The following is a 60,948-nucleotide window of genomic DNA, read 5'->3' as shown; positions in this document are numbered from 1 at the left end:
TCCCTGTGGCAGCGTACCAATAACGCTGGAAGCATTTCCTCACTGTATTGAGATATTTATCTTTGAAGGAGGAAAGCACCAGCTCTGGCGCTAACCTTAATCTTTAATTAGCGCCAGTGCGCTTGAACCCCACGGCCCAAAAGTCTCCACTCCAAAGGGAACAGAATCGAAAATTTAGAAACGCTAAATTCTAGTTACGGCATAGGACAGTTAAACGAGTCTCCTCTGAGCAAGTAACATATAAACAAAGAACTGTTTGAAACAAATACTCACACAAAGCAACACGTTTAGTAATCAGTTTCAGTTTGGTTCTGACCGCGCATGTACGACATTCAATTGCGTAAATCACAGTAAATTTTAATATAGTTTAAATATAGCAGCATGAGTCAGTGATATTGTGAATGTTTTATCTACAACGATTAAGCAATAACAAACTTAAATATCGTAAGTATTTAGTACGAGTTTTAGTATGTAGCAAGTTTTAAAACTGCCATTGTCTTTTTATATACATATATATTTAATCTAGTGTTAAAAATATGATAGTAATCATTTATAACGTTCGGATATTGTCTACAAACCGGCTATTAATAAGTATCAAAACTCATGTCTACAATACTTGAATAACAACGATCACTGGCATAATATTTATAGTCAGGCGATGCATGAGATAGCAATACGTTATTTAGGTATTTTTCGTATTTTTAAATAGATAATTCTGGTAGATTTATAAATATATTTTTTTAAGAACAGTAATATTTGATTCATTCTCTCACTACCTACTACTCTTATACTAGTACTAACTTGGTAAGTATTTTTTTTGGTTGTTGATTGTCAAGTCATCATTATCAAATTATTAAAAGTATTTAGAGTTATTAGAATCAAAGTTTCTTGAGATATGGTCTGCCACCAAGCAATAACAAAATGCAAATTATATGTACGTCGTCCCATTAATGTATTGAACAACTTTACCTTTTGTTATCTGTCTACACGTTCATTATCATCTGTAACAAGTAGAATAATGCAATATCTGCAAATGAATATATCTATGAATCCCCTATGAGCCATCAAGCAGATTCCTGCCACAGTTTTGCTTATAATTTTAATAAGTAAAGCAAACTTCAGTACGGTCCAATTTATTATTATTATAATTGGGCATCCAAACAAAGATTTAGTATTTTTCAAATGTAAGTATTAAATTCTAAGAAATATATATCTATTGTTATGTTATTAAAATTATATGACAAGGGTCTAAGATTAGCACGAATTAAATTGTTTTTTACACACAACAATTTCAACAAGTACAAGCCTTGTATCAGTCAAATGTGCGTCCAACATAGTCTGGGCAGTCTTACGATATGGATTTTGATCAACGCTTGGAGGACTTTAAATTAATTTAAATTTTAAAATATTTAAATTGCCATACAAATGTATGTAGAATTTAATTTATATAAGTAATTCTTCTACTAGCAAATATTAAAGCGATAGGTTTTTTATATATAACTCTAATAAACGTATGAATACGTTTAAGAATAAAGTTTCATACCAGATAAGTAATGTGCTTCTAAGGCACAATGTCTCTCTTATCTCCGAACGCAAATAAGTATATGAAAGGTTATAGGTATTAAATAAATAATAATAATATACTATTGTAGTCATAAAACTACCAAAAAAAAACAACACACGAACACATTTTTTATGATATCTTTAGATGGCGTGTTAAACAAATAGATTTGCGTTTTCTTACAGATAATTAGCCGTTGCCAGTTAGCACGAGCTTCAGTTATTGAAACATCAGCAAGGCGTACAGTCGTATCAAAATGGCGAGGAGTTTGCGTCTACTCAAACGGACATTTAATAAGTTTAATGAACCTTGTGTTAGATATAATAGTGTGTGGACTAGTGATGGAATAATGAATTCGCCATATGAAAAGATAAAGGACATACCAAATATTACAGTTTACGAATATATATGGCAAAATTTGGATAAATGGCCCGAAAGGACAGCTTCGGTAAGTTAATTATAAATAATATAATACTGTGTAACGAATGTATACAAACGTGGTAGAAGCCAAATAACAATTTTCAATCTGTAATCTGTATGTCAACAATAAACCAGTTTCTTATAAACGCTACAACATATTTTGTTATGTTTATAATCAAAACGTATTTTATTTTGTTGGTTACTGATACATTGAATTTCATCAATATTAAAGCAAATGCGATAAAAAATAAATAGAAATGTACTATGGATTTATATATACAGTTTATTGTCGAAGAAATAAATATATTTCTTTACTTGATTTTGCATTTTTAAATAGATATTTAATGTTAAATATGGAAGTAGATACCTGTAAGCTGTGTATAGTAAGCAGGTTAATTAAGAAATCGTTTATAGATTCGTGTTAATGTATTCTGTGAACCCAAAACATGGTTGTACAAAGGTCGGACATCGTCGAAGATTGGATAAACCTTGAACATTGAAGTTAACAATTTCGCTATTAAGATCTTAAAAAACTAACTTGTCCGACTGACTGAATTAACTTGTCTCAACAGAATTAACATTTTTATTTAATTAATTAAATAACCTTCAAAGTGCATTTAAAAGTTACAATGAAGAAGCACGATGGAGTTTTTAAAAGACCTTTCAATTGATGAAAACCATGCAACTGAGTCATTTATATGGGATTTCGGACAGACTCGTGAAGTAAGCAAATCATAAGGTCTCGTGACTCACAACCGAAAATTCAGTGAGTGAATTCAGAGTGTTTAAAAACAAGACTGGGCATGAATTTAAGTGTTCAGCCCTACTCTCGTTCTACTCCGATCGTACGTCCCATTCATAGATAATGCACTTGTTTGTGTGTGTGAATACACACTTGTCCATTAAAATATGTTGTGTCTACACTATATAGCCAAGATATTTTTTTCAGACAAAACAGACAGACAGCAATATCCATTAACGAAGATGATATGACATAATAAGAATGGAATTGGTAATGGATGGCTTCCGCGAGCACATTTCCACGGCGTCTTTCTAGCGATATCTGGGCCGGCTGACAGACCGATGGCCCATTGTTATACCCAGATATGCTTTCTTGATATCTTTCCCTGATTCTCTTTAGGTGACGAGTCCAAGACAAGTTCCTATGACGTTGGGTGGCGATACTATCTCCTCATTTCTCCTTCTCCAACTCCATTTTCCTTTTTGGACCAAGAGTTTTCCTTCCAGCTACAGTTAGTAGGGTAGCGCCACATGGTTCTTATTATTTATTCCGTGTACGTGACGGTGGAATCAAATTAGATTATTTGGAAAGTAATTTTAATAAGGATGGCGATAATGCAAAATATTCCTGCATATAATTTATATGAACAACCGATTCAAATTTTGTATATGCTCAATATTGGAATCCTATGACGTCATGTGTGTTACTCGAAAATAATTTTGATCCATAATAAAAATAATCGTAGTTATTTAGGTGTTGCCATGATAACAATGCTCGTTTATCTAGGTAAATTGGACGATAAATTTTACAATTATTATTATGTTGATAAAAATATTATATTTATTATTTGTTTAATTAAATATATAAATGTAGAGGCCTAAACCATTTAAAATGGATAGACAATAAGTAATTTAAAATTTATCATACAAAATTGATGTGTTTATTGTCTTACCGAATTTTTAATCACTCTAATATGTTTACTAAATACCTACTGTACCGTTAAAACTTTACCTAAATTATTTTGTCAACAACAAGTATTTTGACTAATTTCCGTTATCCGTCTTTATATCATTAAAGACCATAGAATTATACCACTGTATTAGATTAACATTGTACTAATTAAGCTAGTTAGCACCGACATATACAGCTGAGATCAAGGCGGGAATAATACTCAAAATCGAAAAGCTATAGTTATAGAAAAGTCATAGTACGAAACCCTCCGTGGGCATGTTTTGAACTAAAGTGCCAACTTGTGGGCTTTCCCCTTATGTTTTGGGGAAAACAAGATGTCCAGGAGGTTATTTTGGGGGACTTTTTTTAATATCGTTCGTATGTATTTAATTTATATTAATCCTCGAACCCAACCAACAAACTTAAATAAATATAAACTCCAATCTAGAAATAGCTCAACGTTTAGAAAGTCACAAAAAACTCTAAAAATAATATATAAAAAGAATCCCAGAAAAAACATAAGAAAAACTAAATGTCAAGAAAAAGGTTGAGAAATATAATCATCAATACTTAATACATATTAGCTTTTGAAATTCTATGTGTAAATTGCAGCCGCATAACAACAACAGCTATTTTATGTAAATGTATTTTCAATTCATATTAGAAATTACCTGAGAGCAGTGTTGGTCTAGTGGCTTCAGCGTGCGACGCTAATCCCCGAGGTCGTAGGTTCGATCCCCGGCTGTGCACCAATGGATTTTCTTTCTATGTGCGCATTTAATTAGCTCGAACGGTGAAGGAAAACATCGTGAGGAAACCGACCTGCTTAGACCCAAAAAGTCGACGGCGTGCGTCAGGCACAGAAGGCTGATGACCTACTTGCCTATTCGATTAACAAATGATCATGAAACAGATACAGAATCTGAGGCCCAGACCTAAAAAGGTTGTAGCGCCATTGATTTTTTATTTTTATTTGATATTATTATCAAACCGGTACAATAAAACATTTGGGGGTTTTTAATTTATATTTAGGGGTATTTGAAGGTGGTCGTAGGACAACATTCCGTAGAAGTTGGCATCACTGCAGGGAAGTTTGAAGTTTGAATATGTGTCGTGTCTAAATAGAGTTAGTGCAGTAGTAAACTATAAAAGAAATTTGGAATGTCAAAGCTTTTCCAAAGTCCAAACTATCGTTAATGTGCGATAGAGCTTACGAATAACATTTAAAGTTTCAACTCACGACTACCGTACGCATATTGGTACGTTGTATAGTTATATAAAAACACAAAACCCTTTACTGTTTTTTACTGTAAGATTTGTACAAAACGTAAGTGTTGTTTTTGATACGTTTGTTATGATTTTACTTAAAATAAAACAAAGTGGTATGAAATAAAAAAATAATGCTTAGCGCCTTTGCTTAATTTTTTTTAAATTTAGTGTTTTTTTTTGGTAAATAGTCATAGATTAAGGGTTTCGTTTATGTATTCATTGATATAGCATCTAATTCAAACGGACAGATAAAGTCACATGTAGCAGTCGAGCTGTTTTTAGGATTAGGCTAGAATAAAACAACTTAACCGTATCATTGAGTATTAAATTTTTTTTTTAAATATATCTCTTCTATCTAAAATCATGATCATTGAAGGGTTATTATATTTTCTGGAACAATACTGCTGCTGTTATTGTGAAGCCAACATGTCTTGCTGAGGAAAGACACAATATTGTTCATAGTCGTACAAGAGTTATAACTTACATTTCCATTTGGCATATGGAGAAGATTTCATTGTTTCAAAGTACAACAAAGCTTTTTATTACAGAGATTCTTCCTTTCCCTAAAGATATTTAATATAAAAATAGATCATGATAGAAAAAGCATCCCATCATCGAGGTCAATTGATTCTCAAGCTTATATAATAGGGTATATTATTATAAAACAATTATTTTCAATAATGTGTATTATGAATACACAGCAAAACACAATAAAGATTAATGTAATGGAACATTCTCACATAATTTTATGATTAAAAATTTTAATCATGTTATCGGACAGGATAACCAAAGCCTAACAAGAATACCAACTAATACTAGGTTAATGAAAGTTTTTACTATAAACATACATTTTCATGAATTCTTGGAACAATGTAGTTCACACTCAAGTCTTGCTCTAGGAACGAAATGGTTTTGGCCTATTAGTATTGTAATGTTTCATGAAGACACATGTAAAAAAAACTGAATATAACATATTATATCTAAAACAGTATTTACTTATGTAATTAGTAAATAGAACTGTAACAATGTACACAAATTACTTTATGGTACATTACAAACAACTGCTACTTTTAAAACAAAATAGAAAAAATCAACTTTAAGTCAACTTTAACAGACTGTAGTATTAATATGATTTATAAAACACCAGCATCCAAATTACTTTGACCTTTATCGGCCAGTGCTTTTGTTTACGTAAGATTTTCCTGTAAAATTGCAACTTCCAATTCACATATTTTATTCTTTTTAAGACTGGCTCTGCAGAAACAGTCTGCAGTTGATATTGATCTATTTGGTAAGGCCCAATTTGTTCAGTTAGAGTAGTTGGTGCTTGAGACTTAAATTTAAAATTCCGTTATCAAATCACTCCCCTGAAGCTTTAGCTAATGCTTCTATTATTATTTCTTCATAGATAACGATGTGTGTCCTTAGTTCGTGGGCACTTGAACCCTTCTATAAATAATCTAGTTCTTTTCAAGAATTCTATACTAGGTACTTACTCAAAGGAAGCATAATTTCTTTGTTAGTTTACTACTACATACCATCTGAACGATTTGCGTTTGTTTCCATTAACAATGCTGGTGTTATTTCTGCGTTTTGTTGATTGTCACCACCACCTGTTGCCATGTAACTGACGCTCACGCCCAACAATTCGCTTCAGTCAAAATATTGACTCAAAAATCAAAATTACGCTTGAAATCCTCGATCATGATTGCTATTTGAAGAAATAATTATCCACTTTAACAGATGAATAAATAAATGATCAAATCATAATTTTCCTGAATATTTGAGTAGGTGAAGTTTGATAAAAAGAGAAATCAGCCCTACTGAAAGCTTATTTTCGATCTAAATAATTTTCTTGAATACATGTATAATTGCAGATATGTTCAGCCACTGGACGTGGATACACCTATGAACAAGCATTCAAATTATCAAATACGTTCGCTGCTAATCTCAGGAGAAAATTAAATATTCATGATGGCGACACAGTTGCGGTTATCCTTCCTAATATCCCCGATTTTCCACTGGTTGCTTTGGGTATTTTGGCAGCTGGCGGAGTTATTACAACTGTCAATCCTATTTACACTGCACGTACGTTGTTATTTAACTATTAAACGTAATTGGAATCTTGAACTAAACGTTTTAATTTTTTGGGAATCGAATTCAGATTTCAGATGTATCATAATTTTTTATGAGTTACGTTTTTGTTATAAAAACAAGGCTATACAAAGTTTAAATTTCAGATGAAATCCAACGTCAACTTCTGATGTCCGATGCGAAAGTTGTTGTGACACTTCCAGAGAGAGTTCGTGTGGTTAGAGATGCTTTAAAAATGGCCAAACTTAATTTACCAATAATAGTTGTAAAAACAAACGGAGAATCTATAACTGATGGAACAATAGCATTTAATGAACTAAGCGAAGATGTTCACGTTGACAAATCGTGTCTTAAAGAAGTGAAAAGAAATATAAATGACATTTGCTTTCTCCCTTATTCAAGTGGAACAACTGGGCTACCGAAAGGCGTTGAACTGACGCATAAAAACATTATTTCTAATTGTGAACAAATTAATGAGCCGCAGATAATGTGTCACAATGAAACTACAGGTAATCTTTTAATTTTTTTTAATCGAACTCATTAATCATATTGTTTTTATATAACTGGAGACAAGAGCAGGATGCTCATCTGATGTTAAGTGATATTGCCGTCCATGGACACTAACATTGAAGGCAAATGCGTTGTCGGTCTTTGAAAAATTGGTACGCTCTTGAAGGACCGTATGAAATTGTGTTGGATATTTCCTGGTTTATGGAAACGATAACTTAATCTCATATATATTGGTATTCTAGCATGCACCAGAATTATATTAACACATATCAAAATTATTATTAGAAATTTAAACCAATTGGAGATGGTTGTGGTCTCTTGATTTAATAATAATTAGGAATGTCAGTCATAAATTAAATTTTGAATATTAGTCTCTAAAGCGTGTCTAAAACAAAATATTTTGTTAATTGTAAAGTCTTCCGTGAAATTCTTATATGTATTTATACACAAAATATTGTTTATAAACAAAAGAATAAAAATAAGTGTTATTTATTTTTTCCTTTATCTTTAATAATTACATAATAAAGTATTTACAATATTCATAACGCATATAATAATAATAAATAAAAATCGAAAAACATTAAACAAAAAAAAAATGAAAAATTTTGGTCACTTGAGAGAATCAAAGCTCCTAAATGTATTACTATATATTTAATTCATATTAACTGACACGGGAAATCTCCATCGCCAAAATAAATATGGCTTTCTTTTGTAGAGACATTACACATATTATCTATTTATTGGATATTACGGTTTATTTTAACCATCTACGATATTGGACATGACCTTGGCCTGTCCCATAAAATACTTCGACTTAAAGTGCTTCAAGAAAAGAGTTTACCTTTCAGGAGGTTGGCAAAGCAATTCTACCCTTGGCGGTTGAGCCTCCGGCCAGTTTGCTACCTGTTGTGTTAAAAAAAATGGTTTATAACAAGTCGTATATCCCAGGTTCAGTTTTGCTGAGTTTCTTGCGAACGGATACCGTAGTCTTTCTCGTTCACAAATTTTGTAAACGTTTTTGACATTCATAAGCATGCGCTAAGACGCATCTAAACTGATAAAACATATTTTGATTGATTGATTGATTTGAGTTCACTTACAAGGGCACAGAATAGCATAATTACGTTATTCGTTATTTACGTAAATTTTTCAATTCGAGTACAGTGCTCTCGTAGTTGTAATGTAGTACCTTTGGTTTATTTTAACAATAAAAAACACAGCCTTTAAACTAAAGTGCTCTTTTGTCTCTTTCCAGCACAGCGTAATCACAATTTGTTAGAAAGACACGAAGGTTTTGTTAAAAGAACGCATTTGCACTGATTCTGCTTTATGGATAAGTAAATAATTAAAATTAAAATTACAGCAAAACACCAAGATTCGGTTATAGCGGTTCTGCCATACTTCCATATTTATTCAGCATCCGTGCTGATGTTCCACAAGATGTCGCAGGGAATCAAGTTGGTTGCGGTTCCGAAATTCCAGCCAGAGGAATTTCTACACGCTCTTGAAAAGTTCAAAGTTAATGTTCTGTTCTGTGCTCCTCCAATAGGTAAGTTAGAATAAAATCCGACCAAAATATTTAACAACGTCTTTTGGGAGACGCGTCTTCGAAAGCCTCGATACGCCATCACCAATTAGCAGGCAGGTCAACAAAATTATTATCAACAAACCAATCCAAATAGAATAATGAAGGATTTTTTATTTCTTTATTTTACAAAATAATATAATATAGTCGCAATATGTAACATTACTATACCGCTGTGGTTTGTAACTTACAAGTGTTACTCATAATAATATTATAAATAAAAAGAACAACGACAATTATTTATTTTTCCGATCATTGAATTTATATATTATTTCCGTCAACCTTACATAATCAAATATAAAAACAATAATCCTTAAAGGTTTTAAGTACGAGTTAAACAACAATTTTTATTTTTAATACGTGTTTCATTCTCATAATTTCGACGTTTCTCTACCCACTAGTTGACTCTAAGTTAAAAAAAATCTTGAGATTACAGTCTAACTGCTTATTACACGACGCGTTTTGTCACGCGTTTGGATAAATAAAATAAAATCAGTGGCGCTACAACCTTTTTACGTCTGGGCCGACTTCTGTATCTGTTTCATGATCACAATCTTATAGTCAAGCACAATTTTTGTACAATAATAATATTTTCTGTATCAGTATTGGTTGACAAGATATATTTTGAGATTTTTAGTAACTTTATGTAATGTGAGTTTTGAAATGTTACTAATAATTTTGTTTTTAAGAAAGTGGTTATACATGTACATGGTATAAGGATTGAGAAGCCTCTCAACTTTTTTAAAATTTAAATATATATATTTTTTTTATGTCCTGATGTGAAGCGATACCGCTGCCCATGGACACTCACATTGCCAGAAGGCTCGCAAGTGCGTTGCCGGGCTTTCAAGAATTGGTACGCTCTTTTCTTGAAGGACCCTAAGTCGAATTGGTTCGGAAATACTTCAGTGGGCAGCTGGTTCCACATAGTGGTGGTGCGCGGCAAAAACTGCCTTATAAAACGCTCAGTTGTGGAACGACGGACGTCGAGGTGATACGGATGGTATTTTGTATTTTGCCTTGACGTCCGATAATGAAACTCAGCTGCGGGTATTAGACCGAACAACTCTTCTGAACACTCCCCATGGTAAATGCGGTAGAAGATGCAGAGGGACCCAACATCTCTACGCAACGCCAAGGGATCAAGCCGCACGGAAAGTGATTGGTCGTCGACGATTCGAACCGCTCTTCGTTGAATACGGTCTAGTGGAAGGAGCTGGTACTGGGGAGCTCCCGCCCAAAGGTGAGAACAGTATTCCATGTGGGGCCGAATTTGCGCTTTATAGAGTTGCAAGCGGTGGCCCGGAGTGAAGTACCGTCTCGCCTTGCTGAGCACACCAAGCTTTTTGGAGGCTAATTTAGCCTTCCCTTCCAAATGACCGCGAAACTGGACGTTATTCGATATGTCAACGCCCAATATTCCGATGTTAGCTGAGGCTTTAAGGAGAGTGCCTTCAAAGAGGGGAGTAGCGACATGGGAGTTTTTTTAGCGGAAAACGCGCATACTTGTGTCTTCTTGGGGTTAAATTGGACTAGATTTAGTCTACCCCAGTCCGAGACTCCACGTAAAAGAGTTTCAACTTCAGACACAAGTTTGTTCCGGCACTCATCAACAACAGCCCGAGAAATACCTGCCCGGCCCATGTAAAAAGTATCCCCAGTGCTGTCGTCCGCATAGCAATGAAGGTTGCTAAGTTGCAACATATCATTAATATGCAGAATAAACAGGGTCGGGGATAGGACACAGCCTTGTGGGACACCAGCATTGACGGGTTTAAGGTCGGAGCATGCTCCGTCGATGACGACCTTAATGCTCCGATCAGCGAGAAAGCTGGAAATCCAGTTGCATAATTTCTCGGGGAGCCCATAGGCTGGAAGCTTCGAGAGCAGTGCTCTATGCCACACCCGATCGAAGGCTTTCGCTATGTCCAAACTTACCGTCAGCGCCTCCCCCTTGGACTCAATTGCCTCTGCCCACCTATGTGTAAGGTATACAAGGAGGTCACCAGCTGAGCGACCACGACGAAAGCCGTACTGAGAATCGCTAATCAGCTGGCTGCCCTCTAGATACCTCAAGAGCTGGCCGTTAATAATGGTTTCCATTATTTTGGAGAACAAGGAGGTTATTGCGATTGGGCGATAGTTGGACGGATCAGAGCGATCGCCTTTTTTAGGGATCGGATGTATCAAAGCTGTCTTCCGCCGATAAACCGACTTCATGAGTCAAACCAAATCACATAATTTAAACAAGGGAATTTATAGATGGCGGCTGTTTATAGCAGTGATGTTAAAATTTGATTATTTTTTATATATCTTAATTATTAATTTAAAATATTATATATAAAATGTATGATATCTGGCCTGTTTTATATTTATGTTGGATAAATAGATAATTTGAATATTTGAACACTACGTGTCCACGATATGATGATACTATTTCAATGCTATATTTTTTAATATTATTATTTGTTAATAGGGAAATTAAGTTATTTAAGATAATTTTTCGAATATTTCAGTGTTTCTGCTGGCATCACACCCGGCGGCGAATTCAAAGACCTACCAATATTTAGATATCGTAGTAAATGGTGCAGCTCCCTTGGCAGCGACTGATGCTGATCGGTTTCTTGCGAAAGTAGAGGTAAAAATATTATCTTTAGCAATTTTTCCTCAGTTTAAGTCAAGTATATGTTGATATAAAATTTTGTAATCTAATTGCTCACGAAACACTTTTTCCACGGATGAATGTCTTTTGTTAAAATAGCTTTTACACATTAAGAAAAACACTTTGAAAAAGTATTTCATTTTACATACTAGAGGGTAGAACTTAGTAACATGTATTCAATGTCCACCAATCACAGTTATAATGAAGCACATAACAACATATACATACCCTCTAGATACCTAAGGCATCGTTTCTCAAGCTGGAGATTGTTTTAAAAGGGGGTCGCAGTCTATAGGGTACAGTATGTACATATATTTATTTATTTACACTTCGTTACACTACAATATAAAAAAAATTAACATAAATAAATCAAAAGGAGGGCAACTGGCGGCCTTATCGCTTTCGAGCGATCTCTTCCAGGCAACCACTGTGACTAAAGAAAAAATAAAAATGTATTAAATTACATAAGATAGGCAAGTAGTGCAAAAATACATGTTATACACATTTATTGAAACAAAACTAAACAGGAACAAAAAAAAAACAAACTCAACTAAAAAGGTACATTAAAAAAAGAAAGTAAAAAGACACATAAATCACAATAATTTAAGATAAATCTCACGTCACTTAGTATGAAAGTTAGAGATACGATGTGGACAGGTAATGTTTGTACAGAAGAAATTTAAAGGAAGATAGAGAAGGAGCTGAGCGAATAGGAACGGGAAGTGAATTCCATAGCCTAGCTGCAGAGACCTTAAAGGAATCGCCAAGAAATGAGGAGTTAGGTACAAAAGATTTTACAGTACGGAGTCGTTACATTTTTCTTTGGTCAGAGGAACGCGTTTTGGCCAAAACTCACTGATATCCCGATTGTGCATTTTTATGACCGAGCTGTGTCTGGATATCCACAGTTGAAAGAAAACAAATTTTTAACCGGATTAAAGCTATTTGTGTTATTATAAACTTATAATTTTAATAAAAATTTGTTTTCTTTCAATGTGCAAAAGCTATGTTAACCAAAGACAAAACTATATCCACAGTTGATCCCCTGACACTTTGAAATGAACTTTGCTTTAGTTTTATAATTATTATTTTTGTTTTTCCCTCTTCATGTTTGTTGTGTGCTTGTATCATTAAATCTTGGATTTTATTTTTACCTGTAACTTTTATAAATGAATAAATATATTATACTTCCTTGAGTTATTTCTATAATATTAATTCAAAGAAGATACTTATAGCTAAACTTTATGTTCTTATTATAAGACACTGCATCTTCTACCGCATTTACCATGTGTAGAGTGTTCATAGGAGTTGTTCGGATTAATACCTGCAGCTGAGTTTCCTCCGGACGTCGAGGCAGAATATAAAATTCCACCCGTATCACCTCGACGTCCGTCGTTCCACGACTGAGCGTTTTCAAGGCAATTTCTGCCGCGCCGCCCACTGAAGTATTTCCGAACCAATTCGACTTAGGGTCCTTCAAGAAAAGAGCGTACCAATTCTTAAAAGGCCGGCAACGCACTCGCGAGCCCTCAGGCATTGAGTGTGTCCATGGCCTCTGACTTAACATCAGATGAGCCTCCTGTTTTATAAAAAAAAAGAAGCTTTTTTGTATAGAAGATAGATAAAATAAATGTTTGGCGATACAACCTTTTTAGGTCTGGGCCTCAAATTTCTGTATCTCTTTCATTATTTGTCAGTCTAAGTAGGTGGTTATCCTCCTGTGCCTGACACACGCCGTCGACTTCTTGTGTCTAAGACAAGCCGGTTTCCTCACGATGTTTTCTTTCACCGTTCGAGCCAATGTTAAATGCGCATATAGAAAAAAAAGTTCATTGGTTCACAGCCTGATGCCACTAGATCAACACTACTGATGTAGCATATAGAAGATAGATAATACAACATTTTAACGCATCTTTTTTCAGCGGAACATCCGTTTTGGACAAGGATACGGCCTTACGGAGACTTCACCGGTTGTGTGTATAGGAGCAAAGGATTGTACAGACTATAGCGTTGTTGGCAACGCTGTACCTAGTACGGAGCTTAAAATTGTCGACCAAGACTTGAAGGCTTTGGGACCTAATCAGGTAAATCTTAAATATTATGTAATACAAAAGACTATGTATATATATAAGAATGAATCCCTTTTTCCCTTGGTCACGGCATCACGCGTGAACGGCTGGACCGATTTCGCTAATTCTTTTTTGTTGTGTTTGTTATTGTCAGGTGAAGGTTCTTATGAAAGAAAAAAGTAAGAAAATTGCGCGGAAAATCAGAAAAATTAAGAATACTTTTGTGACTATAACAATTTTTTTTCATTTCATTCAAACTTTATTTAATGTAACCTTGTGGTGTTTGACATAACATTGACAGAATGCGTGCTGCAAATGACGTCAAAGAGGATGTAGGAAAACTGAATATCGTTTAAAACAAATGCTTCGATCGCAGTTATTATATTTATAAAATACATGTAAAATAATTACAGTCGCTAATTGTTTGTGGCAATAATCTTGGAAATCCATGTTTTTTCACATGGCCAGTTATAATTATATATGCGGCCAGAAAAAAACAAACAAAGAATGTTGCATATCATAAAGCATTTTTAGTTAATTATACCAATTCGAAATCACTATTCATAGTTAATACAGGACAACGTCTGTCGGAATAATAATAATAATTATGTTAATTATATATAATTATAAATAAACCCGTTGTACATTTGGATCCTAGTGCTAGTGGGTCTTTCTTTCAATTATTATTTAAACAACTGGTGTGTAAGACCCAGAATTCGAGCGTATTTCACTTTAGGAAACATGATGTAGCGATACGGAAATTTTAGTAGAATAGTTGTAAAGCATTTCTATTATTCCAAAGAGAAGACACTATTTTGCTTAGAATTTTTTTATAGAATAAAGAGTGTAAATTTGGGCAAATTGAGTTTTAGGAAAAGACTTAACACGAAGTTACGTAATTCAGTTGTTCGGACTAATAGCCGCAGTTAAGTTTCATTATGGGACGTCAAGGCAGAATACAAAATACCATCCGTATCACCTCGACGTCCGTCGTTCCACGATTGAACGCTCAGTGTAGAGTGTTTAACACAGCGTTTTTCGCACACCACAACTATGTGGAACCAGCTGCCCACTGAAGTATTCCCGAACCAATTCGACTTGGGGATTTCAAGAAAAGAGCGTACCAATTCTTAAAATCCAGGCTACGTACTTGCGAACCTTCTGGTAATGTGAGTGTCCATGGGCGGCGGTATCACTTAACATCAGGTGTGCTTCCTGCCCGTTTGCCTTACAAAAATGTATTTAGACATTTTTTAATGACATCCAAGAGTAGTTGTTACATTTAAAACAGTCGTGATTATGAAAATAAAAGCTCTTGTGCTGTCTTATAATACATTTGAACCGCAATTTTAAAGTAATCACAAACAAAAAAGAAATAATTGTCATAATTACAATATGACTCCGGAGGCTCCCTACACCCTCTGTCTTCTTTGCCGATGAGTAGGAATGTCAAGCGATTCAAATTTAATGACGTGGAATAAGTGATACCTGTATATTATATTGCATAATAAACATATATTTTATGGCAGAAGCCAAGACCAGTCTAATCAGTGTTGAGATATTTTGACTTCACTCTAGGTAATTCCAGCTTCTTTCTCTTCACATGCTTCGCCAGTTCTATTCCATGGTTCAATCTAATTCCCGTTTTTAATAAATTTTCGCAGCTCGGTGAACTATTGATACGAGGTCCTCAAGTCATGAGAGGATACAGAAATAATCCTGAAGCGAATGCTGCAACATTCAGCGGTGACTGGTTTAGAAGTGGTGACGTCGCCGTCGCTGATGAGAATGGAGTCATCAAAATTGTTGATAGATTTAAGGAGCTTATTAAGGTAACAATCTGATTGACTTACTAATATCAATGGCGCTACAGCCTTTTTTTTTGGGTCTGGGCCTCAGATTTCTGTATCTGTTATATGATTGGTTAGTCTAATAGGCAAGTAGGTGATCAGCCTTCTGTACCTGACAAACACCGTCGACTTCTACAGCCGTTAGAGCTGATGTTAAATGTGAACATAGGAAGAAAGTCCTTTGGTGCTCAGCCGGGGATCGAATCTACGACTTTAGGGATGAGAGTCGCAAGCTGAAGACATTAGGCCAATTAACATTCGCTCGAACGGTGAAGGAAAACATCGTCAGGAAACTCTCTTGACTTGGACCGAAAAAACAAAACACACAGTACAGAATTTAATTTAGATTGATTCCTTTTAACATCACAAATAACACTTTTAGTTAAAATTGTACGAGCAGCGGGTTCAAGGCACCGATCTCACATTTAATCACAATCTACTCAACCACAAATCATAGACATAAAATTTATTACTTACAAAACACACATAGAAACACATAAAATTACAATAAAAATAATTAAATTAAGAATAATAATAGAGAGATAACAATTTTTTTAAAGAAAAAGGTTTAATTGTGTAATGCGTGTGTGCTGTGGTCGTAATTGGTCCAGCATTATGCTGAGGAGCAGAATTCCACAGCGCTGGTCATTCTGCCAGAGACCACAGCAGCTAGTTTATATAGGTAAATCACATAGACCCAACTTGATCCAACGTCTCATCACCACAATATTCCTCTGAATACACAATCAGAACCCCCTACGTTCCCTGGACGCGCTGTTCAAAGTGAAGATCGCCTCGACTCCACTCGAGGCATTGCTCAGCTCTGATTGGTCGAAACAATATTCGTATTTTTATTCGTTGAGTAATGAATCTAAATTATGAAAAAATTTAATAATAAAAAATTTAAAAAAATCAAAATAAATTATGATTCTTAGAAAGAAAGAAAAAAACTTTCTTAAAAGTAATAGAAGTTGTCAATAGAAGATATCAATTATTAACCAACGCAACAATAGAAATCAAATTTTGGTTTGGTCCAGTCTGAATTTATTTGGTCTATTGACGAGATCAGAACATTTCCAGATAATTGGAGCATTTCCAACAGAATCGAGCTATCTAATTTCTAACCTCAAAATCCTCATTTCAGGTGAAAGGGTTCCAAGTACCTCCAGCTGAGCTAGAGGCAGTTCTTCGCGACCATCCTTCAGTGAAAGACGCGGCTGTCATTGGAGTTCCACATTCCAGCAAAGGGGAGGCACCGAAGGCCTTCATAGTCCTTAAAAATGACGCCAAAGCTAATGTTGAAGACATCACCAGCTTTGTCAACGAGAGAGTAGCCTCGTATAAACATGTGAATGATGTCGTGTTTATAGATTCTATACCGAAAACAGCATCAGGAAAGATCCTCAGAAAGGAATTGAAGCAGTTGAATTGATTTTACTTCTTTGAAAATTGTATAGGCATTTTCTTAGACGTCTTGAAATGATTACAGGTGTTGGCGAAGTCTTTAATTTAGGTTTAATTTAATTCAGACAAGAAAGATAAACATATATTTATTTAAAGGGTAAAAAAATTATAGAAACTGATAATAGTGTTGGTGCCATTTTGGATTTATTTTGCCTAACACAACTTTTAATTGCTGACAACACTGATTTTCAATTGTTCAAAGAATCTTGCAGTGACAGTTGTACTAAAGAAAACAGAAAATTTACAATTAAAATCGATGACCAATCCCTCTCTGAGCGGCTTGATCCTTTGGCGATGCGTAGAGATGTGGGTTCACTCTGCATCTTTTACCATTTACCTGCAGCTGAGTTTCATCATCACGACGTCGAGGCAGTCGAATTATTATTATTAGAAAAATTCCACCTGTATCACCTCGACGTCCGCCGTTCCACGACTGAGCGTTTTTCAAGGCAATATTTGCCGCGCACCACCGCTATGTGGCACCAGCTGCCCACAGAAGTATTTCCGAACCAATTCGACTTAGGGTTCTTTAAGAAAAGAGCGTACCAATTCTTAAAAGGCCGGGAACGCACTCGCGAGTCCCCTGGCATTGAGAGTGTCCATGGGCGGCGGTATCACTTAACATCAGTTGAGCCTCAAACACCATCAAATTACACAAATATATGTTGCTGAAATATGTCTTTTAAGAAACAACATTTGGAGCTTGTTATTTTATTTATGACAAAAAAATCTTCGATTTGAAATTTTAATTACAGCCCAAAACTAGCGTCTTTTTCAGACTAACAAACAAATCTAATAAAAAGTTATCACATTATAGATAATTAATAATCTATAGAATCTAATCTAAGAAATATAATTTCTAAACATATAACACAAGACCAGTAATTTCCCAACCCAACTAAGGTACCAAAAGAACTATACCTTGAATGCCTTGAAGATTTCGGATGGGAGGTGATTGGTTGCTTCAGCATTTGTTTGTATTGAACTCTACATATTATAAAAATTATCATAATTCCAATAACAAAGTCAAAGTCAAAAATCATTTATTCATATAGGAACACAATGTACACTTATGAACAAAAAAAAAGAATATACATTAAATGCTTCTAATTTTACATTTACTGCCAGTTCTCAAATGAAGGCCGTAGAACGGAAGAGAAGAACTGGCAATAAACTCTCCGTCACTTTTTTTAATCGCCAATTCTTTCGTTTTACATATGTTTGTATTAACGAATTCTTTTCACTAGGAAAGAAACCAATTTCGTTCACCAGCCAAATTGGTAGACGGTTCTCTAAATTAAGCTTCTAATAAAGGGATATTTTTTTATTATTCAATCAAAACTTTAAAAAAGTATTATATCAAATAGTTATAATTTTTATATGGGTAATATTATATTACACTGTTGTGGTATAAATATGTTTATTTTGTTTATTAAAAAATTATATACAAATTAGGTATTAACCATTTTATATATTTCAAATTATGACGAATATTTTTATTTTTCTTATATATAATTTGAATACTCAAAATATTAGAATTATTTATTTGTTAAATGATATGTTCTTTGGTATATAATTTGAATGGGGGATTTACTACAACGTGCGCCAAATTACAGAATGACATCGAAGAATTGTCATATATTATGAGGTATAGCGCTGTACAGATACCGGTAAACATCTTGAACTAATGTCCTTGAGGTTGCGGACCGCGTGATTGGTAAATCAGTTGACGTTTGTGTCCCGCGCTGTGTACGCATGCGCAAACATTCCCCCGCTCCCATGTGTAATGCTAAAGAAGTTTGCCGGTATCTGTATAATAACTTACACTGTTTTACAGCGGTACAAGGGTAACACAAAAACAAATAAGAGGTAAAGATTGCCACTAAGAAGTGATCTGTTTTTGTTAAGATATATTATTATTTGAACACGGTTCAAATTTGTACATTTATATGTGAACATAATATTTTTTTAAAAAAATTGTTATACAACGTTGTAATTAGGGCACAAATTTTGGACTGTTATCTTTAAGAATTTACAGATTTTTAATAAATTATTTTAATTGCAATTTTATTTTATTTTACACATGAGCCTTATCCTTACCTTACCTATTTTCGTTCCACAACTGAGCGTTGTCTGAGGCAGCAGTTCGTTGAGGCAGTTTTTGCCTCGCACCACCACTATGTGGTATACCGATTCGACTTAGGGTCCTTCAAGAAAAGAGTTTAACGATTCTTAAAAGGCCGGCAACGTTCTCGCGCCCTCTGGCATTGAGTTTCCATGGGCGGCGGTATCACTTAAAATCAGGTGATTCTCCTGCAAGTTTGGCGCCCTCTATAAAAAAAACTGATTTGGATCTATAAGAGGCATATTCGAAAATAATGTCTTAGATTAAAATGCTGCCAGCGTAAAAGGTACACTGCCACAGAGATCAAACTTTTTAAATTTGATTTAATTTTCTTTTGATTAATTTTTAATTGAGCAGTGTTGGCACTAGGCCAAGCTGGCTTCAGCGTGAGGTTCTCATCGTAGGATCGATTTCCAGCTGTGCACCAATAGACTTTCTTTCTATGTGCGCAACCGACATTCGCTCGAACGGTGAAGGAAAACATCGTGAGGAAACCGGCTTGCCTTAGACCCAAAAAGTCGACAGCATGTGTCCGGCGAAGGAGGCCTACTTGTCTGTTAGATTGGTGAATGATCATGTCAGCTCATAGAAATCTGGGACCCAGACCTAAAAAAAGGTAGCTCCACTGATTTATTTTATTTAAAATTATTTGTATTATTACTATGTAGGTTGAGGAAATTGTCAATACTGTATATTTAATTGTTATGTTTCGGTTTTAATAAACAATATTAATGCAACTTATATGCTATATGATCAAAAATTAGCCTAAACATATATTCGTCCATCTTAAAATGCTTAATAATGTACGTCTTAGTCAAATCATCGAGCATAAACACGTTTCAAATCTATGTTGTGCAACATTGATAGTAGAATAAAAATAATGCAGAGGTCAAAAGAATTGTGACAAGGCCGCACGATACTACGAGTCCCATGCGAGTCTAAATTTATGTTGAAAAGGCCTTGAATTAAAAAGTTGATACGCAATATAGACTATATTACTAGTAAGCTGTTACTTCTGCGTTTGATGTCACTGTCTTCTAAAGCGTTAAGCAAAGCTTAATAAGAAAGCGCAGCGTTGGATTGCGATTGCGAGCGATGGAAATAGAAGATAAATAATACATAATTAAAAATAATGACTAAGGTAGCAGAGGTCATAATAAAAATGAAAGAAATAAATAAATCTTTACTAAAGACGATATACAGGATTAGATAAAGTAAAGTGTACTAGCCCCCACACTAGGATTCCCTGTGTTGTGGGCAGCCAGTCTCTTCCCTTTGACATGTAAACAGTATTTCACTTTGTCTTCTACATGACACATTTATATTAAAACTATTTTTGCACAATAAGAATATTTTTGGTGTCAGCATAGGACAGGTTAATAAGATATTGTTTGAGATGTTTAGTAAATGTATGTTATGTGATTTTTGAAATGTTAGGGATAATTTTGTTTTTAAGGAAGTGGTTAAAGATGAAAGGGCCTCGAAAAGAGAAATAATAAATAAACTTGGTGGTGGGTGGCGCACGTGGCAAGAGGATCAAGAAAGTATAAAACTGGTGCCCAAGGTACAATAAGCAATAAATTTAGTAGGTAGATGGACCAGATTAAGGAAACAGCAGCTGGTATGTACCAGAGAATGGCATAGCGCCGATAGAAATAGGATTTAAAGGAGACTTTTGCCAAAAAAGGGACAGGGAAACCTAAAAAGATTAAGGTGATAGAAATATAAATATATTTAAATATACAGTATGCGAAATAAAAGGCTTTTGTTACTATTATTTTAGTATTTCAATCAGTAACTCTAACTCTTAATAACCGGCTTGAACTTTAAGTATTGTACCGCACAATCTCAAACTTGCGACAGCCCTGTGTATAAAGACCTATACAAACAAAAACATTGCGTCGGCACAACAGTAACAGTTTACCGGCTCTCTTTAGATGTTCTAACGCATTTTCTGACCAAAATCATTAAGATTTATAGTTAGCAAAATGGTTAAAAAATACGACCCAAGCTTTTACAATTGGTAATCAGTGTTAATAAATAAATCGTTTTTCGAATCGAAAGTGGTTTAATCTCTCGGTTCAACTTGAACCGTTAGGTTTAACAAATTGAACAAATCAAACCACACATATCCTGTAAGGGAAATCTAAATATAGAACATACAATTCATTCGCTTCTTTGCAATTGTAATATTGGAATTATTATATAGTTCACGACATCATGATCAGTACAAAGAATTTAATGTTTAAAATACGTATGGAACCTTTTTATTTTTATGTGCTAATAACTAGGTAACACTGAAAATATTTAGAAAATGAAGAACGGCTTAATGTAGGAAGCATTGGGCCCATTCTTCCTTAGGGGTCTCTTTAATGGCATTTTCGTACGCTTTCACCGCATCTTCAGGGCTCGTAAAGCGAATACCTCGAATTTAAACTTTAGATCTTAGGAAGAGGAAAGAAAGCCGCAGGGCGGCAGGTCAGGACTGTATGGCGGATGACTCATTATCTCGACACCTGCCGTCGGAAAAAAACGTGATGAACACTTAATTCCTGATGAGTAGAGTTGCTAGATATAAGAAAAGCCTATCGCCTTACCTATTGCAAATTAGGAGATCTATTGCTTATACCGTGGGATACCATACTAAAGCCCAATAAGTTACTTATATAATAAAAGTTAATGATACTTATTATAAACCTAGCAAATTAACGAAAGATTAACACATAAAAAATTCCTATTCATACTAATAGTGGAACTTTTTAAACTAATTCGTTGAATATTGTATTATTATAATACCATTTAATTGTCGATTAGTAAATACGATAAAACGACTAACGCTTGACACCGGTCTTTTTCATTCGAGAACTATATCTTATATACGTAACACATATAACATGTTTATGTTGCGGTTCGAAAAAATCGTGGAATGTCGACTAGTGAGTTTTCTAAGAAGAAATCATGTGTGGACAAAGAATAGAGTTGTGAAATCGCCTTACTGTGATATTGAAATACCAAATATTACGGTGTCCGAATATATTTTAAGTAATGTACACAAGTGGGAGAACAAAACTGCCGTGGTATGTATTTGTAACGAAGAGATTTATTACTTTAATCTTATAATATATAATACTAATAATTTGCGTATATATTATAAAATTGCTACAGTATAGTCGAAAATATTCATTTATTCTCTGTAAACAATTGTATCGTTTTAATACACTAAAACCAGATTAAATATTTTAACGAGTATTCCTATAGGTAATATAAATGCAAACATAAGAATGTGTCTCCTAGATGTTCCGAAGTATGTTTTGTTGCTGAGTTATTTTAAAACTATAAGATTGTCTATTATGATATTCATTGAAATCAAACGATTTCAGCAATTTGTTCAAGAAATTCCTCCCGCTACTAATAGCATGTATACTTGTTCGGTAAATGGAATATCCCAAAAAAAAATTTGTTTCATATGCATCAGTACCTAAGATATATTTAACTAATCAAACCAACTTTTAGGCTCTATATTATTAAAATAAAGGTTTCAATTAATTATAGAGATAAATACATTATTTAGTGGGTTATTATTCTTATACGAAATCTACTTTCTGGTGCCCTGGTACTTGTCAATCCTTAAACTGAGGAGGTCTTAACCATTTTCACAGAACTTACAAACGGTCATAACATAATAATAATAATGAATGCCTATAAATTATTGGTAAAAATAAAACTAATTTAAATTGTATATACGATACACGTAGTTGACTATAAGTAGTATATTTATAAATTCGTTAACCTTGGTTTTTATGTGCTGTTGTTTCAAGGTTGTTGAGGTTGTTTGTTAATACGATACTTTAGAGCAGTGTTGTCCTAGTGACTTCAGTGTGCGACTGTCATCCCTCAGGTTGTTGGTTCGATCCCCTACTGTCCACCAATGGACTTTCGAATGGCGTAGGAAAACATCGTGAGGAAACCGGCTTGCCTTAGATCCAAAAAGTCGATGGCGTGCGTCAGACACAGAAGGCTCACCTACTTGCCTATTAGATTAACAAATGATCATGAAACAGATACAGAATTACGATATTGCGATTGTTACGATATTATAGGATATTAATACGATTTTTTTAAATACGATACACGGTCATACCACGAAGTTGTGATAACGATAACACAATGTGCATAGTCAACTTAGCTCATCAATTAATTTAAAAAAACAAAACAAGTTCTAGGGTCAGATTCAAAGAAGAGACTTAGCGAGAACGTTTGATATACAAATTAAGCTCAAAGGCTTCACTCTGTATCTAGTACGCTACATGTGGCAATTTTAAACTTTGCCAGCTTATAATTGTCGCCTCTCTATATAATTTGGACAACAACAATCTTAACTAATAATTTATATTTTTTTTATATCTTTGTTCGTAATAAATTATACGGTAAATTTGTCGAATAACGGCTCCACAATTTTTTTATATGTTATACGTTATTGTACGCGGTAAAAGATATTGAATGGTGGCACACCACAATCATCCGATATCGTTTACCGCTTTAACCCCATAGAAATGAATTAAAATATCATGATTCTTGAAATGAATGAATGAAGGTTCAAATATTTGGTACTAAACTAACCTAACCAAACCTTTTTCTATCGTTATTTAAGACTTGTAATATTAAGCAGGCGCATGGCTTTGTACACCTTTAAAAAATAAATTTTAAAAACTGATAATATTACTGGCATGATATAAATGATGTTGTCTAAGTTCCCTATTTTATTTGGGGTTCAGCTGTTTTAAGGTGAAACGTGATTCGACAAATTTAACAAAAATGTTATACATTTTTCTTTCTTATCATTTTGATTGTAGTATATTAATTTTAGCCAATTCGTCCATGACAAGACATTCGTATTCAAAGTTATAGAAGATCGTTAATCTAATAATAGATTTATTCTAGATTTTCTATTATTATTGACTCGACACACCGTCACGTTTAAGTTTATTGTTTTCATTGTAATTGTTGTTTCCACTTTTTATGTTATCATTACTGTTCGAAATACATAATTTCAATTTAATAATTTGTGATGAGGGTGATCCCAAATATTTTTTCTCAGCCGATCGTCACATTTATTACTTGAGTCATTGTTGAGATTTACTCGGCTTACGTTAGACACATTTTTAGTTTGATATAAACTTTGTTAATTATAATTGATAATAGTTACGTCCACTATTTAGAATTTTATAGCGAGTGTTTAGTACGTTTTTGACAACTATCGTGAGGCAAGGTATTAGCATCAGTCTAATCTCTCTTTGTTCTCAAACTGATAGAATTTCTCCAAATCCTAACGGCTGCTAATATTGTGTGCCTTTCTTTCTGGTAAGAAGATATTGTAACGTGATATGTACTCAGGACTTATTATTCTAGTATAAGATTGTGTATCGAAGGCCACCTAACCGTTCTTTGTGGTACAATAAATATATAATATACCAAATTTTTCTTAAGTTTTTTAAGCTGAAGTTTTTGAACTGTTTGGAAACATTGTTCCTTTGTGTCATGTGCCTTTTTTCATCGATTGAGATGAATCAAATAACATTTACTGTATGATAAACAGAAACATTAACAGAAGTAGATTTTTAAACCTTAATCTAGTACAGTACTGGGCTGCAAAAATTTAAACGGTCAAAAAGATCATTTTCTAATGAAGGAACTATTCCCTCTAATTAGAAAATTAACTTACTAATAGGATCCTGCACTTGTACTAAATTTGATTTGAGTACTAAATTTACATTGCATCTGCACGTAGGTATCTGCTCCGCTATTGAAAGTTACAGAGTACCAGCGAAATAACTCAAAAGTTACTAAATCTGAAAACCTTTTTTTCAGTTTAGTAAGTTGTATATGTTTATGTATTATTATTAAGTGTTTGCGTGTTGTTCCCACGAGAATGTAAGTGCGTGCTCCTATTTCACCATGCCTCCTGCTGATACAGGACAAATCTTTGTTTTGAATTTGTGTTATTATTAATTACTTAAAATGTCATGTGGATCATGGTGTTATGGTTGCAGCTCCTTATAAAGGATTATAAAAAACAAAAACTTGAGAGATTAAAAAGAATGGCGGAAAGTTTATTGCCAGTTCTTCTCTTCCGTTTTACGCCCTTGATTTGAGAACTGGCAGATAATGTAAAATTAGAAGCATTTTATATGCATTTCTGATTTTGATGTTCATAAGTGTAAATTGTGTACCTATATGAATATATGAATAAATAAATAGAAAATTAACTATATCGGTACTTAATATAATTTTGATAACTATTTTATATAAAATCATCTTAAATAATTGAACACGATGGTCTTACATGTTTAATATCTAACTGATGGGTTACATATACAATAATGTCAAGATAACGATGACTAAATTGTATTCAAGGTTACAAGTGTCATTCACCTATCAGATTTACGTAAATTATGCATTAGATTTGACCAGTTATCAAAGACAGGTTAGTTGTTTAGTTTACTACAACGCTTACACTCAGTACTTTCTATTGACCCTGCTGTTGCTGGAATTATTGCCCTAAACACTTCTTGCTGGACTAGTGATCACACTCAGCTCAGTAGCAGGCAGCGCGAGTAACAGTTGTTTGAAACTAGTGTACTACATTTTTTCCGTTATTATTGACTATGCATCCCTTTAGTGACAAGTCTAGGTTAGATTGTGGAAAAAGTTGTTGCTATTTGCCAAAATTGATTAATTTAAGCGGTGGTTCAATAAGTATTTCCTGGACAGACGTGCCCTCCAATAGGCCACATCCAGGTCCAGTTCTGTTTAAAAAAAATACTCTCTGGCTTTTAGGTGTGCGGAGTTACCGACAGGCACTACACATATGGCCAGCTGTACAAACATTCACGGACATTAGGTGCTCACTTGAGACGAAATTTCAAATTACAAAATGGCGACGCTGTTGCAGTAATGATGCCGAATTTGCCGGAGTACCCTATCACGATCCTCGGCATTTTATCAGCTGGGGGTGTAGTTACAACTCTGAACCCAGTATATACATCGTGTAAGTATACTCGTATGGGCAATAGTTAGTTATTTAAGAAAAATCGGAACAAATTTGCTAGAAAGATAAAAAATCTTTAGCGGACTATATACTTTAACAAAGGCTGTGTTAACATAAAAAAGTTGTAGTTTAAGTTTATTATTAAAGACACGCTTTTAAAACACACTGTATATTGAATAAAAATTTTCATGAGCCTTCCAAAGAAGATAGAAAAAGTTTGCGAAACAGTATTTTTACTGTATCCATTATTCGACTTCATTGTCCTACCTACTCGTAATTATGTCAGTCATTTGTAAAATATTTTCTCTCTCTCTGTCTTTCAATAGTAGTAAGTTTAAGTTTAAAGGTATGTTTATTGCATAATATGTGTCGGAGCTGTTGTAGGGCTGTATCCTCAAGGATAAGCTTTAGTAGGATAAGCTAACAGTCAACTGTTAGCTGTCATTGTATGTAAATTTATAGATATTATTATATTTGAAAATCGTATAAATGCGTCCATGCGTCAGGTTATCTCTCTCCCTAAAATATGGCCAGGGGGCCGATGGCTGGCCATGCGTGATACTCGTGAACGGGTGCTACTTGTGGTAACTGTTCGTACTTGAATTTATGTATGCGGTGATGTTAGTTATTTCGACTATGTATTTTCGTGTTGTTTCCACGAGAATGTAAGTGCGTACTCCTATTTCATCATGCCTCCTGCTGATGTCATGTGGAACATAGTGTAATGGTTGCAGCTTCTTACAAACGTTGTGTAATACATAAAAAAACTTGGCGATTAAAAAGAGTGGCGGAGAGTTTATTGCCAGTTCTTCTCTTCCGCTCTAGCCCTTGATTTAAGTACTGGCAGTACATGTAAAATTAGAAGCATTTAATGTACTACCTATATAAATGATTTTTGACCTTGACTTTAACTTAAATAACAAGAATTAACGGGTATAAACTGATTCGACCTTGTTAGATTTTAAGGTTTGTATTCATAACTCTAAAATCTCTGAACAAAACGAATGAGTTAATATGTTCGCTAATTAACATCTTATCAATTTTTTATACAATTCGTGTAAGAAATTCACGCGTTTAGTTCCAAAAACGTCCACTGAGCGCTTCTTAAGATTTCTGTTCTTTTTATATTACAATAGCAGCTTGTTTCTTTTAAGAACATTACACAGGAACCTTGCTGTACGTTTACAAATATTATTTCTTTTACAATTTGTATACATTATATAGCATTAAACAGTTTTGTTTGTGTCATGTTTTAATTTAACACAAAGCATTAATTAATTTCATGCAAGGTTTATATTAATGGAAACTGGAGCTAAAATTCAATCGAATTTGATTAAAATTGATAAAACCGATAAAGAGCTTAATTTAAAACGACCACTATTCAAATGAAGAGTTGTAGCATCTGTTTTAGTAATTAATATGCTTCATTTTAAAGTTAAAATTTAATATGAAATAATATTAATGAACTTTTAATATTATAAAATATGTTTATTTGAAATTTCAATCATAATAAGAAAATGGTTCATAACAGTTTTTTTTAATAAATCATAGAAATTAAAAAAAAGTGTTGTAAGTGTGAAAAAACCCTCATCGTTACATATCGTACTTGGATCAAAAATGAAACACGAAACCAGTCATTTAAAGGAAATTCGCGTATTAGGCGTTTGATATCGTCGAACAACTATAGTAATTAATTAATATTTGCTTACAGATGAAATACAAAGACAAATAGTTATGTCAGATAATAAACTTATATTCACAATCCCAGAAGCAGTTCCCGTTATTCAAGAGGCTTTGTGTCTGGCAAAGAAAAACATTCCTATTATTGTCATAGATGTGGAAAACAACCGGCAAGACGGCACAATTTCGTATAAAGAAATAATTAATAATACAAACGTAGATTTAAGCATTCTTAAAGAGGTTAAAAGGGACACAGATGATGTCTCTTTTCTGCTATACTCCAGCGGAACTACGGGGTTGCCTAAAGGCGTGGAATTAACCAATAGGAATATCGTTGCGAATTGTAAGCAGCAGGATACAGAATTTAGAATGTATGACTTTACTACTGGTGAGTTGTGATTGAATTTACGCTTAGTGATTGCTGGATGATTTGTTTTACTTTTATTACTAAAATGTTATTTAAAATATGGGACAGTTTTTTTCCTAATTTAATAGAATGCAAACGAGAAGTAGGCTCACTTGAAACATCAAGTGAGCCTACTTCCCGTTCTCTCTTAACAAAGAGAGACGCTGTGAATGGACACTCACATTGACAGAAGGCTCGTTAGTTCGTTGCGGGCCTTTTATGAGTTAGTACGCTCTTTTCTTGAAGGGCCGAAGGGTCGAATAGGTTCGAAAACACTTGGGCAGCTGGTTCCACTAACTGGTGGTGCGTGGCAAAAACTGCCTCAAGAAACGCTCAGCTGTGGAACGACGGATGTCGAGGTGATACGGATGGTATTTTGTATTCTGCCTTGTCGTCCGATGAGGAAACTCAGCTGCAACTCCTCTGAATCTTCTCCATGGTAAATGCGGTAGAAGATAACCCCTGATGACATCTCTACGCAACACCATGGGATCAAGCCGCACGGCCAAATTTATTACAAAACAATTACTAACATTTAAAAATAAAAAAACGGGTTTTGTGGCAAATGCTGTGACATTAAGGATGTTCTTTAAATGCTAAATTGTAAAGAAAGAATTCCAGAAGACCAAATATCAATTCACGCTTGTGTGTTTAGTTCTGTTCCTAGGCTTGCCGAATACACAAAAATCAATTCCAGCCGGTTTGGGGGATATCGATGCCTAAGATTTTGGTCCTGTTTGGCCGAAGAATGGCCGTACAATATAAATTTTAAAATCTAACCGTGTTTAATTAAGACATTATAGTATGGTTCAATGAATTGTTGCATGCAAAGCATGTTCATATACGTATGATTCAAGCGAGCATAACCTTTGTCATTTCACCCTTTTTGATATTTCGGTCTGAAGACGCAAATAACAATAGGAGGTAGTTTTTAATCTCGCATTCACACAGACTAATCACTCTTACACTTCCAGAAACACGTTTCTTGGTTTGTCGATCAAAGATAGTAGAGACAAGGTTGTTAATCAAATAGAAGAGCACGTTTCTCGGCATGTTTAATTCGTAATTGTTATTGGAGACTCTATGTCATGAAAATAAGTTTTTTATATATGAGTCAGCGTATCTTATTCTAGATAATACGCCATTTTAAACTAACGCAATAAAAGTGCAGGATTGAAGAATTATTGAAGTGAAACTTCTTTATCGGCGTTGGAAAAAAAATTACCGTCATATTTTTCGATTACGCGTCACATTGTTTAATTTTATTTAACCAATTTCTGTAAAGTTGCATATAGTAGATAATTTTGCGAAAAATAAGGTCATAAAGAAGATTCACATCTTACGTGTGTACACGCGCACATTTTTTTGTGTTAGTCAATTTCTTCAGGCACTCAATTAGTTTTTAGTAAATGTGAAAAATGTAAAGGTGATTTTTTTTTAGAAACAAATCAAGACACTGTACTGGCAATCCTACCAATGTACCATTCATATGGTTTGAGTGTGGTCACCCTTCACAAGTTGGCAGTTGGGTTGAAATTGGTGACAATACCAAAATTCAAACCTGAAACTTTCGTCAAGGCACTGGAAAAACATAGCATTGCTTCGTTTTATTTGGCTCCACCACTGAGTAAGTATTCACACATTTGACAGCATATTGAGGTTATTGATATTTTCCATCTGTGCCTGTCTAGCATGTTTTTCTAATGGCTTATTCAATGTCGGGATAAGAAAAGAGATTTGTACCACATTTTTTTAAATACTGCTAGCCGCTTACACCGGCAACGCATTAGCGAACCTTGATGATGAGGGTTTTATGGCCGGATAGGCTAACATTCTAAAAGACGGCCTGCTCATTTCCCCATAAAAATCCATTTGGACTACGATAGAGAATTTCGTAAATATTTAAATGTAATATAAATATTATTGTGTAAACAAATCAAAAATTTCGTAAATATTATCTATATTTGTTTATCATGAAGATATAATTGTGCAATTTGATTGTAAAACTGAATTCAAATCTAGGTAAGGTATATATGCATCTTGTTCGATTAATAAGCAAACGAAAGAGACAGGGCTTAGATAGTGAATAATTATCGATGAAGACGTATAGAAAATACTGATAAAGTTGAAACACGATCCGTAACTAGCTCATGCCTTTGTGATAAAATTCGTATCAGCCACGGTATTGTTACTTGCAATAGCAACAGATATTGAAATCGTATGAAATTTTTATGTAGTTTTCTCAAGATCCGTAACGATTAATTATTAATTAGATTATCAATAAGCGACAAACATAAACCTAAAATGACATAGGGATATTTTGCATGATATTTTAAAAGATACGTTAAAATGAAATAAATGTTATTTGTTATTAATAGGCAATTTTTGAAGATTCTTGACCCCCATGAAACGTGCCGTAACGTTTTCTGTATCCAATAGTAAAACGTTACGTGACCACCCCCAGTGACTCTTTATACCTAACACTTACCATTATGTGGTGTAAGGTCCTGGAAAGTGCAAAATAATATTAACAATAACGCGTAATTCAATTCCCGCCCCGCATCGTAACATTTTACAAAAAGACCCGACTCAAATTCGTTAATACTTGAACGCTCCTTTCATGCCTCACATGAGTCTTTTCCCGCGTTCATAAAAATAAAAGTCTATTGGAGCACAGCCGCTCATGCAACTAAGATACAACCTTCTTACATTTCGCACTTTGGGAACAAAAATACTGTGATTTTCTTATTCCGTGATTACGTCAACAGTAATTATTTACTTTATTTACACATAGTAACCACACATTGTCTATGCTTGAAGACTAAATGCATTTGAGGATAAATTGCATAAATCTGCTTACGTAACACTTGAACGGCTTCATACATTTAAAACAGCAACGCGAATACTCGTAGTAGCTAATAGTATTACTAAATACATTCAACAATTAAATGCCTGTACCATTCTCCAAAAACAGCCAGCCATTGACACCACCCATAACCAATAAAGTGCTTGGACATACAGTATTCCTTCATCGAACCACAACACAACACGACTAATATATAGACTACAATTATATGGAGACGTGATTGCCTGTTTTCTTGAGGGTCTCAAGACCGGGCACTGACGATACACCGGCTGTACGATGCAACCTTTAATCAACCTTATATGATATGGTATGGTTTGTAGACTCAGTTTCCGTTCTGAGAACTCTGGTTAACAAAAACAGCCTTACTCCTTCCAAAAGCACAGAAGCCTCCTGGGCACTTCATAGGCTTCACGGAGCAACTTCAATGTTCCGAAGATTTCTGCACGTTGTTTACCCACAGCCTTGCATTCCAGGTATACGTGGATAACTGAATTCTCTGCGCTGAGACCAACCTTTTATTGATAATAATTGTTACTGTTAAAAACTGTAAGATGTCGCAAGCAAAATCTAAAACAAATTGCCTTATTCACTTATACATGATTTCTTTTAACGTTAATAAGTTTACAGACTGCCGAGATTTGTCTACATTTTCTTTAATAATTTCAGTGCTTTTCCTGAGTTCGTACCCTGGAGTGAAGGCAAAGCATATGGATCGTTGTCAATCTGTCACTATTGGAGCTGCACCATTACCCAAAGCTGATATTGAGGCGTTTCTTAAAAAAGTTGAGGTAATATCATAATTACTATAGTACTGGGCTATTCTTTAAGGAATGAATTTGGCGAACAAAACTTAGCGCCTGCAGAAATCTATAGATTGAAAATGTATGCCGTCAATAACATAACACGTAAATCATCAAGCCTCGCAACGCGAACTTCATTGCGTTACTACCGCGATAAGTAGTGAGATCCATGTAATAAAAAGTCGGTTAATTTATTCAGTCCCTATTTAAGTGATCTTCTGTCTTAAATTATTACATAACTAGCTATCCTAACAACATTATACTGACCATATCAATATTAAATCTTTTATGTTTTTGTTAATGTCGCTTTTTTGCTCGACTTGGCGGGCATTCAAATACAAAAAAAAAAAACATGAAAATTAACTTCATACCTTTAGCATGCTAACATGCACTCATACCAAGTCTTTTTCAATTGACAACAGTTTCATTCATGTAAAAGCAGCATCCCTCCCAGCCTGTGTTTCCAGATGTTCCACATGTTCAAGAGATGAAATAAGCGTATTATAAGGAGTGACTTACTCTACCCTGTATATAAGCTTTAAAAACCATTTCCATAAAGAATAAAAAAAACATATTAAGAATTCTCCACAGAACCGCTTGAAACGTGTTAATTTCTTGAGAGTTTTACAAAAGTCCTGATATATTAGATTGTTTCATAATGCAATAACCTAACCATTTTAATATTTGTTTACCCATTCATATGTATGGCTATGGTGATCATTTATTGACTTTAGGCCAAGAGCAGACTGCTACAAACATTCCTCTCTGGCTCCCTATGTGTCTTTCACCTGTCTTTTGACAGAAGCAGTCTGCAAGCATTAGGCGAATCAATGAAGTACTATATAAATTTCATTATTTTTATTAAATGTTTTGTTTCAAATTAGAAATCTCTTGTTATTTTTCGTAGACGTTACCATATTACGTTAGAGAATAATTTAATGAAATTAAATTAGTAATTATTATTATTATTAATACAAGCTTCACTTAGCCTTGATTACAATTTGTTTAAGATGTTTAAAGTATATTTGAAGTGTTCATTTACTATAGAAAATAAGGATAATAAATTAATTACTGGAATTTCACATAAAATAGTACATCTATACACTCGGTAAAGCCAAAATTCATATCTGACTATATAGAGAGGTAGGCAACTGTGTACGCGCATAGCTTTGCCTATGTGTTTTGGCAATCTCTTTAACGTATCCATATAATTCATTGAAATAAGCAGTGGCGCTACAAGTTTTGTACAGATTTCTATATCTGTTTCATAATCATTTGTCAATCTAATAGGCGAATAGCTGGTCAGCTTCCAGCTGGACACGCCGTACTTTTTGGGTCTAATATAAGACGGTTTCCTCACGATGTTTTCCGTCACCGTTCGAGCGAATGTCAAATGCCCACATATATCCTCCAAGAACACTACTAAAATAAGCTTAAACAAAACTGAATTATCACATCACACATATCTATGGCTAAATCGTTCGTAAATTCATTCGGTAATTCTTAAGTTTATTGTGATTATACAGAGGAACGCACCAGCACACCAGGTGGCGTTTTGTAATGATAAAGGCATTTTATTTTTCAGAGAGATGTTCACGTTGGACAAGCGTATGGATTAACCGAAACAAGTCCAATTGCAACATTAGCACCTCTTGGCTTCAAGAACTATACATCTGTTGGTTATGCTGTACCAAACGTCGAGCTTCGGATAATTGATAGAGAATCAAATAATTTAGGACCTAATGAGGTAACATACAACTCTTATAGGTTTTTATAGGCATATGCCGCAATGGAAATTTCTTAAAAATAATAATTGATTTATTCACAAAGAAAGTGGTACACTCAGATTAATTATAAAAAAACGCACAATCAACCATGTCCACATAGGCATACATAAATACATCATATTAATTATCATAATGCCATAATAATAAGTTATTTATAAATTTTGACAAAACTTATGGCCTTTATACTCTCCCACGCAATATATAACAGGCAGGCCTTGCCTTTAAGAATTCATTCACCTAATAATCCAGTAGGTGATCAGCCTGCTGTGATGATAAAGGCTTGAAGTTTTCATTTCACAGTATAAAAATCAAATGTATAATACATGGATTTACAAGCGTTATGGAGTAAAATAACTAGTACAATAAAAATTGTAAATGGTTAATGTATCACAATTCTGTGTAAACCTAATTTTGTCACAGAGTTTCTTTTTGTTCGAGTCTGTCTTTGTTGACGTTGACGCCTACAACTTGTTTGTTTACGTGTACAAGCATGGTACATCTGGTACGCTTTCTTGTTTTAGCAGGTTCTTGGTATTATTGTGTAAATAATCTTAATTAAAACCATTTGTTTAGGTCTCTGCAGTTTGGCTATGGAATTCACTTCCCGTCCCTATTCGCTTAGCTCCTTCTCTATCTTCCTTTAAATTTCTTATGTACAAACATTACCTGTCCACATCGTATCCCTAACTTTCTTACTACCTACTAACTGACATGAAACTTATCTTAAATTATCGTGATTTAGGTTTCTTTTTACTTTTTATGTTTAATGTACCTTTTTAGTTTAGTTTGTTTTTTTGTTCCTGTTTAGTTTTGTCTTAATAACTGTGTATAACATGTATTTTTGCACTTCTTGCCTATCTTATGTAATTTAAAACATTTATTTTTCTGTGGTTGTCTGGAAGAGATCGCTCGAAAGCGATAAGGCCGCCAGTTCAATTTTTCTTCTTTTTTATATTGTAATGTAACAAAGTGTTAATAAATAAATAAAATAATTACAATGAAGCCCGTTTTTCCAATCTTTACAAATCTTGAATATTATACAAAAATCTTTTCTCGGTACTCAACATCGTAACTTCCTTTAAAGCTCTTAGTAGTCTTTAACCGTTCTAGCTTCCTGCTAACGCTTCTTTATCTTCTATCCCGTTTTTTAAGGCGCCCTTTCCATCTTCCCCTTGGTTCAATGCCACTTCTTTTTTAGAGCATAATATAACTTTTGAGTTTCGTCTTATATTCGCTTATTACTTTATGTGCTTTCCCGACATGTAGCATGATTATGTAGTAGTAGTATGATGTAGTAGTGACACTTTATAATATCTTATTGAAACGTGGGTGCCTATTAGCAGTATTAAAAACATCTAATTACAGCATAAGCGACAATTTTTAGTATATGACCTCATATCACGTGATTCAAGATTCGTGTTAATTAATATTTAAACAAAATTATTATAGAGTTTGTCACACCATTGTTTGTTTATGAGTTACTCAGCCTTTAATCGAACCGTCTAAATTTGTCATGGACTAAATATATATATTATCTAATCTATTAACAGCATATTTAAGACAATAATTCTTAGTTTAATTCCTATGTCTAAGAGTACATGAATGGGTACGACAATATATAAGTTTAGATTTATAAACAAGCTAAAGTCGCTAGCCGGCGAAACGTGAACCAAGCAAGCCCAAAAACGTTATTTACGGGTTGGAGGAGGCCTTTGCCTTTAAAATTAGAGCTAAGAATTTGTATTATATTAATTTAATTGGAACATTGGAAATAAAAGGCTGTATTATTATCTAAATCTTTCTCTTATGTTTAAGAGATGTTTGTTTAATTTTTTTTAGATTTCTATTAATTTATTTTAATTATTATTAGGTATTTACTATACGATTTGAAATTAAAGTCATAAATTAAAATATACACTATCCCAACAATGTGGTAAATAATGGTAGTAGGTATTCAACCTATTTCAAAGTCGATCTTGATATACCTTTTAGTTTCCGAGAAATTTGTGGACACACATACACCGACGATTACACACGTGCTTGGAAGTCTAATTAGATCATCATTATCTAGTTCTATAAACTTTGTTATATAGTAATCAATTATTAATTCGGTTAAAATGTGTTGTTATAAATATTATTACATTTATTTACAGGTTGGAGAATTACTTATCAAAGGGCCTAACGTTATGAAAGGATACAAAAATAACCCAGAAGCCAACAAGCAGGTGTTCGTTGAAGATGGCTGGTTCCGAAGTGGTGATTTGGCCAGTATTTCTGACGATGGAGTAGTAACCATTGCTGATAGGTTAAAGGAGCTGATCAAGGTAAAGTATACAACATTCTAGATCTTGATTGACTTAAGATTAATACTAAATTTGCATTTATTAATTGAATTTTATTTAAAACACTAACTCTTTGAATTTCACTTAAAATATTTATTCACGTTTAATCTATAGAATTCTACTGTCTGCACTTAGAATTAACTCCTAATACATTAAAACCTACTTAACAATTATTAACACGATATTATACAGATACCGGCAAACTTCTTGAGCGTTAAACAAGGGAGTGTGGGAAATCTTGCGCATCATACACAGCGCGGGACACAATCGTCAACTGATCTACCAATCACGCGATCGACACGTCGCTCTCCCGCCGCCTCCCTCCCAGTGATACCTAAAAATTATTTGTTCAAGATGTTTGCCGGTATCAGTACTAGCAATATTAAATACATAATGTGTTCGGGTTTTCCGATATTACGGTCCATAAATCCGCGTGAAAACATAACTACTGACTAAGCTGTACGTGCTCATAGCTTAACATTAAAAAAAAAATATATGACACATGTGCTAATAAAGATTTTTAAGATAAGAAAGTGTCCAGTACTACTGACGGTCTCTATTAAAGGGAATACACTATGTTCTTGTCTTCTGTTTATTCACTTACCACTAAATCACAAATTCAAACTATTGTCCTTTTCAATCTTCTCAATAGCTTAAGAAATTAATAATAATTTAAATGTTACTTCTGAGAACATGACTTTCTTCTTTGTTTCTTTTATTAGTTACCTCCTCCGCTAAAAATAACCCACTAGCTCATTCATACCGACTCACAATCATCACTAGCCGCACTCAAACAACCATCTAACACACACCCACTTGTAGCAATGCAATTGTAATGATGTCATAAACAATTATTTTTCAGGTCAACGCATTCCAGGTCCCTCCAGCTGAACTAGAAAGTGTTTTGAAAGAACATCCAGATGTCTTCGACGCAGCAGTTGTACCTATACCAGACCCCATCACGGGGCAGAAGCCAAAAGCCTTTGTGGTGTTGAAAGAAAACAAACACACGAGTGATAATGAAATCCTAGAATTTGTTAGTAAAAGAGTTGCGCCGTACAAGCGAATTAAGGAAATTGCGTTTCTTAACGAAATACCCAAGAACCCGTCGGGAAAGATTTTGAGAAGGACACTTGTTGAAAAATATTGTTAGTAGACTTACCTGTATTCATAAAAGTATAATACGCATTATAATACCTTATGAATTGCTTCCGTGCCACTCTAAATTCTACATGACAATAATATTAAGTTTTCAAATATGACAATTACAGTTTAGAAGACTTCAAAAGAAAACAAATTGTTCATACCTTCTATACTGTTTCTTTTGTATTGTTCGGTTCATTGTCCGACGTCGAGGTAGTAGTCCCACGTCGTCCCACAACTTTTTTTTCCGCGTATCACCACTATCTGGAGTTGGAAACCCACTGAAGTTTTTCCGAAGCTTTGTCATATGAGCGTTTCCAACCATGGCCATAATAGACAAGATTATATTGAAGTTATTTCTGTTTACTGATGACTTCATATCAATCAATAACCTTTTGTCATATTGTTTACGCACATGTTTCAATAAAAGAGCGTAACAGTTCTTAAAAGGCCCGTAACGCACTCGTGAGCCCTCTGGCAGTTTACAAAGAGAAATAACTGTATTAAATACAATGTCAATCAATACAGTTTAACTATAAAATATTTTTAATAGTTCCTGCAATTTAGGTATAGCTTTTGCTGGTTTTATGTAAGTTTTTAAAAATACGTACACTGGACTAGTCTGTTGTAGAGCAAGTTATTAGTACAATATGTTTTATTTAACACAAACTTCTTGACTTAAATAAAACTAGAAGACGGCATTTATTGCCGTTTGGGTACTTCTAGATTTTATCAAAGTTCACATATGTGTTTGTTTAAAAAAAATTACACAAATATTTGACTCAGACGTCATGTTAGCATTAAATATATTGTTGTTAGACCTAATCGTATTGATATAATTAAAATGAAGTGGAAGGGTTTTATATGAAATTTAAAAGAGAAACACGAGACTTCGACTAATCCGCAATTTTAATTTGTTAAAGGGGGATTATTATACATTTGTAAAAATAATTAATAATATAATTATTAGTTAAGTTACTTTATAGCCACTACTTAATAAGTAAAATAATTAAAAATATACCCAAAATATGTAAATGAAACGAATTAATATTTGTTTTACTAAAAAATATACAAATTTATGAGTTTACCCTATGTGTTTTACTTCCGTATTTTGTTGTTAGTATTGTGATTAAAAAATAAACTACATTCGCAATTCCATAAAGTTTTGTTTTATTGTACTAAAATATATTAAAATTCAACAACTTTTAGAATTATACCTACTATACCGATTTTGAATTATCAATCTTATTATGAACAAGTAGAAAAAACTTTAAAGTTGAAACAAAGTTGCATACGAGAATCATGTAAACTTGGAACATTTTAAGTGAAGATTAATGTAGAACTTTAGCCAATGATAAATATCTTGGCATAAATTTCAATCCCAAAAGTGGAATAATCCGTAAATCTGTGGTTTGCCTTGCGGCGTTATCAACTAGATTTAATGTACATAAATGGATTTGTAATGTCCGTCCGATTTAAGTCGTGTAACGACACCGTGGACGTGAATTAAATTATTTTTATCATTTAACAATATTCTTTATATCGTAGAATTTAATTCGAAGAGTTCAAAACGAACACTTTGTAAACGTCGACGAATATCACCGTCAAGACATTTAATTTATTTATAGTATAAAAAACCAATGGCACTACAACCTTTGAAGGGTCGGGCGTCAGATTTTTGTATTGTTTCGTCATCATTTGTTTTTTCTAATAGCCAAGTAGGTGATCAGCCCTGCTGTGCCTGTCACGTACCGTTTCTTTCACCGTGAGACAGTGTTAAAGGGTCACACAGAAACCTAAGACCTCAGGGATGAGAGTCACTAGGCCAACACTGCTTACTTTATAATCTAAGTCAAATAAGTTTAACTTAACTTTAAGATTTTTTTCTATTGGAGTGACTCATATTAAAAAAGGGATTTGGTTATATTTAATGGTCATTATAAAAAAACACGGAGATTTCATCACACACGCGTTCATTCATTCATTCATTCATCATATATGTATATATACTTTTGAAATATCTTACAATTAAGACAGCGTACGTATTCTTGTATACACAAGCTGATACCAGCATTATGGAATGTGATGTTCAATTAAAATTTCCGTGGATTGTATGAACATAACGTCGAAAGAAAAACGAAAAATTTCAAATCCCAGCTCGGATATACAAACATAACATGTTGAATATTCTAAATGCAAGGCGTGTATCATTTTTTGTCGAGTTGAAATGAGAAATATACTTGCATTTAGTTACGTTAAGTGACTTTTTGGTATTATTTGAGAATTTGAAATTATGCCTTCTAGCGTCAAAGGAGCTGGAATGATCCTATTTGTAAATCTGAATTTCAAAAGTTATTTGGTATTAGTGTGATTTAACACTTCAATTACAGACCGCTGAGCTCTTCTCCGCCGCCGCTTTTCTCCAACTTCGACTTTGTTCCCTTTGGAGCAGAGACCTGAACCTTTGGGTTCAAGTGCACAGGTGCTAATCAAGTTAGATGTAAGTTACATCTTACCGGCGACCCCTGAGCTGGTTTTTTTCTCGCTCTACGAATAAGTATCGCACAATACAGCGAGGAAATTCTGCCAGTAGTACAATGCCACAGGGTCCAAACCTTTTAAATTTGTTTTAATTGAAGTAAAATTTTATCGGCGTTGAAAAAAAAATTACCGTCACATATTTCGGTTACGCGCCATCAATTTCTTGTCCCTACCACGGTTCATTCGAAGAGATACGAAGCCATTAATAACAAAAATATATAATAATGATAACAATGATAGTAATAATTCTATTACAATTAATGAAATTCTGTAATAATCTTAGTAGTAATAAAATGAAATGAAATAATTGTATTATTTGTATCCATGTCTGTGATATTAAAGCCTTTTGTTAAACTTTATCTAAATTAGCTTTATTTAACCAATTTCTGTAAAGTTGCATATAGTAGATCACTTTTCGACAAATAAGGTCATAAACAAGTTTCACTTCTTACGTGTGAACACTAGTACACGCACACATTTCTTTCTATTTATTATGTTTAATAAACAATTATTAAGAATATTGTAAATACATAGTAGTATTTAGTTTTCATTATGATACTATTAATACAATAAAAATATAAGTTTATATTATGATAAATAGATAAAACACGTAGAAAAAATAAATGTTAGTAATATTAGTTAGTTGTATTGCAATGGCTTTATGAGAATTTTCGTCGGTTGACATTCTTTTATATAATTTTCTTTCCTATACAAGAAGCACGCTTAACTAACGTAGTTTTTCATCCACTATGCGTCAGAGCAAGAACATATAATACTAGCTGAACAAACTATTAATTATAAAATGTCGCTATCATATCGTTTTGTAGTATCAAGCTGTAAAAGTTTTCTCTAGACCATGTATCTATCACCGTTCGTGAGAATCAGCTTTATTCGACCTTGTTTTTTCCTTTTTGCAAAGCCTTTGAGTCGCAAATAACGCGGCTTTCTATAAGTAAAAGAACTTTCAAAATCGATTCTGTAGATACAGAGGTTACCCCCTACATTTATACAGATACCGGCAAACTTCTTGAGCATTAAACAAGGGAGTGGGGGAAAGTTTGCGCACAGCGCGGGACACACACACACACAGGGTCGCATTTTTGAAAAGATCTGTAAATTATTCGTTTGTTCTTTGCTGTTGAATTATGTCATTTCAAAGTAATAATAATCCGTCTTTTATTTTTGAATGAGTATTACTTACAAGTAGTAAAAGCGGATATATTTTTTTCATTATTTACAATCAAAATAATATATAACGCAATATTTGTTTTGCCTTTAAATATGTTTTTTTTACACATTAAAAAGCTTACTGCGGTATTAGTACGGGGTTACCCAGTTACGAAAGAATTTAAAAATCTCACAATGCAGAGCTTCAAAGAAATTGCTGTGTCCGCAAATCGACGAAGAATTAATTAAAATATTCGGGCTTAGTAAAATCGTACTATTCAATATTTTCGTCATGACAGAAGCCAGGATTTGGAACTTACGGCTTCAATTTAAATTAAAACACAAGTGTTCACAACCAAGCCAGGGCGCTATCTAACCAGGGCTGGATTAAAATTATTATATCCATGAGGATAATGCCTATATAGATAAATATGAACTATTCCACCCGTATCACCTCGTACATCGTTTCACAGCTGAGAATTTTTTAAGGATGTTTCTGCCACGCACCACCACTATGTGGAAGCAGATGTCCAGTGAAGTTTTTCCGAACCAATTCAACTGAGGGCCCTACAAGAAAAGAGCGTACCAATTCTCAGAAAGCCGGCAACGCACTCGTGTTGAGCAAGCCTCTAGCAATGAGTATTATTTAACATCAGATGAGCCACCTCCTGTTTGCACCCTGTCATAAAAAACAAATATATATAGATGAGGATGGAAAACAGTTTCTCTGACTTAAAGAAATTCTCGACCATTCTAAGCACGGACTGACCGGAATCGCCCCAGAGGCAAAGGTTGATAAGTTGTTTATATCATTTGCGGCTCCAATTACCTAAAACGCCCCAAGCGTTTCAGAGTATGGCGTCATCGCAGTGAGTGTAGGCTTGGTTTGTAATATTTGAAATTGCTTTATCGTTTAAATCTTTTTAAATTAAAAAAAGTTGTATTTTTGATAATAGTAGCATAACTTAAAATGATTCCATTATATTATGTATGATAATTATCGTAACATTGTGAACCCTAACTAACAATAGTACCGTTTCCATGGTTATATGAAACATCGTAAACACATCGAATCTGTGGTCAACTCATTATTGAAGTCTACGTGTAATTCAATACGTTGATAACTAATTAAAAAAACTGTTATGTTAATCTGTGCTTACTCTGTCATGCATAGAATTTAATTTTGCAATATGAAAGCCTGGTCGCATTCTTACTAATTAATTATAAATTTTAATATCGGTCCAGCCGATGTTAGAACATTATAATAAATAAATAAAAGTCAAATATTAAAAAAAAAATGTGTGCGTGCGCTAGTGTACGTAAGAAGTGAAACTTCTTTATGACCTTATTTTTCGAAAAATTATCTACTATATGCAACTTTACAGAAATTGGTTAAAAAAAGTTAAATTAGATAAAGTTTAACAAAAGGTTTTTATTATCAAGATATGAATGCAAATAATACAATTATTTCATTTTACCTTATTACTACTAATATTATTACACAATTTCATTAATTGTAATATAATAATTACTATAATAGTTATCATATATTTTTGTTATCTCTTCGAATCTCTTCAAATCAATCGCGGTAGAGACAAAAATAGATGGCGCGTAACGGAAAAATGTGATTGTAATTTTTTTCGTTACGCCGATAAAGAAGTTTCACTTCAAACGCCATATAACATGACAGGCAATGCATGGACAATTAAAACACACAACAACAAACAGGTTCTGTTATTTAAATCGAAAAGGGTCAACTCCATTTTATTTTTATTTCCAAGACATTGCTGTCCTATACCCTTAAGAAATTTAGCACACTCATAAGCCTAATATGATTATCATTATTAAATATTATTACTGATAACATCGTTTAAGTATGGTAAAAGCAACTTGTTGGCGATCATAAAGAACCAATTTATGCCTTCACATTGTAAATCATCTAATAATAATAAATCATTTAATTGCCAAGATAGTACAGTAGTTAGATCGATCAATTACAAATATCCGCACAATCTGCGATATATAAATAGACATGGAAATATCATATCAATTTTTACAACGTCTTATAATAAGAACATAACATAATTGCAAAGTAAAGTTATTTACAATTGGTGACAAATCTATGGTCCAAATAGTCGCTTTTAAATGTTTGATATAATCTTTAGTATACTATATAATTTGTAACGCGCGGTCATTTTGTAGTAACACGAGTAAGTTCCACGTCTTCCTGTATAAGCGAAAATCTTTGAAGTTCCAGCGCCAGGGTTCGAGGTGTGGCGCTGGAGGAGAATGTTGCGGATACCATGCACTACAAAAAGAACCAACTAATTCTTTCTCAACTAGATCAACACAAGACTGTCATCTATCATTTACAAACGGATGCTAAGCTACTTTAACCATATTGCCAGGAGAGAACCGGATAGCCTCGACAACTGGTAATGGTATGGAATGAGGGTAGGAGAAGTCGTTTTCGATCCCGTTAATCTGATTAAAACAAGACAATGATGGGTCTCAACATCCCTAACGCCCTGAGACAAGCGGAGTATACTATGGAGGCAGTAAAATCAGTTAGGGCCCTTCAAGACTGGCACGACTTTCATTAACGAGGACTACGTAGAAGGAGTCAAACACATTTAAAGGTCAAAGTTAAACATCACAAAAAACTAAGAATAGGGAAAATAAAACATAAATAGAAGAATTTCGAGTTAATGTTCGTCTGATAATAAGCTCGAAAACAACGTATGTGTTTACGTAACATTGGAATGTTGGCGCCACTTTTTTATATGTTTATGGGATACCCAAATTGGTTGAGACGATTTATTCGAATTCCGATTTAGAATCGGAATTGGAAATTATTATATTGGTATTTTGTTTACATTTCGCAGTAGCTTTGACATTATAATGGTCGCTGTGACTCCGAGGGCTCAATTTGAATTTTTGTGATATCCTTCAAAGCGGTTTCGATAAGATAATATAAAATCAGGTTTTTGTTTTGATTTGGAGAATTTGTAATGAAATTTTAAGTACTTTACCAGTTTTGCTAATTATATTTGGTTTTGTAAACATTCGAATTTATCATAGAAATTAAGGCATGTTTCATTTCATGTCATTGGATTAATATATTTTGTGATAAAGTGTGTGATTCTGAAGCCTGATATCTTGAGTTCGAATCCGAGTTTGATTAATCTTTTCATGTAACCTTAAATTGTCGTATACCAGTCACAATCATAGAAACCTGCCGCCTATCTTTATATATTATTCGAAGCGATTCGACTTAGGGTCCTTCAAGAAACGTGCGTACCAATTCTTAAAAAGCCGGCAAGGAATTTGGAGGCACACTATTGAGAGTGTCCATGGATAATCTCACTTAACATCAGGTGGGCCTCCTACCCCTTTGCAAATTGTATAAAAAATACCGCTTCTATCTATATCTTTTGTCCAGATCTCATCTTCCCTTTTTGTTCTACTAATTCTCCCATTGTTTTAGCCTCTAACCAACAAGAGAACCTGTATTTATCTATGGTTTCCGTTATATCAAGTTTCAGTACCAATTACCGTATTCGCAATCGACTGATCATAATCAAATTAATATCCAATATACATAACTATAGATCTTTGGCATGTTTAACGACTTAATCAAGTTCTAAGTTAATTAAATTTTGTCACAATACAGTATTTACAATATTCTTAACCTACATCGTGATATAATAATTACAAATTGATAAATAGAAAATTAAAATAAATTTATAAAGTTTGGTCAATGGTCGTTGTACCTTTCTGTTGGAAGATTATCCTGGTAATTCACGTTTTCAAATTCATAGTTCACAAACTGTATAAGGTAGAATAATATTGAGATTATATCTTGCATTTGTGAATAAATTTAGTATGTATTGTTTTTCATTAAGATCGCAGAGTCGTCATGGCAGTCAGCCCAGTGTATTGATTTATTTACACTTTGTTACATACATATAAATATTACATAAGCTACATAGGCAACAGGCAGCCTTATCGCTAACGAGTGATTTCCTAGTATGAAAAAAAGAAAAACAAGAAACACTAACTAAAACTAAACTGCAATATAGAAAAAATAATATTATTAATAATATTATTAATAGAACTTAAAAAATATCTCGATGACGAACAGGTTCACATTCCAATATACTGACATTATAGTTAGGCGCCAATAATAAGGAAAAACAAATATTTAAGGTGAAATCTTGGAAACGGATTAAAATTCAAAAATTTCTTGACGAAACCTTAATGGATTCCATGAATATTGTTATTTCTACATATTTGAAACATATCTGGCAAAGGTAAATCTTGATATTAAATAATGCTTTTGTCTAAGGTCACAGATGCCAAAGTCTGTCGTGTTTAAGAGTCTAGTATTTGTAATGATTACAAATTACGGAAGAGTTGTCGCAAGCAAGTTGTATTAACATAAAAGGAACCGGTAAAACCGGGAAAAGGTACATCAACCATCATCCTATTATAAAGAGGATAGATTTCATTGTTTGTTAGTGAACCTAAGGTGTTAAAAAGACCAATAAAAATCCTAAATCGTGTACACTGCGGTAACTATTGGCAATTGAGCAAAGTGATGTACTACAGTTTTATAAAAGACATCAGTATCTAAAAAACCTATACATATTTGCATTTATTTATAAGTTCTAAAACAATGTGTATGCCTAAAAAAATACGAGAAAATATGACATCACAAATTTAACACACATACACATGAATTATTTAAAAGTCTATCAACCGTTAAAAGCTTTAGACTATAGACAATCGTAATACGACCAATGCGGTTGGAACAGCAGATAGTTATATAAAATTCTAGTTACTACGGTATAAAATACACATTTTTAATGTTTTAAATTTTTTATAGCACAGTAGCAACAATCTCAGTGAAATCAGAAAACGTTTTAACGTCGCGCGAATCATTTGAATTAAGTACTAACTTTGGAAGTATGCCATCTTAAAATTTAAGAATATGTTCCAAGCAACTTGTGTCAATAAATTAATTGAATTGGTAAAATTGTTAAATTAACCCCTGACATTACTCAAAGTTATTAGAATTAACATTTAAAGGGCCACGAATCACAACATTACATCAAGTATCAGATAACATGATATCTATCAAACCGAAACATAAACAATACAGCCTACAAAGCTTTATTAGGTCAATAATCTCCAAAAGGATCCGTTTAAATTAAATCTTATTACGTCCAACTTGAACCGGATCTACTGTGGTGTTCCCAACATAAACTGAATAAAAAATATCCCACGCACCAGGGTAACCAGGCGTTAATGATTTTGTGAATTCATGAGAAAATGGGGTTTCTGAAACAAGCGAAAATTTATAAATTTACGTTTTGTATAATTTGAATAGATTTAAACTTATGTATACTAAATAGTGCTGAACCCAAAACTATAATCATTAGTAGTGCTGAAAACTGTGATATCAGTGCTAGATATAAGACAGTTCTGTAAACACTTTAAATTACGTGAAAGACATTGTTATTTTATGTTTGACTATAACTAGAGAGCTAATAGACATTAGCGGAATTACGCTAGACTACAATAAAATAACTTATAAATACAGTCTCCGCCAAGTACTTATTACCAACTTGTTACCGCACTTGACATACGAAACAGAGCTCCTCAATTGCAATTGAAATTATTTTGGGCGGTTAACCTCATCAAGTATGAGAGTCAAATAAGCTGAAATATGCCTGGCCTAGATGCATTTTAATACATCACCAACTAGATTATCAACGCTTGAGTTGTCAGAAGAACTTTTTACAATAAAACACAAAAAATCTTCAATTTTGAAGCACGTTAGTCACCCTACATAAGCGTCTTCATTTGCGGAATGCAAATCCCGAACATTGGAGTATGCAGCGTTTAGATCTGGTTTCTTATCAGAGATGGTAAGCAGGTAAGTGGGGGTTTCTGAAAGTATTCAGGTCGCGTAACAATATTTCTGATTGCAAGTTACAGTTGAATGAAAATTTGTATACTGTATTGATGAAATCAAATTAAAATCAAAATTAATTTGATAATTTTGGTTACTATATAAATGTTACTGTTAAAAAAGGATAATCTAAACTCCTAAAGAAAGGCTTTAGAACTGGAACTTTACACTATTTAATTTTACTTTTTAATTACCAAGTGTGATGGTTGCCAATAAACAATTATAGAATATGCAGCGTGTGCAAGTTTTGATAAACAGACATTATTAAAGTTAGAAAATACAAAGGTAGGTATGCGTCCAAAACCAACCCAACATTTTTTTCATCCTAACGAAAGTATCACTCGGCATAATAATAATGTAATGTTTCGTGACTTTCCACTTACGAACTAAATATAACGAGACAATCTCCGTCGAATGCATGCATGGACGCAGCCCTATTCTACCAGATCTCGAATAAATAGTCAATTGGCTTAGAAAATATTTCATATAAGACACGTTGCTCCACGCTAGTTGCTAGTTGCAGCAACAAAATTAGTTTTTTTTTGTTAAACACAACATTCTATTTTTCCATATAGCAGTAATAAAAAAAGTAAAAATATGATCCTCAGTTATTCTTTACGTATTATGACAATTAGTATTAAATGCAGAAACAGTCAAGAACAATCAGTCACGTGTACATTATTAACTTTTTGTTTAAAATAATTACGAAACATGACTCGTACAATTCGATTTGACTAATACATACATAATGTCTTATACTGAGTTCATTTTTACTAAATACTTCAGTCAATCGAATTTTGATAAATAATCATAAATTTTCTGTGTACGACATTAATATACAGTGCACGGTTTTTTTTCTATATTAACCACTCACGTACAACAATGAAATAAAATGTTAATTGCAACGAATTAATGCAATGTTACAGCTGAAGAGAATGCCTACGTCTAGGTATACTCTCGGGGCGTAACTTCGACGATTTAGGAATTCCCCACGCTTATAAAAAAAACTAAGAAAGCCTATGTGAACAAAATGTACAGCCTTGGCTCGTGCTTGATGATAAATTAATAAATTTAAAAGCAGGCAGTTACGTACTCTAAATTAATCATACTTTATAGATTTTGATGGCATGAGTGGTTTAGTGAGTAACTCTCATCCCTGAACTCGTTAGTTCGAAGTTCGCATATAATACTTGTTCGTACGGTTGATGAAAACATCGTGAAGATACCGGCATTCCTAACACCCAAAATGATGACGGCGTATGTCAGACACAGAAGGCTGATAGCAGATAGAAATTTGAAGCCGAGACATCAAAGGTCGGTCATGATGTGTGGTATAGTACCCGTCAAAGTCAGTTTGATAGCACTATTCAGCCTTCATACAATTTGTATACTACACAATGCATGTTCGAGGTTCTGTAAGATTAAATTCGTCCATGGAGCGCATCCTCTATTTCATACAAAAATAGTATCGACATTCTGAGTATTTGATTTTGTGAATTGTCCTTGTACGTGTGTGTAATGAACTTTTGTTCACCAAATCTAAGGACATTAACTCACGGATCTGTGAATTGGTAATAATATAAGTGACGTTTGTTTACATCGTAGTGATGAATCACTTGTATTTCCCAAAATTCTTTAGCGTCGCGACCTTCATTAGGCCGTTTATACACGACACGACGCTTTCATTCGTTGTTGTCATATTAATCTCCACGCTTCAAATGACATTTGACCTTGAGCTTTTTATTAATTAACAAGGTTGAGTTTACATTATAACGACGTAAACGTTTAATAACTTTTAATCATGATTCGAAATTCTAATTATTTACTTTGCCAATTCATATCCTCTTTTGTCCTTTATATCTATTAGTAATTAAGAAGAGATAGCTACGTGATTATTTTTTGACATTAAGAACCCTATTAAATTTAAGTCATGTATTTAAATCCATAAACACCAGTTAGTAACAAAATGAAGTTAATAGTACTAGTGCCCATAAAATTATACATTCAAGGTCCGCAAAACATGGAAGAAAAAAAAATTAAATTACTTCCTTCGAATTTGAATACGAACAATGATATTGAATATATTAAACATTATCAAAAATTGATTTTATTATATATGCAGATTTAAAATATAATTGAGGTTAACCTGGTATTAAACGTCAAATAAATCCATCAGATTTCGTGTTTCCATTATTTTTAATGAGATTAAGTAATAAATGAAAATTAATTTCGCGTAAATCGCGAAAGGTAATTGCGTGGGATGATAAATTCAATTCTGTATTCAACCTCAATATCTGAGAAAAACATTGTCCTACTATATCATGACGTGGGATTGCTATCACCACTATTTGCGACGTAGTCGACCGGTATGTATACAGCCGATTAAGCATAAAAACATGTGTAAGATAGCCAAGTAGCCAGTCTCGCTTGATACATCTTAACGGACGAAGTCTTCACTTGGTGTCAGTAAAAATGGTGTCTAGGATTATGTGTATTATAATGTTAGTGGCTGTTGCAAGTGGTGCAACGTGGCGTGGCAAGCTTCCCCTGAAACCAGAACATCTTTGTAAGTATCTTTATTTTCTTGACTAAAACGAAACCACTTATTTATTAAGGTACTGTTATCGGTTTTTATATACTATGTTTGTTGTTTGTACGTATAGTCACGTTATAAGGAAGATCAAAGTTGATTATTTTAATATGCGGAAGTACTCTTCAAACTCTGAATTTTTAAAATTTGGAATCATTTGAATTTCTTCCGGTAAATCTAAAATATGTATTGACAACTGATTATATATATAAAAATAGAATTTACATATAGCAGAACTATTTAAAAATAAAACGAAAAAAAAGATATTTACTTTAGTTATTATAGTTTCGTTTAGTTTCTAAAACAAGTAGAATACATTTCTGTGCATTTTCTCTGTAAGTTAGATTATTTTAAAATGTGTACCAATACTAGCTGACCCGGCTCAAGTTTTGTACTATTTGATAACCGGGAAAAATAAACGGATTTTACGTACTTTAAAACCAAATTATAAATATAAATTTTATCCATAAAATCATTTCGTAGAATATAATTTACGTTCTAACATAGATATTTGTGTTTCAAAAAATATTTTGTCATTAGAACTAGTAATATTTTAATGAAATATGAAAAAAGAACAACCAAAATTGTCTTTAAACAAATGTTTGGTCAATGTTCAATTCGAGTAAACAAACAAAAATATTTTGACCTTTAACCGCGTTACACAAAACGCAATTTTTTTTTATAATATGCTAATCAGCTTTACATGCGTCATGTAAATAAAATATCGCAAATGTGCACATATTTTAAAATACATAAAATACGTGAAGTAAGAAAAACTATTCGGAACACAGTTTAATATGTAATTTAAGATACTGTATTACCCGGTATTGCGATTTCAACACGCCTTGTATAGCTACTGAAGATGGTGTAATGAGAGATCAATGTAATTGTATAAATTAATTTAATATAATAAGCTGTATTTAATTTTAATTACTTACAATATAAATTACAGAGATTAAAATACCATTCAGTGTAAGATATTGCGACGTCATATACTTCGAAGAAGCTTCGAATATTATTGAATATAGAATGTTGCCAAACACGAGGTAAAACAGTTTTAAAGTCGTATTTGAATTTTCTAATTTGAGAAGCAACTTTCCTTATTTGTACTTCCTTTAAACATATCGTGGTAGGGCTTGGGGGTCATGGAAAGAATTTGGGAGTTTGGAATGTATTTAAAACACAGAAAGTGTTTTGTTTCATTTTGAATATGGAATTGTTTCATCAATTCGGGCCCTTATTGTATTGATGCTTAAACGTCGAATTACGTCGTCCATTTTAAATATCGAACGAACAAACAAAGTTATTTTTAAATTTAGAAACTGATGAATACCTTGAGTTCGTATTTCCTTAGATCATATTCTTGTAGTGCTTGAACTTTGGGGTCATGTACTATTGCTATCTGTCATTCCGTTAATCGTGAGGAAAGGTCAAGTACTTGTACTAATTGGGTAGCCATCGAACCTGATTATTGTGAAGGTTATTTGGAATTGTGTATTTAAGAGTATTTATTTCTGGTATGGCATTTTATCAGGGTGGAGTTTGTTTTTATTGCAACAATTGGCATAGTAATCGATTTAAGTATAACTAGATTTCGAGTACATTAATATTTGAATTGTACTTATTGTTGCCGAAATGTAAACTACAAGCTAGTTGTTAATATTATTAGATTCAAAACATAATCAATTTTTAAATAAAAAGGCTTAGATGTAAAACCCTATCTGGTTTTAGTTCCCGGAATAACAATTTGTTGACTTTTATATGAAAGTGACGTATTTGTATTATTTTATAAATAAATATACATATATAGACGAACTAAAGCAAGAAAGTAATATTTCCCAAAAGCAAAACGTTAAGTCAGCTATAAAACTGCTAGAAAGGGTAAAAATCCACTAAAAGTAAGGTAATATGAAAAAAATGATAGAAGTCATTATCTCTTCGGAATATTCATCGCTCATTGATCGGCGTCGGATGGCATTTTTCAAGCAATTACACGAAATAAATGGCGACAGAGCGGCGCCGTGATTTTAACAACGATCCAGATATTTTCCAAGAGATTATCTTAAACGTATATTTACATATTAATAGTATTATATAAAGTAACGACTTGTCTAGTGTCTGGCGCCAATCTATGTATCTTTGTTTTTTATTATGCAAATTTATGTTTAAAAGATTTTGCGAAATACATAAATGGGTGAGCTTTGAGAGATGAATATTTTACATAATTGCGTTTTATATGAAGACAGTCATAGATTGATATGTCATCTTCCCGAAATGAGTTAAAGATAACCGTACTCTCGGTTTCTACGATTACGATGCGATTGTACTTTTTACGAATTTTGTTTTTTTTTTCGAATTTTGTCATTGACTGATATTATAGCCCAAGTTAGTTTGGACCTGGATGTATTGATTAGGCCTCATAAAAATTGGATTAACTGTTACTAAATTTCTTCTTATTAAAGTAGTCTCTCTCATTTCAGTACATAAAGAAGGGTGTTACGTGAAAGAGATTGGTGACGTCATACCCTTCGGTGAATCAGTGTCTCCTGTTGGCATCTGCTACAGAGTTGAATGTAGCCAGCGCGAAATAAATTATTCTACGTAAGTATGAGAAATATTTTAGTTTAATTACGGCTTGTATTGGCAAAATGTTATTGTTGGAAGCGGCGGCCGGCACATCGCTTGCGGGTTTTCTGACAGTGAGAGTGTTCACTTAACATCAGGTGTACCTCCTGTCCGTTTGCTACTGTTACAAACAATATAAAGGCAAACAAATATATTTTATCTTGTTTGTTTTACAAAGCATAATACTCTTAGTCTTTCCTGGTAATAAAAATATGAATTCTTTTTTAACACATCACTTACCCTGTGCCAGATGTAATGGTTGCAACTCCTTACAATCATTGTGTAAAACAAAAAACTTGGCAATTAAAAGGGCGCCGGAGAGTTTATTGCCAGTTCTTCTCGTCAGTTCTACGCCCTTGATATGAGAACTGGCCGTCAATGTAAAATAAGATGCCTTTATTATGTAGTACTTTTTTGACGTTCATAAGTGTACATTGTGTTACGTATATGAATAAATTATTTGGACTTTATGTATATCTTAATACCATAATAGCGCCTATTTGAATCAGTGATTCAGGCAAGAATATATAAATTGTAGCATTTCTGTGACATTCGTTCGTTTCTCGTACGGTGAAGGAAAACATCGTGAAGAAAGCAGAATGCCTTAGTCCCAATAATCAACGTTAGGTACATTACTTGCGATCACTTATTCTGAGACCTGAGACAAAAAGTAAAACCTTATAGATACTACTGGTTTGTTTTTTTCTGAGGATTTTGTTGATAGAGATAGAAAGTAGTGTGATTTGATTTGTAATAAATATTTCTTTTACAGGTGTGGTGATATCTCAGTAATAGATTCACCTAACTGCTATACTACGGATATGGATCTAAGCCAGAGCTATCCCAGATGTTGTCCAGATGTCAAATGTGACTTTGACAATAACCTTATTTAGTCAGCATGAGTTTACCCTGGTCGAAAGCACATTCAATCTAGAAGTACAAAATATGTGACCCGATTGGAATTTTTGGTACTTAACACAGATATTTCTTTGTTTGTGGCCAAATGAATGGATTCATAGACTGACCGTTTGTTTAGGGAAATAATGGATGGGGCACGTCACAAAAAGGTTGGGAAATACTGGTCTAGTAGCATCAATTTTTGCGAAATGTTTAACGCTGAAAATGAATGATATTACAGCAGTGCAGCATTACGAAGTTCTATATCTATACGTTGTAATGGCAGCACAGCATCGAAAGTAAGAAATATATGGAACATGCTGATCGCCTCCGACGCGTTGGTGATTATTTATGCACAATATAATCCGGTGGTAATGCAGTTAGATTTCGCGAAACAATAATTGGTCCGGATTGATGGAACTTTTTGGACCTATGTTTTGCTTAAATTTATATTCTGTTATCGTTGCCTTTAATAAATGTAAATCTGTGTTAGATCAGGATTGCTCAAACTACCTTAACACCTCTCATTTACTTATTGAAGATAATTTTTCCTATGTACAGAGAAAATTGGCAAATTATGAGATAAATTGAGAGTTGCCTAACGAGATTTTATAAGTAAGTGTTATTGATAAGAGTTCCTTAGAAGAGTTAGAGATACATAGCTATCGTCCGACTCAAGACGCTATCTTGCCACCAAATTATTGTTATTTATTTTATTAGTTGTAAATTTAAGTGTAATTGTGGCTTTGGAACACTTATTCATAAGCGTACTAAGCCAAAGTTTTGTGTTTATCACACGTTACTGTGCTTATAAATAAAATTTACGTTTATGATTTAAGGTGTTTAGATGTAACTTGTTAGATATAATAAAATTTATAAATATATGAATATCTTTTATTATGTTAATGAGTCGAGAAAAGAGAGAGTTCGAGTTCCCACTAAGAAATATAGAAGTTAAAATATTGCCCGTACGTCTCAATAACGAAAACAATAATGATATTATTACGAAAAATAACACATAATTTATTTATTTATTACTCCAATGCGGTAACTATTTACAATAACATCACATACATACACAGAAAAAAAACAACATTAAACAGTAATACATAAAATACTAACTATTTATTACAGTGTAGGAACTGGCATGAAGCAAACCCTTTGTCAGTTAAATCAACGTAAAATTAAAAACGTCTGTTAATCATTGACATTCATTAATTCCTTACAATGCGCCATTTGTAACTTTTTTGAGAGGTTTTCGCTGAGGGTACCACTAGTAACGCTGGTCGATGTCACCTCAGCAACCTCGCAATCAGTCAACCTCTTTGTAGTGGGAATGATATGCTGTTGCCTTCAGGCTTCGGTCAAAATGGGTAGTCACGTACGGGGCAGTACCATTGACCTAGAAAACCGGCATGAATGCAATAGGTTTGCTTTTACACCGCACGAAACGCGAGTACTTAATGTACTTGTTAGTGTAAAGTTATTGTTATTGAAAATTTTCTTATGTTATATATCCTGTACGAGCCAAGTTCCTTTTTACTCACTCAGGCTTACCTCGTTTTATAATCGTAACCATTTCCTAAACCGTCAGAGTTACGCCCCGAGAGTATAGCCAGACGTAGGTTCAATTGTTACTTTACATTCATTAGTTTCATAACAATTAACATGTAATTATTTCACTTATATTCTGTTGTTGTAGAGTGGTTAATATAGAGTAAATCTAAAATCCTGTATTATTTAAAACTGCCAGGAACCGTACTTATCCTTTTTAGTAAATAAGAATTGTTTTAAATTACTCTAGTTTTAAGTTAGGCAAGCGTAATGTGAAATTATGTCTTTGTAGGTAGGAAAGAACATGGACAATATTTATTTCTAAGCGACTTGTTACGGAAAATTTGACAGAAGGAGCGCATTAAATTAGGAAGCGCTTTCCACTTTATAGTGGAGATTCGATGGGATTTTGTTCCAGAATTTTTGTATCCGAGGAAGATGGCTTGTACCTTCAAACCCATTTAAAATCGGGATAGAAGATTTGGAGGTTAGGACTGATCATCGTGCCCGTCTTGAACAGCCACGCCACTCTATGATCAGCTTGTCTTAGTTCATTAGGGATGTTGAGAGTTGAGCCCCATAATTGACTTAATTTGGTCAAACTATCGCGTATCAACCTCGACTTCTCCTGCCATCACTCCTACATTACTCGTGGATAACTAGTAAAAAATAAATCGATTTTCGTGGATTCATTCTATACATAATATTAATTAACATCAATAGTCTCAAAAATAATTCTTATTTTTATATATAGTCGCACGATCCAACAATTATTTTTACACGTCAGCAGTAACTTATTAATTTAAAGGTACAGTTTTATCAGCCAATAATCCGTTTATTAACCGACATCAAAATAGAGGTTATAGTGTTGGACTGTTCGTAGTTACGAGTTTCTAAGCAAGTATTTAAAGTCAGATTTCTCTGATCTTCAACCACTTTCTTAAAATTAAAATTTTCACTACTTTTTACATTCACAAACGATCTTAAACAACATCTCAACCTGTCTTATGCTGAAACAGAAGTATTCTTATTATGCAACAATAGCTTAATTATAAAATGTAAGTGTTATATAGAAATCATTGTCTGGTACCGATAACATGTCAAATCGAAGACCTTATTATGTATCTCAAAGGTTTTTACCTACTTTCTCCCTTATGACTTTTATTTATGAAATAATATGAGCCACAGCAAGACGCACGCATACTATTGTTTGCGTGCATGTGATTGTACTTCGTTAGAACAGTATTTTTAAACTAAGAGAAAATGTAACAATGTACCAATTTCCTTTTTAAATGTAAAACGAAGACGACAATCGAAGAACCTTTACAATTTATATGTTGTCAAAGCAAACATCGAATAGTGTAAAAGAGACAAAGCAACGTTCATTCTTTTGAGAGATAAAAGGTATGTACCGAGTTTCAGTTGATGTAAATTTATATACGTCGACTTTATTTTGTGTATTGCAGTGTGAATTCACAAACGGGCAGCATTTCACGGAGAGAGTACATTTTGAAAATAAACGACTATGATATTGAGGTTTTCATCTTTTGGTTACTGGTTTGAATTTAAATTTAGAATGCACTTGGACAAGAGCAAAGTGGCTTAATGGTTTGAAAAATAATAAGAATAGTAAAATGGATATAGAAAATGGTCTAAGAACTGAGGTAGTTTGTAGTTTTTGAAATACTTACTTCACTACACTATGATATTGATGATTCCTTGAAAATCCTTTTGGGTACTGTGGTTCGATATTTAAATGAAGAATGTATGAATACAGATGGCATAGTAACTTGATTGTAAGCTTGATTTTAAATGTAGAATGCGTTTAGACAAGAGCAAAGTGGCTGATAGGTTTGAAAAAAGAATAAAAAAATATATATGGACATAAACATAAAGCATCAAAAAAATTAGGTAAGGGGGGGAGAGGAAGCCATGATATTGAGTTTTGCTTGAGAAAATCTTTTAGGCTTCGAAATTTAAATTTAGAATTTGCTTACAGATGGCATAGTGATTTGATTGTAATGTCGAACTGAGAATAATCAATTCGAAATTTAAAGTGATCAAAATCCACTCATGTTTTATAATGTAATTATGTTTTTATATGTTATTAGTAATTAAAGATATTTGCTACAAAGTTACGCCTTATCAAAACTAGTCCTACAGTTAATCTTCATTAATTTTCTTACAGGCGCAACTAATCTATCTATTCTATTACTAAACTATTTTTGGGACAACAGTAAAGAGCTCATTTAAGTTTATTAGGTGGCCGTTACTTCATTTATCGAAAAGAATAAAAATATAGGCGAATTCATGTATAGATGAGGTATAAAAATGGATATAATAATGAAAGATTTAATGTCAGGCTAGGTAGAGAAGCATAAAAGCCAGCGACTATTACAAAAGAAAGAAAACAAAAAAACGTCAAATAAATAACTTCGGCTTTCGAAGTTACGTCAGATACAAAGCATGAATACTGCAATAGTAAATCGATGCATAACAGGATATCAAAGAAAATTTAAAATATTTTTCATATACAGCGGGAATTTCGATTTGAGGTTATCCGTGGCAAAAAAACATGCATCCTTTACCGGGCTGCGAGCTGCGTTCGAAACGATTGAAAAAATAAATTGCGGCTTAGTGCACGAGCGTCGATTCGATCGGGTTTTTTTCCAATAGCAAGATTTGATCCTACGTTTAAAACTTTTCTATTGATGTAAATTTATACCTGTGTAAACTCTTACAAACCTTCTATCCTATATTTCAGAACAACACATTAAAACTGAGGAGGATTTGCTGTGCATGATACAACTTTAACATTCCACTTATATTTGTAATTATAGCAAAACAATCATTAGTGTTATTTTCTACACCAAACATGCTTTCATAATCCGTTGGGAACAAATATAGTGAGGATAGAAGATTTAGATAGATTATTTTAAGGGCGGGTAGTGGGCTGAGTACTCCGGACCACATAATGATTCGACAAGCCCAGAGAAGGGTCGATGGAGACTTGGAAGATCTCTTGATTAGAAGGTCAAACAAAGATGTCTTGTGGCCACATCTGCGTATACCAATGGCGTTACAACCTTTTTAGGTCTGGGTCTCAGATTTCTGTATCTGTTCCATGATAATTTCTAATAGGCAAGTAAGTTATCTTCCATGCCTGACATATCGAATTTTCGGATCGAAATGTAAGGTATCGAAAATACGACCCTAGAGAAGATTGTCATATGTTGAAGTCAAAACCAACGTTGATAAAATGGACGCGGAAATTGTACCATTTTTAGGTTATGTCCGATAAACGAGGGTTTAACGATTTTCTAATGATTTTAAAACTTCGTTGTTAGATCGGCTTACTTGATTTTGTAAGTAATCATTTACTTTTAAGTGACTATTATGAGTCCTTAATTAATAATTAGTTTAAGGTTTAATATCATTCATGTGGGACAGAGAGCATCTAGAGCAGTATGAGTAGTTTTTTTAGGTCTTTCCAGCTTCATCATCTCCAAAATGTACGGCCAGGCTGACATATCGTTGAGTAGTCTACCTTTTACAATTATTTCCCTTATCTGGAATGCTTGATTTTACAAATTGAGAATTGTTAATATTAACATAAAAATAGATAAACTGACTTTAAAATAAAGCATTTATCGACTTTAATGTAATGACTATATATATATATATATTTTAAATTAAATTAACCCTATGGTTCTGTAAAGGGATATTAGTCTCATTCATGATCATTTTGCGTGGTCTCGTTGAAAAAAAATGGTGTAAAAGACATTTTCACTAAAATTTATTTCACCTTATAAGTGTATACGTAAATAGAAAGATGTATCCAATTCCTATTTTTCCATTTATTTCAACATTGTATTTTTTATAGTAAAATTCATAAAAGAAAAGAAATAGTCGTTAGAGTGAAATTAACTTAAGATACTTAGTTTTCCCGGGAGCTACATTTCTCAGTTTCCATTAAACTTTTAGTATTAATTCCTTCAATTATTTTCCTTATTACTTTCGCAGCGAAAACAATAAGAGGTTTCTGTTTGAATGTTAAATGAGCTTTAAATACAAGGGTTGACAATTCGGATATGTGTTTGTTTAGTGTACGGAAACAAAAAGCTGTTTGAATTTTATGTGTTAATTTATTAAACAATTACTACAATAATTTTATTTTTAGGTAGATAGGGGGGGTTATCGGCCAGTATTGCTACAAGTGATTTTCTAACAAAATATAAAACAATTTTAAGAATCTGGAAGACTTTCACTTTATTTATCAGTAACAATTTAGTTTTTTTTTTAAATATTAAGTGTAAATTGACTTTTGTTTTCTTTGTTTTTCGTCTTTTTATGTATATTTTCTGTTGCATAAATTTTCTTTATAAATGTAATCTGTTTTGGCGTTGTATATTGTCTCAGTGTTTTCTTTTACAGTATGGATATGTGTTAGTAATCTTATAAATACATAAATATATTTTTTTAATATAACAAATGAGCAGGAAGCTCGGCTGATGTTAAATGACACCGCCGCTAATGGACACTCACATTGCCAGAAGGCTGGCAAAGCAAAGGCTTTTTTAAAATACCCTAAGTCGAATTATTTCTGAAATACATCATTGGGCAGTTCCACATAGTGATGGTGGGCGGCAACACCTGTCTTAACCACCGGACGTCGAGGTAATATATAAGTTTAAATATGTTTAGAAAAAGAAAGAATGGTCTGCTCTGGATGAAAGATTCAACTTTGTCTTTAGTAATTTTTCGACAACCCCTATTTAGGGCCTCTATCAAACACATTACACATAAAAAACCAATTACACGTATGCTACTTCAGTTTTGTAGAGAGTATAAGTATTTCCGTAAAGTCAGTTTGATCTTCAGCAGTAGCCCTAAAATTCTAAGATTCTTTATGATTATTACAGAGAGGTGGTTTCCCAAAATTGTCCTATTTGCTTTAATGTCAAAAGTGGCATTTTGGCAACTTTTTCTGACTATATTGCCTCCCATTATACTTTCCATTTCATAGAGTTTTATAGGGAAACTTTAGTATGAAAAAGGTTTTAGAAATGAAATTTAATAGTTATAACTCCACTGATTTCATTTTTGTATTAGATATTCTAGGCTTAATAATGGGTAAAGTAAAATAAAATATAAAAATAAATAATTAATAAAACAATCCGAAATAAGACAATCGGCTATATCAATTAGCATTATTCAATTATAATACAAAAACTCCCTCGTACTATAGATGTGCCTTTGACAATCTAATCACGCTTTGAAAATGTAACGGTAGTGATCTATGACTTCTGAGGTCTTCTGCATGGGGCTACTGCTGTCTACTGCCAAGAGCAGTGTGTACCAACTGAATTTTTACTTGGCTGTGCACCATAAGACTTTTTCTCATATTGTACAATTAACATTCGGTACGATATATTTTATATCTAGTTTAATTACTAATAAAATGATATAATAATAACTAGGATTAGATTAATTGATCCACGTTATAAATTTTAGTAACGCCGTTATATTAGTTATAAATTATTAAGTATTCAACATGCAGTATTGTCCTGGTGGTTTCAGCGATCGACCCTGATCCTTGAAGTCGTAGGTTTGATCCCCGGCTGTGCAGCAATAGACGCTCTGTCGGTCGGTAATGGCAAACATTGTGAGGAAACCGGCTTGTCTTAGACTCAAAAAGTCGACGGCGTTTGTCGGGTACGAGAGGCTGATAACCTACTTGCCTATTAGATTGACAATTGATCATGAATCAGATACAGAAATCTGAGACCTGAAAAAAGCCTGTACTGTAACTGATTAAATTTATGTATTAAAAATAATTATTCTTTAAAATGAATATTTGTAAGGTAAGTTTTGGTTATAATGTCCTGAAAAACGTTTCGGTCATTTTATACATTACAATTTAACAAAATTATCTTGAATAAAAACTGTAATCTCACTTCATTTTATATAACCAGTGAAAGAACCTAAAACCCGTGAATACAAACCTTAACTCAGTTTAATTTGGAAAGCGCGTTGCGAAAACCATTAGTCAAAATTAAAGTGAAAAATAAACCTCGCGGTAAAAAACCGTTTCCGAATAACAATGATTTAATGAAAACGTGAAAGTTTAAGCATTTAGTTTTAAAAATTATCCCCAAGAGAAAGAGAGACATTACTGTTAGTTTTGAGTACACGCTTTTAAAATGAATTAGCAATTTGGATT

At 33.3% G+C, this 60,948-nt stretch overlaps 3 protein-coding genes across 6 annotated transcripts; all 3 read left to right on the top strand.

Annotated features, from left to right (window-relative positions):
- The first annotated feature begins 296 nt into the window (after positions 1-296).
- Positions 297-17,530, top strand: LOC123714264 (4-coumarate--CoA ligase 1-like). Its single transcript, XM_045668471.1, has 9 exons — positions 297-444; positions 1,747-2,009; positions 6,821-7,031; positions 7,184-7,546; positions 8,911-9,096; positions 11,649-11,770; positions 13,717-13,878; positions 15,528-15,695; positions 16,858-17,530. Exons 2-9 carry the CDS (start codon positions 1,818-1,820, stop codon positions 17,143-17,145), a joined length of 1,692 nt encoding a protein of 563 aa, XP_045524427.1. The 5' UTR covers positions 297-444; positions 1,747-1,817; the 3' UTR covers positions 17,146-17,530.
- A 4,642-nt stretch (positions 17,531-22,172) lies between these two features.
- LOC123714597 (4-coumarate--CoA ligase 3-like) lies at positions 22,173-38,121 on the top strand. 4 transcript variants are annotated; one of them, XM_045668935.1, is made up of 8 exons: positions 22,173-22,379; positions 26,140-26,350; positions 28,062-28,418; positions 29,878-30,063; positions 31,969-32,090; positions 33,688-33,849; positions 36,043-36,213; positions 37,094-38,121. In XM_045668935.1, exons 1-8 carry the CDS (start codon positions 22,197-22,199, stop codon positions 37,382-37,384), a joined length of 1,683 nt encoding a protein of 560 aa, XP_045524891.1. In that variant the 5' UTR covers positions 22,173-22,196; the 3' UTR covers positions 37,385-38,121. The 4 variants fall into 4 exon arrangements, with proteins under 4 accessions (XP_045524891.1, XP_045524894.1, XP_045524892.1 ...); XM_045668938.1 differs by lacking the exon at positions 22,173-22,379 and adding an exon at positions 24,554-24,571; XM_045668936.1 differs by lacking the exon at positions 22,173-22,379 and adding an exon at positions 24,593-24,663.
- An 11,352-nt stretch (positions 38,122-49,473) lies between these two features.
- LOC123714637 lies at positions 49,474-54,055 on the top strand. Its single transcript, XM_045668993.1, has 3 exons — positions 49,474-49,625; positions 52,130-52,250; positions 53,047-54,055. Exons 1-3 carry the CDS (start codon positions 49,532-49,534, stop codon positions 53,165-53,167), a joined length of 336 nt encoding a protein of 111 aa, XP_045524949.1. The 5' UTR covers positions 49,474-49,531; the 3' UTR covers positions 53,168-54,055.
- Positions 54,056-60,948: the final 6,893 nt, after the last annotated feature.

This window comes from Pieris brassicae, chromosome 9 (genome assembly GCF_905147105.1).
Source record: "Pieris brassicae chromosome 9, ilPieBrab1.1, whole genome shotgun sequence".
Lineage (NCBI taxonomy): Eukaryota > Metazoa > Arthropoda > Insecta > Lepidoptera > Pieridae > Pieris > Pieris brassicae.
The sequence above is the reverse complement of the archived record's forward strand: the minus strand, read 5'-3'. Positions and strand labels throughout refer to the sequence as shown.

Coding starts and splice junctions, on each gene's coding strand:
- LOC123714264 (XM_045668471.1), top strand. CDS start 1,818: ATGGCGAGGAGTTTGCGTCTACTCAAACGGACATTTAATAAGTTTAAT. Junction 2,010..6,820: donor GGCCCGAAAGGACAGCTTCG/GTAAGTTAATTA, acceptor GTATAATTGCAG/ATATGTTCAGCCACTGGACG. Junction 7,547..8,910: donor GTGTCACAATGAAACTACAG/GTAATCTTTTAA, acceptor TTAAAATTACAG/CAAAACACCAAGATTCGGTT.
- LOC123714597 (XM_045668935.1), top strand. CDS start 22,197: ATGTTTATGTTGCGGTTCGAAAAAATCGTGGAATGTCGACTAGTGAGT. Junction 28,419..29,877: donor AATGTATGACTTTACTACTG/GTGAGTTGTGAT, acceptor ATTTTTTTTTAG/AAACAAATCAAGACACTGTA. Junction 33,850..36,042: donor ATAATTTAGGACCTAATGAG/GTAACATACAAC, acceptor ATTTATTTACAG/GTTGGAGAATTACTTATCAA.
- LOC123714637 (XM_045668993.1), top strand. CDS start 49,532: ATGGTGTCTAGGATTATGTGTATTATAATGTTAGTGGCTGTTGCAAGT. Junction 49,626..52,129: donor CCTGAAACCAGAACATCTTT/GTAAGTATCTTT, acceptor CTCTCATTTCAG/TACATAAAGAAGGGTGTTAC. Junction 52,251..53,046: donor CGCGAAATAAATTATTCTAC/GTAAGTATGAGA, acceptor TTTCTTTTACAG/GTGTGGTGATATCTCAGTAA.